This window comes from Miscanthus floridulus, chromosome 2, assembly GCF_019320115.1.
Source record: "Miscanthus floridulus cultivar M001 chromosome 2, ASM1932011v1, whole genome shotgun sequence".
In the NCBI taxonomy this organism is placed as follows: Eukaryota; Viridiplantae; Streptophyta; class Magnoliopsida; order Poales; family Poaceae; genus Miscanthus; species Miscanthus floridulus.
In genome coordinates, this window is record NC_089581.1 from 101,894,034 (window position 1) to 101,966,122 (window position 72,089).

At 46.0% G+C, this 72,089-nt stretch overlaps 2 protein-coding genes and 1 pseudogene across 5 annotated transcripts; 1 reads left to right on the forward strand and 2 right to left on the reverse strand.

The window, feature by feature from the left end:
* Positions 1-2,499: 2,499 nt before the first annotated feature.
* On the reverse strand, positions 2,500-5,316 carry LOC136539268 (protein FAR1-RELATED SEQUENCE 5-like). Its single transcript, XM_066531206.1, has 4 exons — positions 4,924-5,316; positions 4,540-4,803; positions 2,808-4,122; positions 2,500-2,720 (listed from the first exon to the last, which is right to left on the reverse strand). The coding sequence occupies exons 2-3, from the start codon at positions 4,748-4,750 to the stop codon at positions 3,392-3,394; spliced, it is 942 nt and encodes a 313-aa protein (XP_066387303.1). The 5' UTR covers positions 4,751-4,803; positions 4,924-5,316; the 3' UTR covers positions 2,500-2,720; positions 2,808-3,391.
* A 30,217-nt stretch (positions 5,317-35,533) lies between these two features.
* Positions 35,534-37,226, reverse strand: LOC136536829 (uncharacterized; annotated as a pseudogene).
* A 2,461-nt stretch (positions 37,227-39,687) lies between these two features.
* LOC136539269 (wall-associated receptor kinase 2-like) lies at positions 39,688-44,519 on the forward strand. Of its 4 annotated transcripts, none has more exons than XR_010779625.1 (5): positions 39,688-40,351; positions 41,128-42,090; positions 42,385-42,546; positions 42,808-44,006; positions 44,206-44,519. XR_010779625.1 is itself a non-coding variant. In XM_066531207.1 (5 exons), exons 3-5 carry the CDS (start codon positions 41,208-41,210, stop codon positions 43,782-43,784), a joined length of 2,022 nt encoding a protein of 673 aa, XP_066387304.1. In that variant the 5' UTR covers positions 39,688-40,129; positions 40,270-40,351; positions 41,128-41,207; the 3' UTR covers positions 43,785-44,519. The 4 variants fall into 4 exon arrangements, 3 of the variants coding, with proteins under 3 accessions (XP_066387304.1, XP_066387306.1, XP_066387307.1); XM_066531207.1 differs by having other exon boundaries at positions 39,688-40,129; positions 40,270-40,351; positions 42,808-44,519; XM_066531209.1 differs by having other exon boundaries at positions 39,688-40,089; positions 40,188-40,351; positions 42,808-44,519.
* Positions 44,520-72,089: the final 27,570 nt, after the last annotated feature.

Below are 72,089 nucleotides of genomic sequence, written 5' to 3' on the forward strand. Positions count from 1 at the left end.
CTAACTATTTTCTCACATCATAGGGGAGGTGGCCAGACGAAAGGCTGAGCAGTGGATGACAACACAATAACGTATCCCGAGTAAGCCTTATACCTTTCATCATCTCTCGATTTCCTCACACACGCCTCATGGCGCACAACCATCTACAAGAGGGCACCGCTAAGACGCGACGTGGCCAGGGGAGGTCGACAACCCCCCAGACTCACACGCTGAGTGGCCCTTTGCATCCACAACCCTGTGTCGTAGTTAGGAAACCCACTCTTTGGTCGGTCCTTAGAAGGGCTCGAGGCCACAAAAGGGATAAGGGCAGTGAGGAGATGGCCCCCTATGGCTCTAATCGGTGGTGCATAGCCACACGACCATCTCTCCCTGTGTCTGAGTTGTTCGCTTCGAAGTCTCCTAGGTTAACCCCCTCTGGGGGGAGGCATCTTGCCCTCTGGCTGTTGCGAAGGCAGTTGGGGACCAATGGGATTGATGGCCGATGATTTATGGGACATCTCATGTGAGGCACAGCCAAACTCCACATTGATTGGGGAGGATATTGAGTCCCACTCAGATTACCCATAGACCCCGACAAGGCGCACCGCTCTGATCACGTGATTACGGTGGACATGCCTCGCCCCGTGTGGGGCGAAACTAGGCCCACCTGTTATAAGGCAACATGACCTCTCAAGGTCGACAAGGATGTTAGGGAAAATGGAGTTGGCCCCCATGACCCCAAAAGAGGTTGGGGCCAAGCCCTGACCAACTCTGCCCTGCGTCCTGGGTCTCAGACCTAAGGCCTGCTCCAGAGACTTGCAAACCGTCAGCGGTCTATGACCTCTCCGAGAGAGATCGACGAAGCGAAGTGGCCGGGGTGACGCGCATTGTGAAGCCTGAAGCATGATCGTGGCTCAGTCACGAAGAAAAAATAAGAAAGGTTCGGAAGCCTATGACCCATGACTCCCCCGCCACATGGCAAACCATGGGGGGACATAGCCAACGCCAGATGACCTCACAAAGGCGAACTAGTGCAAATGTCAATAAGACTGCTCGATTTCGCTTGGGTCGTAAACCCCGATGCATGGTGCACTAGCAAGGCAAGGTTCAGCAGTCATGAACCACAACGCCAGGACATCCTGGCAAAGCGGAACATAATGGCTACCTGCCGCATTGAATGCGTCAGCCCGCAAAGGGTCGAGCAACGAAGCTCGAGTGGGCCATGACCATGAGCCCATGTTCCATACAAGCACGCACATCAACGCTTTCGTGATCACTTCGTGATTGCAAAAACGCTCGGGGGCTACTGTCGGGGTTATGACCCCAGGGTGTCTCAAGGTGCCGATTAGTGGGCAGGCCATGCGGCCCGCAACTCATCGGGTTAACAATGGCCCGAACAATCGAGGCCTAGCTAGGACGAGCAGGCCAAGCCAATGCCTAGGCCAGGGTCGGCCACAACCCTTTCTCCTGCCTCAACCACATGGAAGATGCTCGACCTCTCCCCGTCATGACCCCTGGGCAGGACAGGGAGAGATTGAGCATGGCTCAGTATGCTTGTTCTGACAAGAGCAGGCACGCCACACTAAGCTCACAAGGATCGAGGGGACAACGGTCACCATGGTCCGGTCAGGCAACATCCTTGTGCCACGTCGCGCCAATGAGACAGCACCGCACAGCGGTGGCAACGGGTACGAAACCCACTGTCCAAATACGGACCAACAGGATGCGCATACGATCTCACCCACTACGGGATGGGATCCATGACACAGGTCTTGACCTAGAGACCTTTCCGATTTGCGGAGAGCCCCGCCCCCAACGATAGGGGTCGTGGCCCTCAGCCTCATGACCAAGGGCAGCTACCTTCTACGGGTACAACACCCTGGGGAACTTGGAGACAACGGCAAAGATCATGATGGATGTCGTGTTGCACGGGACAGCTGATGAACTATCACCATGGCTATAGTGTTGTCATAGCCAACACAGTAGCACCACGTCAGACCCTACAGCGACGTGGCCACAAGACCATAACGATAGCCACACCAGGGCGAGCATCAGATGATGGCGTAGCTTGCAAGCCAAGTTAGCTATGACCTCCCTTAGGCTCTTGACCCTTCGGTCGGGGGAACCTCCTCTTTGTAACGAACCCTAGCCCCAAACTCTATATAAGGGCAACCAAGGCTCCCATCACAGACAGGGACATTCATTCTTCATCCTCTATCATTCCATTCATAACAATAGGGCTCCTGGAGCTTCTCTTCGGGCTGCTCTTCATCTAGCATAGGTTCTACCACCTCTTTCACTATTCTTGTAACTTCCTCCCCCTCTCCACTGTAAGAACTTCAGAGCATTCAAGCGAGGAACACGCACTCAATCTTTTTTGAGACTGGACATAGGGCTCTGGCCTAAACCAATATAAATCCTCGTGTCTATTGGAAGCTACTATCGTCTTCATAGAGCAGCGCGACAATCACATAAATTTACTAGTCCGGTTTACGAAACACCGACATATCTCCTATATTTAAACATTTTATATATTGTTTCCTAATCTTGCTTCTCTTTTAGTTCTGTTGTATACTTCTTTGCTGGTTTTGATAGACAATGCACAGTAGTATGTTCTGTGCTTTTACAATATCCACAAGGCTTCTTCTTCGTTGAATGTAGTCGCACACCCTTTTCTCTTTTTGATTTAGGCCTCCCTTGTTTCTTTGTGATTGGTGGGTCATTAGGAAGACCTGTATCACCTGAAACATAGCTCATACTTAAGTACACATGTATAAGTATAACATACAGAACTTGTTACTTATTAAAATAATTTACTTTTTTCATACCACTGGTTTCATTTATTACAGCAGGACCGTCTTGGGTTATGCTCGTCTTCTTTGCTTTTTTGCGACGTTTGACAGTAACACCGCCCTTTTCGTTGTTTGTAACTGCATCCACTTCAAGCTGCACTTCTGAATCACAATTCAAGCCTTTCCTTTTCTTCAGTTCATTAAGCTGATGCTGCATCTCACCCAAATGCTTGATGACAATACTGTGCCCCTCATCCGTATTCATGAATGGCCTTACAATCTTTGCAAAGTTAGTGCACACAGTAGTATAACGAATAATGTGCCTTCCTGAATCCGTGATTTTTGTTGGTTCTAGAGGCATTGCATCAACATGTTCAACCTGCCCACTATCCGCTTCAACCACCTTCTCAACAGACCACCTCGGTAGAATGTATCATTCAGGTATGGTACGCACTGCAAGGGCATCAAATACCTTCAGTATGTGGCAACAAAGCACACCATCTATCTGAAACTTGCTGCATACACAAGAATATAAACCATCAGCCTTGTTTGCCTTCACACCAAATGTTCTCGTCCCATACAGCTTTTCACGACAACAACCATATGGAACAACATCAATTTCAGCTTCTCCAATCCGAACAATATAATAGCTGGAGCTTTAGCTGCAACTCATCTTGGAACACATTGAAAAGCTTCCTTGTATATGCCTCCTTCATCTGTTTTTCCATTGGATGACCAGTCAAGTAGTATGGCACTTTGATTGATGTAGTTGCTTCATGTTCCAACTGTCTACTGAATATCCTCTTCTGGATCTTCTTGTATTGCTGAAGAAAGTTCAGTATTGAATTCTGTGGGTTCACATATCGCTTCAGAACTGCATTGAAGCCCTCACTTCTTGCCGTTGTCTGCAGGAAAGGGAAAAATTTGTCCATGAAAAAAGCTGGAATCCAGCGATCCCTCATCCCATATAGATGAATGAATCTCTCATCATCATTGATGCCATGTTTCTCTACCATAACTTGCCACTTGTACTCGAACTCCTCTATGGTGAAACTATTGTCCACACAGTCATTGAAGTCTACATCTAAGCCCTCTTTGCTATCCACAAACGCACCCAACCTCTTCCTTGCATTTTCCATTATGTGCCACCTACAGTTGCGGTGAGTTGCATTCGAAAAGACTTCTGCAATTGCCGCTGCCATTGCAGCATCCTGATCGGTTATGATGTTAACTGGTTGCCTTCCTGACATTGTTTTCAGGAACTCAGTAAACAACCATGTAAAGGCTTCTGTTTTCTCATTTCTTAAGAATCCACACCCTAGCTGTATAGTGAGTCCATTTCGATCAATTCCTGTCAATCAGACATAGTTCAATATTTATATTAGCTAATTGTTACCTCTAGCCAATTTATAATCTGCTAATTATGCAATATTACTAAATATTTGAACCACAATAAACACTGACAAGCACATGGGGTGGTATATGTCTGAACTGTGCATGTGGCAATAGAACTTTTATTCAAGGGGATTTTGATGTACAGTTCTCAAAAAACAAATGTTTTGCACAACACAAATCATGTACATTTAAACAAAGGTGATTATACATATTGCTGATTTTTGGTTGGTCAAAACACAAAAAACACAGGTTTCCTACAATATACAGTACAGCTGAAGTTTCTTTTAGTAGGTTTTCCATGGGACTAGTTCAAAGTACCATTCATAAGACTTTGCACAGCAAACAAACCTGCTTTTTAGTGCAAGCTACATACCTATGAATGGTGCGCAGGGCATATTGTAGGCATTTGTCAAGTAAGTTGTATCAAATGATATGCAATCGCTGTACAACTCAAAAGCCTTTCTTGCCTCGCCATCCACCCAGAATAGGTTTTCTACTCTGTCGAATTCATCTAGAGTATAACTGTAGTAGAACTCTGGATCTTCCTTTTTCAACTCTTCAAAGTACTCAAGTGTGGCCTTCATATCTTTGCCTCGGTACTCAGCTCTATACTCGACTCACAAGTTTTTTGTGTCACCTGTATAATTAAATTAATTACACATAAGTTTGCTATACATCAACCATAAAACATGCTTTTTTGCGCCTACAATTTAATTTTTGATGCAAATTCTAAATATTTTTTGGTGCTTCAGATTACCTTCTGTATATGGACAGTTTTCAATGCCACCATAAAGTTCAGCCATTATCTGGTACGCTCTTGTTGTTGTAATGTCGCAGCCATGGAGAAACTTTATAAATTCCTTTTCCTCACGTGGAATCTCTCTGTGTGATGATAGGTATCTTGTGAGTGAGAATTTCTTTACACACTCATGGTTGTGTTCCTTTTCAAAGTTAACAACTTCCCAAATTCCTGATGGCAACCTTCTAAGTGCCTGTTTAGTTCCCAAAATTTTGCAAAATTTTTCAAGATTCCCTGTCACATCGAATCTTTGGACGCATGCATGAAGCATTAAATATAAATAAAAAATAAAACTAATTACACAATTTAGACGAAATTTACGAGACGAATCTTTTAAGCCTAATTAGACTATGATTGGACACTAATTGCCAAATAACAACGAAAGTGCTACAGTACCCTTTCCCCAAAAAAATCGCCAACTAAACAAGGCCTAACAACCATTCGAGCCTGGCAATGCGTCCTATCAACATAATCGCGGTGCCTTTGTTTGACTATCTTCTTCTTAGTTATGGGCCCATCCTCGTCCTTTTTTAGCTTCTTGTTCACACCAGCCTTCTGACAAACAAATATGTACTTACTCTTCATACTGTCCACCTTCCTCAACATCAATTGCAGCAGCACTTGTTTGAGCTGTTGGAATAGTTTGCCCAGACTCTCCTTGAAAATTTGTGTTGCCGGCTGCAGTAGGCTCAAATTGTGCTGAATTTGCGCTTCCCTGAAGGTGCCTTCCACCATTTTCGGCTGCTGAACCACATGGACCAACTGCACCTTCATTTTCCTGGTTACTTTCTGCTATTAGAAGCCCACTGTCTGTCACATTGTGCTCGTTGCTTTGAACTGCATTATATTCAGGAGCTTCAATATCTATTGCTTCCAAATTTAGATCAAACATCTCTGTAATACGCATGGCTTCCTGTAACAAAATAAGCATTGCCACAAAATATAAGTTGTTGCACTTTTTTTACTAAACAGAAAACAAATTATACAAAGATGGTACATTGGTTGTATATACTATCAGCAATATGAAGTTATATTCATGTTATAAAACTATTTCAGGACATAAGTTTACAAAACTGAAACCAAAACAATCATAACTTGTGTACTGAGATAGTATATTCATTTCAACAAAAAAATTCAAGTAAATGGCAAGTTCAGTTAACTTGTGTACTGAGATAGTAAGAAATAAATCTGGTGAGCACCTACATCATAACTTGTTACTATCTGCAACAAATAATATTGCCATTTCAAGATTTACATAGATCTGTACACTTTTCTTTTCTTTTTTTTTGAACATCAGGACCCATGGATGTAACTAGAAATATGATGCAGCCATTGATTTTGCAAGTTTTTTCACTGTCAGCCCCCCCTATTTTCACTGTTTCTCTGTTATTGCATGAATTTTTTCAGATAAGAACTTGCTACAAACTATAGCAACCTTCAGTTAACTACAATGTCATTCCAAAGTTTTTGCACGAAGTACATCAGACAATGTTGCCACAATCTAGAGCAACTTCTTTAACAAAGTAGAGCAACTTCTTTTACATTGCCATTTCAACATGTACATCAGACAATGTTGCCACAATGTAGTAGAGCAACTTCTTTTACAATCTGCAACAAATAATTGCCATTTCAACATTTTCATAGATGCCTACATTTATATCTCTGAACATCCAGAGCCATGGCTGTAACTAAAATTAAGATGCAGCTATCGATAAAGTTTGGGATCAATCAATCAAAGCAACAGAGGAGATCCAATCGCCCCACCTAATATGGAATGATGTGGACGAAAACAAGCAACTGGACCTCAAAATCCACATCTAGTCTGTATTCCACCAATCGATCTAGATGCATAAGCAAATTGTTTGTAGAGGAATGGATGAAGATCGATTCCAGTGATAGGTAAGATTTTGGGGAGGAGGGGAGATTAACCTGCATTCATGTGTTCATTGCGGAGAGGAGGATCTAATCTGTGGGGAGGAGGACCAAATCGGCGGAGGGGAGGGGCAGATTCCGGATCGATGCAGTGGGGGTGGCGGCGGCCGGTAGATCCGAGCTCCGAGCGGAAAGGAGGTAGCGCGTATGTGGCGGCCGGCAGCGGATGGGGGATTTTTGCGCGCTGCCCAAAATGGAAAGGAGCGAGGGGTGGGATTTGGGTGTTGCTCTAAATGGAAACCAGCGTGGGGCTGGGTCGCGCCTTGCGCGCGCGGGGCTGGGGGGGTCGCGCGCTACGCAACCGCGCGACGGGTCGCGGCATATCTGCCTCCTTAAAAAAGCATAGCGATTAAGATGGGATGCATTCAAAATCATGTACTGGATAAAACCTTCTTGCAACATGAAGGTTCACAAAAAATTCTGAAAGTAGCATCCATAATCATGGGGGGCAGAACAACAGGCCTGTATTGTTAGCCTATATAAGCACTGAAATATTGTTTTAGTTGCCCCTGTCAGCAAGCAGGCGATGATGTCGGTATGTTTGTATGGCAACTGTGCATTTCGCTTGCCAAGTATTCAGCACACTCATTTGAACTGAATGGAGAAGCTCTTGCCTTTCCATTGGAAAATAAATAATTATTTTTCATTGCTGCAGAGATTCTTAATTTCTAAATTTTAATCTCAAAGGCTGTAGAAGAACAGTATTGATGGATGGCTAACATGCAATGTATCGTAACCTTGAGTTAATTGTTGGTTCCTAATTCTGGATTTCGCATGGAAACATCTGCTTTTCTCTGAAACGGGGCTATATGCCTCATGTATAAGAATTCAGAAACATCTGTCAAATTTGATTAAAGCAATTCCTCATTTGGTAAATTTATTTCGATGAACCCATAAATGTCTGATAGCGCGGCACACAGTTTTGGTCATATTTATCTACAATTATGTCGCATGTTAAAATATCCGTGGTCAATATCGACCAAAGTGAATAACAATATCTTTAAAAGGTTACAGAATTGCATATGTTGATGAGGACATCAACACCGATCATACATCCACGCCGTCCACATCGACACCTGCTGGTCCTATTACTCGTGCTCGTGCTCGAAAACTTAATCATCAAGTGAGTTTCTTCTTGAGCTCTTGTCTATCCTGTTTAGATCTTGTAGACACGTGCACTTTTGTTTTGATTAGGAATCAAGGAGAAGACCGAAAGGGAAAAGGACTCGCGTAGGCTGGATTCGGACTGCAGCACACCTCCAACTAGCGACGGTCGCCACGGTTACATACGGAGTTGGATTGGGGTGATTCTGGACTTGTTGGAAAGCTAATAAAGTCTACTTTCATACGGATCTGACCTCGTACTCATAACTGCTCAGAAGCGGCGTCAACAGTTCAAAAATCACCGAGAGGTCTATTCTGCCCAGGGTGCTGCGCCACCTTAAGTTAGCCCAATGGGCTTGTATCGTTTAGAATCCAGTAGGGATGCGTCCTAGGGTTGGAGCACGACCCAAACTCTCTTGTGGTCGTCCTCCACACGTCATATACCCCTTAGCCATCACTAGGAACACTTGGGTTTTGTTTAGATCAAGTTTAGCCATCGCTACTTGCTTGTAGGTGCGCGTGCTGATCCAGTCGCCCGTCTTCTTGTCTTCGGAACCCCACTCATAATAAGATTCAGTGTGAAACCTTCAATTTTATCTTGCAATTTCAGTGCTTGTTTCCTCGTTCTTGCTAGTTCTTCGATTGCTTGCAGGACAGGAGCCCTAGGGGCTGGTTGTCGTGCTCCACAAGATCGTGACGGCCTTGGGAAGTGGTGTATCGGTCACTAAGGCGCGGTCTTGGAAGGTTGTAGTCGGGCCGTGAACGTCATCTCCATCCACCAATTGAGTTATCTCACGCCTCTCATCGAAAGATCGACCACAAACCCTTGCGGGTTCATATCAATTGGTATCAGAGCAAGGTTTATCGGTGAGAGACTTTCAATCCTTCACTGTTTTATTTTTCCTATAGTCCAGAAAAGCCAAAAAATAGTAGATTAGTTTCCTGCAATCCTATAGACCTTTGAGCCGTGGCTAGTGCTACCTAGTTAGGGCTTATTGAATATTCGGTTGCATCGGGTGTGTCGGATTGCTGGTCTTAGTTTATTCCCTTAGAGTTTCGAGTTCTTATCACTTTCCTATCACAACACGCGCCATCATATAGTCTCTCTGTTGGTCGAATCCAAGTAGGATTTGAAGTTTGAATCGGACAAGGAATCGGTTATTCCTCGCTGTTGGCCAAGTCCGAGTAGAATTGGAAGTTCCAATCGGACGAGGAATCAGTTCACCCTATGCTACAAATATCAAACTAACCACGCAGCAAGTATTCATATCTAAACGAGTGGCTTACTCTAGAGAGAGAGAGAGTATCTTTTTTTTACCGGAATACCCCGGCCCTTTCAGAAAAAGTATGTGTGCTGAGTTACTCTTTGGGAGTGTTCTTGTTCATATAATCAGTTTTGAGTGCCCCCTAAAAAAATATATTCAAAAAAAAAGAAAGAAAAAAAAAGAAAGAAGCAAAAGAAAAGAAGAGAAAGGGGCTGATCTTAGAGATTTTTCGTTCACTTTGGGTGGTGTGTTGTGCTCTCCTTTGTGTCCAGGCTCGCGTCTCTAGCACGGTCTAGACTAGGACCAGCACAGTACCGCCGGTTGAACGATTATTCAGCTTGCTTTTTGTAACTAACGTGGTGCTAGTTCGTTCCTTGTTTTAGCCCACCTATAGCTCCACATATTCTACAGCTTGACAGGTCTCGTGTTGCGGCACCGATACACTTCATCCATTGCTGCAGACTTATTGGTAGACGACCCCTCCTATCGAGCAAGGTAAGAACTGGTAAGAACTTGTGTAACAGGTGGAGAGTGAGCGACTTGCTGTAGCTACATCCTAGTAGTTGTAGGGCTTTTATTTCTTCACTTGTCTTCTTGTTGTCTTTGTCTTTGAACCATGTCAGGGTCCGACGAAGATAACCAAATTCCACATTCGCCTCGCACAAAGGGCGTCATACAACATTTTGAAAGGAAAGTGAAGCTGCACACGGAGGGACTTGATAATGACTTGCAGGTGACAAATGACAAACTTGGGCAGTTGGAGGCTACGCAGATTGCCGCAAACAACAAGCTTGCAGGTTTGGAAAAGTCCATTGCTAGTGTGGACAAAAGCATTGTTGCTCTGCTGAGGCGTTTTGATGACCTCCACAATAATGATAAAGACAAGCATAAAGAAGAAAAGAAGGAGGAAGATCGAGAGGATGGTAGTTATGATGAAGAATACACAGGTGATACTGAACATGATGATCGAGACACTCGTGATCGATGTCGCCTATGTCACAACTGTAGAGGTATGGGTGGCCGCCGCCGACGCGAGGTACACAATAATGATGATGCTTTTAGTAAGATTAATTTAAAATACCTCCTTTTGATGGTAAATATGACCCTGATGAATACATTACTTGGGAGATTGCTGTTGATCAAAAGTTTGCATGCCATGAATTTCCTGAGAACACACGTGTTAGGGCTGCTACTAGTGAGTTCACAGATTTTGCTTCTGTTTGGTGGATCGAATATGGCAAGAAAAATCCTAATAACATACCTAAAACTTGGGATGCGCTGAAACGAGCCATGAGAGCTAGATTTGTTCCATCTTACTATGTCCGTGATATGATAAATAAGTTGCAGCAATTGAGACAAGGTTCTAAAAGTGTAGAAGAATACTATCAGGAATTACAAACGGTATGTTGCGTTGTAAATTAGAGGAGGATGAGGAACCTGCTATGGCTAGATTTTTAGGTGGGTTAAATCGGGAAATTCAGGATATCCTCGCTTACAAAGAATACAATAACATAACCAAACTGTTTCATCTTGCTTATAAAGCTGAACGGGAAGTGCAGGGACGACGTGCTAGCGCAAGGACTAATGTTTCTGCAGGGAAAGCTAGTTCATGGCAGCAGCGCACGTCTACAACTCCGTCTACACCTACTCCTACACCATCATCTAGTGACAAGACTCGAGCTGCCCCCACCAATTCAGTAGCGAAGACAACGCAAAAGCCGGCTGTGAGTACTTCATCCGTGGCATCGACAGGTAGAACAAGCAACATACAATGTCATCGGTGCAAGGGATATGGCCATATGATGCGTGACTGCCCAAACAAGCGTGTTATGATTGTCAAAGATGATGGTGAGTCCTCATCTGCTAGTGATTTTGATGAAGATACACTTGCATTGCTTGCGGCTGACTATGCAGGTAGTGAGGAACACATAGAAGAACACATTAATGCAGGTGACGCAGAACACTATGAGAGCTTGATTGTACAGTGAGTGCTTAGTGCACAAATGGAGAAGGCAGAGCAAAATCAGTGACACACTTTATTCCAAACAAAGTGTGTCATCAAGGAGCGTTCATGCCGCATGATCATTGATGGAGGTAGCTGCAACAACTTGGCAAGTAGCGACATGGTACAGAAGCTCGCCCTCACCACCAAACCACACCCCCATCCCTACTACATCCAATGGCTGAACAACAGTGGTAAGGCAAAGGTAACGAGACTTGTGCGAATCGATTTTGCCATTGGATCATACAAAGATATTGTTGAATGTGATGTTGTGCCTATGCAAGCTTGCAATATTCTGCTAGGTAGACCGTGGCAATTTGATAGAGATTCGATGCATCATGGTAGATCAAATCAATATTCGTTTCTATACCATGATCGAAAAATTGTGTTGCATCCTATGTCTCCTGAAGCTATTATGCAATCTGATGTTACTAAGGCTGCAAAAGCAAAGAGCGAGAGCAATAAAAATGACAAATCTATTATTGATGACAAAGATGAGATAAAATTGAAAGGACGTTGTATGCTTGCTACAAAATCTGATATTAATGAGTTCAATGCATCCACCTCTGTTGCTTATGCTTTGGTATGTAAGGATGCTTTGATTTCATTGGAGGATATGCAACATTCTTTGCCCCCTGCTGTTGCTAACATTTTGCAGGAGTATTCTAATGTGTTCCTCATTGAGATACCAACGGGGCTGCCACCAATACGCGGGATTGAGCACCAAATTGATTTTATCCCTGGAGCATCTTTGCCAAACCGTGCGCCATACAGGACCAATCCGAAAGAAACGAAGGAAATTCAGCGACAAGTGCAAGAACTACTAGACAAAGGTTATGTGCGTGAGTCTCTTAGTCCTTGTGCTGTTCCAGTGATTTTAGTGCCTAAGAAAGATGGAACATGGCGTATGTGTGTTGATTGTAGGGCTATTAATAATATCACCATTCGATATCGACACCCTATTCCATGATTAGATGATATGCTTAATGAATTGAGTGGTGCTGTTGTGTTTTCAAAGGTTGATTTACGTAGTGGGTACCACCAGATTCGTATGAAATTGGGAGATGAATGGAAAACTGCTTTCAAAACTAAGTTCGGTCTATATGAGTGGTTAGTCATGCCTTTTGGGTTAACTAATGCACCTAGTACTTTCATGAGATTAATGAACGAGGTTTTGCGTGCTTTCATTGGGAAATTTGTTGTCATCTACTTTGATGATATACTGATTTATAGCAAATCCATGGATAAACACCTTGATCACTTACGTGCTGTTTTCAATGCTCTACGTGATGCACGTTTGTTTGGTAACCTTGAGAAGTGCACTTTCTGCACCGATCGAGTATCGTTTCTTGGCTATGTTGTCACTCCACAGGGAATTGAGATTGATAAAGCTAAGGTGGAAGCTATACAAGGATGGCCTGTACCCACGACGGTCACACAAGTGCGGAGTTTCCTAAGACTTGCTGGTTTCTATCGCCATTTTGTGAAGGACTTCAGCACCATTACTGCACCATTGAATGAGCTTACAAAGAAGGGAGTGCCCTTTTCTTGGGGCAAAGCACAAGAGCACGCCTTCCATGTGCTGAAAGATAAGTTAACACATGCACCTCTACTCCAACTCCCTGATTTTAATAAGACTTTCGAGCTTGAATGTGATGCGAGTGGAATTGGATTGGGTGGTGTTTTGTTACAAGAAGACAAACCTGTTGCATACTTTAGTGAGAAATTGAGCGGGCATATTCTTAATTATTCTACATATGATAAGGAATTATATGCTCTAGTGCAGACATTAGAAACATAGCAACATTATTTGTGGCCCAAAGAATTTGTTATACATTCTGATCATGAATCTTTGAAGCATATTCGTAGTCAAGGAAAACTGAATCGTAGACATGCAAAATGGGTTGAATTTATTGAATCTTTTCCTTATGTTATCAAACACAAGAAAGGGAAGGATAATATCATTGCAGATGCATTGTCTAGGAGATATACTTTGCTGAATCAACTTGATTACAAGATCTTTGGGTTAGAAACAATTAAAGACCGATATGCTCATGATGCTGATTTTAAAGAAGTGCTGCTGCATTGTAAAGATGGGAAAATGTGGAACAAATTCATCGTCAATGATGGGTTTGTGTTTAGAGCTAACAAGCTATGCATTCCAGCTAGCTCCGTTCGCTTGTTGTTGCTGCAGGAAGCGCATGGGGGTGGCTTGATGGGGCATTTTGGAGCGAAGAAGACGGAGGACATTCTTGCTGGTCATTTCTTTTGGCCAAAGATGCGACGAGATGTGGAGAGATTTGTTGCTCGCTGCACAACATGTCAAAAGGCTAAGTCCCGGTTGAATCCACACAGTTTGTATATGCCTCTTCCTGTTCCTAGTGCTCCTTGGGAAGATATTTCTATGAATTTTGTGTTGGGATTGCCACGGACTAGGAAAGGGCGAGATAGTGTTTTTGTGGTTGTGGATCGATTCTCTAAAATGGCACATTTCATACCATGTCATAAAACTGATGATGCTACAAATATTGCTGATTTATTCTTTCGAGAAGTTGTTCGCTTACATGGTGTGCTAAATACAATTGTTTCTGATCGTGATGCTAAATTTCTTAGCCATTTTTGGAGAACTTTATGGGCCAAATTGGGGACTAAGCTTTTATTTTCCACCACTTGTTACCCCCAAACTGATGGTCAAACTAAAGTTGTGAATAGAACTTTGTCTACTATGTTAAGTACTGTTTTAAAGAAGAATATTAAGATGTGGGAAGATTGTTTGCCTCATATTGAGTTTTCTTATAATCGTTCGCTGCATTCTACTACGAAGATGTGTCCCTTTGAGATTGTTTATGGCTTGTTACCACGTGCTCCTATTGATTTAATGCCATTGCCAAGTTCTGAAAAGTTGAATTTTGATGCTAAGCAACGTGCTGAATTGATGCTAAAACTACATCAAACCACTAAAGAAAACATAGAGCGCATGAATGCTAAGTACAAATTTGCTGGAGATAAAGGTAGAAGGGAATTGATTCTTGAACCTGGAGATTTGGTTTGGTTGCATTTGCGAAAGGATAGGTTTCCTGAATTAAGAAAATCTAAATTAATGCCTAGAGCGGATGGTCCTTTTAAAGTGATGCAACGAATAAATGAGAATGCATATAAGCTTGATCTTCCTGCAGATTTTGGGGTTAGTCCCACATTTAACATTGCAGATTTGAAGCCTTATTTGGGTGAGGAAGATGAGCTTAGTCGAGGATGACTCAAATTCAAGAAAGGGAGGATGATGAGGACATCAACACCGATCATACATCCACGCCGTCCATGCCGACACCTGCTGGTCCTATTACTCGTGCTCGTACTCGAAAACTTAATCATCAAGTGAGTTCCTTCTTGAGCTCTTGTCCATCCTGTTTAGATCTTGGAGACACGTGCACTCTTGTTTTGATTAGGAATCAAGGAGAAGACCGAAAGGGAAAAGGACTCGCGTAGGCTGAATTCGGACTGCAGCACACCTCCAACTAGCGACGGTCGCCACGGTTACATACGGAGTCGGATTGGGGTGATTCTAGACTTGTTGGAAAGCTAATAAAGTCTACTTTCATACGGATCTGACCTCGTACTCATACCTGCTCAGAAGCGGCATCAACAGTCCAAAAATCACCGAGAGGTCTATTCTGTCCAGGGTGCTGCGCCACCTTAAGTTAGCCCAATAGGCTTGTATCATTTAGAGTCCAGTAGGGAGCGTCCTAGGGTTGGAGCACGACCCAAACTCTCTTGTGGTCATCCTCCACACGTCATATACCCCTTAGCCGCCACCAGGAACACTTGGGTTTTGTTTAGATCAAGTTTAGCCATCGCTACTTGCTTGTAGGCGCGCGTGCTGATCCAGTCGCCCGTCTCCTTGTCTTCGGAACCCCACTCATAATAAGATTCAGTGTGAAACCTTCAATTTTATCTTGCAATTTCAGTGCTTGTTTCCTCGTTCTTGCTAGTTCTTCGATTGCTTGCAGGACGGGAGCCCTAGGGGCTGGTTGTCGTGCTCCACAAGATCGTGACGGCCTTGGGAAGTGGTGTATCGGTCGCTAAGGCGCGGTCTTGGAAGGCTGTAGTCGGGCCGTAAACGTCATCTCCATCCACCAATCGAGTTATCTCACGCCTCTCATCGAAAGATCGACCACAAACCCTTGCGGGTTCATATCACATGTTTTGTAATGAAATTGTGAAAACTACTGCAGATCAAACACAATCTCATCAAACATTGGACAACTTATATTTGTTAGCTTACATATGGTAAAATTTGCTGCTGCACATTATTTCATGAGCTTTATCAACAGAAATGAGAAAGAAAGCAGTGGAGCAAGCAAGATAACTCACCACTGACCTATGACATGGGCAAAAAATGTTTATTGTTAGCTCCCAATGGCAGATCCATGCTGATTGGAACTTGATACATTTCTGATATATAGAATCCCCGCTACTGATATTCTGAAGAGAGTCGTCAAAACTGAAACCATAACGGCCAAACCTTATTTGTTTGTCACTAAGCAGCTGCAGTATGATTCATATGAGATAAGCTGTGAAATGTATCTGAAACAGAGCTATGAAAACCGAAGCAAAAGTAGCGGATGTGGTTGGCCTGGTCACTTCTAAGAGAAGATGTTGTTGCCAAATTGATCCATCTATTGTAAATGAATTAGTAAAATCCATATCTAACAAAATAAATGTGTGGTGCAAAAGAACAAAGAGCAGAAAGTCCACGACAGGGAGGTAAACGAACTCTGAAAGAGAAAATAGGGTCCTGTATATTTAGAAACACGGCACGTCAGTGCACGCACACACACATTGGTAGCAATATAATGGAATTGAGAGTATCAATCTCATTATGATTGCCATTGTTGTTAAAACATGGCTTTAGGAAGGATAGTGTTGGCACGGAATTATTGTTTGGTATATAATGAAAAAGGTTTAGAAGTTTGAAATGTCTATATAATTTGTCTACTTTGGAACAGCACCCTGGAGTAGAATATCAATTTCCACACTAACTTGAAACGGTTAGGAAAGATAAATTACTTGTAACGGTTAAAATGTCATTTTCCTTCCTGGTTTGAAATGTGCAATCACTTCAACAACATGGCATATTTAATCTCAGATTACTGAGGCAATGAGTCGTGAAATAATGAAGCAATCTGTCTTGAAATGCTAAAATGGAAGTGAAATAAATCTTTAAGTTCTAAGAAATGTTGAGTTCACAGGCAACTTCACCTAAATTAGCATAGCTAGAAGAACCAAGCTTCTGTGATCAGCTACATATATTATAGACAATCAGCGGCAATGGTTAAGCTATCTACAAATATGGAGTTTGAAACTGCATTAACCATGAAGGGGGAAAAAAAAAAGAAATCCATACAGAGCACACCAAAAAAAATAGAAGCAAATAACCTGAAAACATCACATTCATATTAGAGGCTTAGAAGTAAGCTGGGATAGAATCCAATCTGTATTGAACCGAAGATTCCTTGTTTTTTTGAGTTGACACACTGCATCAAATGCGAGCAAATAGAGTTCGACTCTGAATGGAAATCAGGGACACATTTATGGAGCCCATTTGTAACAAAACGGGAAGACAACTGACGAATCCTCCATAAAAAAATGTATCATATTTAGTTTACATTTTGGCAGTGTGTTTATTGGCAGTCATTTTGTCGGAGCCAAAATCTAACTTGGCGCCGTGCGACATGTTTGGATGATCACACTTTGCTATAATTGCAGATCGAACCTTGAATAAGTGTACCTCTTAAAATAAAGCAAAAGCGTAAGTAGTATGATAAATTTATTTTCCTTAAGAATGGATGAAACCGAACCTTTCCGATAACAAATCAAGACAACTAATTTGACTCTTTTAGTGCATCTTTTAACCTTAACAACAACAACAACAACAACAAAGTCTTTAAGTCCCAAACAAATTAGGGTAGGCTAGAGTTGAAACTCAGCAGAAGCCATCAAGGTTCAGGCACATGAATAGCTATTTTTCAAGCATTCTTATCTAAGGCTAAGTCTTTAGGTATATTTCATCCTTTCATGTCTCCTTTTATTGTCTCTACCCAAGTCAACTTTGGTCTTCCTCTGCCTCTCTTTACGTTACTATTCAGGCTTAGGATTCCACTACGCACCGGTGTCTCTGGAGGTCTCCGTTGGACATGTCCAAACCATCTCAACTGATGTTGAACAAGCTTTTCTTTAATTGGTGCTACACCTAATCTATCACTTATATCATCATTCCGAGCTCGATCCCTTCTTGTATGACCGCAAATCCAACGCAACATATGCATTTCCACGACACTTATCTGTCGAACATGTCGACTTTTCGTAGGTCAACATTCTGCACCATACAACATAGCAAGTCTAATCGCCGTCCTATAAAACTTGCCTTGTAGCTTATGTGGTACCCTTTTGTCACATATGACACCAGATGTTTGGAGTCACTTCATCCACCCTGCTTTAATTCTATGGCTAACATCTTCATTAATATCCCCGTCTCTATGTAGCATTGATTCTAAATATCGAAAGATATCCTTCCTAGGCACTACATGACCTTCCAAACTAATATCTTCCTCCTCCCGAGTAGTAGTGCCGAAGTCACATCTCATATACTTAGTTTTAGTTCTACTGAGTCTAAAACCTTTGGACTTCAAAGTCTCCCGCCATAACTCCAGTTTCTGATTCACTCCTGTCCGGCTTTCATCAACTAGCACTACATTATCCGTGAAAAGCATACACCAAGGGATGTCCCCTTGTATGTCCCTTGTGACCTCATCCATCACTAAGGCAAACAGATAAGGGCTCAAAGCTGACTCTTGATGTAGTCCTATCCTCATCGAGAAGTCATCTGTATCTCCATCACTTGTTCGAACACTAATCACAACATTGTTGTACATGTCCTTAATGAGCCTGACGTACTTCGTTGGGACTTTATGTTTGTCCAAAGCCCACCACATAACATTCCTTTGTATTTTATCATAAGCCTTCTCCAAGTCAATAAAAACTATGTGTAGGTCCTTCTTCTTCTCCCTATACCGCTCCATAACTTGTCTTATTAAGAAAATAGCTTCCATGGTTGATCTTTCGGACATAAAACCAAATTGGTTCATAGAGACCCGCGTTATTGCTCTCAAGCGATGCTCGACAACTCTCTCCCATAGCTTCATAGTATGGCTCATCAACTTAATTCTCTAGTAATTAGTACAACTTTGAATATCCTATTTATTCTTGTAGATCGGTACCAATATACTTCTCCTTCACTCGTCAGGCATCTTGTTCGATCGAAAAATATGGTTGAATAGCTTAGTTAGCCATACTATAGCTATGTCCCCGAGGCATCTCCACACCTTGATTGGAATATCATCCGGTCCCATCGATTTACCTCCTTTCATCCTTTTCAACGCCTCTCTGACCTCAGATTCTTGGATTCTCCGCACAAAACACCTATTGGTGTCATCAAAAAAGTCATCCAACCTTAAAAAGTAACATATTCATCGAGACATGTTTTGCCTGCATCAGAGTGGAAACAAATGTTATGGAGCAGACGAAGGAAACAAAAGTGAAAAGTCATATCTCACATAACTTCAATGAGCAAGTTTTCGCCTTAAGGTAGCACAAATGGATGAGTGCAGTTCATTTGGCAGATTAGGTACATAGGATGTCTCACTCTGTCATAAAATAGATATTTTTATGAATAGGGGGTAGAAAACACACTACTACAGCCGCCTTGGTCGAAAGGTCACAGTTAATTGTGCCTTAACCGAGGCAGTTGCCCTAACCGCCTCGATTAATTGATTAACCGTGGCGGTTGGCTTTACACAACCGCCTTGGCTAAAGACGCCCGTCTCGGTTAAAACATTAACCGAGGCGGCTGTTATTAAGTGCCCGCCTCGGTTAATGGTTTCTAGATTAAAAAAAATGTTTTTTTCAAATTAGAATCCAAATAGATCTAGATCTAGATCTTGAGAAAGAGCACCCAAATCATAGAAAAGAGAGGATTGAGGGTTTAAAAGCAAGAATCAACCTCTTGCGGTGCCCCCCTTCATCAAATCCAAGGGCAAAACCTCTCCCCTTAGAAAATGGCCATTTTTTAGGGTTTTAAGGTCAAAACCTGAAAAAATGGAGGAGAAGCCTTAGAGAAGAAGGGTGGGTGAGGCTGTATTTATAGCCCAGATTTAACCGAGGCGGGCATTATAATGAAACCGCCTCGGTTAATCGTCTGTTAACCGAGGCTGTTACTTTAGACCAAATGCCTCGGTTAATAGATTAACCGAAGCGGTTACCCTAAGCCTAACCAAGACGGTTGCTTTATAACAACCGCTAAGTATTAACCGAGGTGGTTGCGTTAGGGCAACAGCCTCGATTAATCTGTATTAACCGTGACGGTTCCTTTATAGCGTCCGCCTTGGTTAAGGATTAACCGAGACGGCTGCTGGCCTGGCTGCCCTGCCTCGAATAACTGAGGCGGGTAACCAGACCAACCGCCTCGGAGCCCCATTTCGAAACGTTGTGCATAAGATTTTGTGTAGTAGTGACATCAAGTAACAAACCGAAGCTGTGAATATCAGATGTTGTAAACCATATGTTGTACGTGGTTAATTATTTGCAGACCAAACCTTGAACGGTTAATTTGGTCTCAGTTGCTTGAATTGAACATCGATTTGGAGATAATATATTTTAGTTATCTCTCATTTCATGCCTGACCTGTAAAAAACAATGGTCATCAGGCGAACTTTTGCAGTTTGACCTGAATATTTTTTGCGTTACAATATAGTAACATGGACCTGCACTTTTTGTAAATGCTGAGACTATAAAATAACCTACCAGAGCAAACATGGAGAGCAGGCCTAACTATTTGTTGCTATCGCTCATTTCATGCCTGACCTGTAAAAAACATTGATCATCAGGCGAACCTTTGCAGGTGAACCGAATAGTTATTGCGTTACAATATAGTAACATTAATCTTCATTTTCGTAAACGCTAAAACTATGAAATAACCTACCAGAGCAAAACGTGGAGAGCAAGCCTAACTATTTATAAATTGAGATTCACCAATTCTCTTGTACAAAGCATAGAACAGGAAACGTGTATATCCAGTCTGTCTACTAAACAACCATATGCTTTATGCGCATGAATTTTTTAGCACCATAGGATTAAGATCCAACAGTCTTCACCCTTCTTCTACCTCCGCCTGGCGGCTGTAGCGGCGAGCGGACAGAGCGATCCATCTGGCGCATCCCCGCTCCCCCAGTGGGGAGAGAGGGCGCGTGTCGGAGTCGTGATATGAAGCTTTTCGCTTGTTGAACGGTGGCGGCTTTTACTAGAACCCGGAGGTTTTCGGTAGACTGTCCGATCCTAGGGGTCGACGGGCTCAGGAACACTGCGCGCAGAAGCGATGTTCTAGCCAGCCCGAGCGAACTGTGGGAGATCGTTCCCCTCGTTCATGATGCCGTGTTGGACCTGACGGGCGTGGCCCCATGCGCCGCCCGCCGGGTCATGCGCATGGGGCACAACGTGCTGCACCGAGCTCACTAGCGCAGGCGGCGGTAGGTTCTTCCACCATTGTCGTAGTTTCTCGGCGTGCCCTTGCGCAAATGTGAGGGCCCCACGCGTGGGTCAGACGGTGGCTAGGTGCCACGTCACCGATGCTGGAGCCGTCTCTCTCACCCTCGTCATCCGGGAGCTCGTGGAAAGTGGTAGGAGCATAGCTCGCCATTCCCATGAATTCGGATGTGAGGGGAAGGCGACAGCGTCCCTCGGAGCCCCTGAGCACATGCGTCCGCGGGGGACGTGAAGTCGTAGGGGAGCCGATCGTACGGTGTCCGCGATGCGGTCAATACGGTCCCTCTGGATAATTAGCGGGAGATATTAAATAGAGAGTAAATTATAGTATGCATATTACTCACAGCGGGGTTTGAGCAGAGAGTTTGCTCGGAATGAAGCGTAGATGTCGCGCCGTCGAAGTCGTGCATCCCGGAGTTGATGGAGGGCACCCCTCCGACGGGTGCCGTAACGAATGCCTCCACGTGGAGGTGTAGTACACCGAGCCGATCGGCGATGAAGTCCAGGCTTTCGAGGAGAAAGGCCTGGGATGGCTCAAAGACGGGTGGAACCCACATCCCAACAGGTGGGAGTGCGGGAAACTCCAGTGAGCCGAAGCGAATCGAATCGCTAGAGCCCGCCATGGCGAGGGTGGCAAAAAAGTGGGCCATCCGATGACCAAAGAGTGTTGAACGTACAACGTCTTCCCCACAGACGACGCCAACTGTCTGTGCAGAAAGTGACCAACAAGTAAATATTTGTAGTTTTGCCGTACGTTGTGATCGGAGGTAGCCTAGCACTCAATGACACATGGTTTATACTGGTTCAGGCAACGTGCCCTATGTCCAATTTGAGTCGGTCAGTGACTTTATTCCTGAGCCCAGGTGCTCAAAGTTTGTAGTGGGGTTACAAACGAGAAGGAAAAAGATAGGGAGTGCAAGAGGTCCAGTCAGACTCTGGTCGGAAGGGCCGAGAGTGACGGGGCTCCGCTATAAGCTAAGTGTTGAAGCGTGTACTTGAGGTTTGAACCTGGCGGTTCTGTGGTTGTGAACTAATGAACTTGATCGATCTAGTGAAAATGGAATGACTTGGATGTTGGGAGAGAGCACATTCCCTTTTATAGATGAAGGGGATGGCCTTACAAGTGAGAGGGAGAGGGCACGTATGCTTCTAAGTCTTGTTGCCCACGCCGGTGGGTACAGGATGATGGTAGGCGCCTACAACACTATTGGATGTCGATTGCATGTGGGAGGTTCCGCCGTTTTGTTCGGGTATGGCAGATGTTGGTACCTGCAATACTGTTGATGCCCAGAGACATGTGAGGAGTTTCATCATGTTCACTCGGTACGGTAAATACCGGCGCTCACAACACTGTCGATGCTTAGAGCCATGTGGGGGGAGCCTCACCATATGGGAGTTTAACGGCGCCCATAATACTGTAGGAAAAATGTCGGCGCCTACAACACTGTGTGTCAGGGAGGTTGTAGAGTACTGTTTCTGCAGGCGTACAGGGTACGGCCCCTAGTATCATGGTTTGACTTGTGCGCCCTGCCTTGCTTTCTCCGCTCGTTTCTTGGTCCTTTCCGAGCGGGCGTCCCCGGTCGGTTGGTCCCAGTCGGCTCTGATTGCGCCAGTCGAAGAAGAACAGTGAGCAGGGTTTTTGCGTACCCCGGTCAGAGACGTGGCGTCGGAGTCGGAAGTGGTGCTTTGGCCAGGCCTTCTGGTCGGAGAGGCCATCCGAAGGCGGCTGGAGACCGAAGTGAGTGCTCTAGTCAGAGAGGTGGGCCGGAGTCGGAAAACGGGTGCTGCTCCTCCTCGGTCAGACCTTCCACTCGGTGATTGGATCGTCTTTCTGGCCTGCTGTTTAGATACTTGGGTCGACCCATGAGTTGCGCGTTGTCTGCTTGGGCCGAGCCTTTGCAGGGAAGCTGGTCCGCGAGGGACCCCGGGTTTATGAACCCAACAGTAACATTGTAAAATTGCAACACCTAAATTAGGAGAGAAATATTTAACTACACAAGTTACCAATACTCCAGTATGTATCTACTACAATCAATATGTATTTAGTCGAAACCCTTAAGTTATCCTGGCTCATGTGGCAGCCATTTCTCGTGATTTCATGGATCTAGTTTTGGTTTTGATTTTTTATCTTATTATTAGTTGCTATGTTTTTAATTTGCATGGTAACATGAAATTATCTGTTCCGTATCACCGACAAGTAAATTCGATGGCACCTGTGAGTTCCTAAAAGCATTTGTAGTGGGAGGCTCTGGTCCTATCCCTTATGAAGTTAACACCTTACATTGTGCGCCTGCTTCTATAGAGGAACCGCTCATGTATACAACCTGCTTTCATCTTTTTTTCTCCTGCTTTTACCTACTCTCATGCATGAAGAGGAGGGAAGAAGTTGGGCCGCCAAATATTGCGGGCTCCATTTATAAACAGTAACAGATGATTATGTCATGTCTTCCAATGAAAATGGGAATAGTTCTATACATTGAAAATGTCCTAATAGCATACTCCCTCTGTTGGGAGGGAAGGAGTAACGGGACATAAAAATTTACTATATTGGTACAGGCTGAATGCCTTATGCCCAGTGCCAGTGGTCAGTGGGGATGTTCGGGTGGTCCGCTCGGCGGACCCACGGCGTGTCCAGTTGTCCACCATGTTGGGCCCAGGATCGGATCAAGAGCACGGAGCCACAAAGAGCGGAGCGGCCTGCCTACGTGCTGGGCTGCTGGCTGCTGCTCGTAGCAAGGCCAGATAGCACTAGCAGCATCAATCAATCTTATCGATTCTGTCGAGTTCATAAACCCGGGTTCCTCGATGACCGGTTTCTGCGCCCGGGTTCGGTCCAGAAAAACAACATATAGTTCCTGGGCCAGCCCAAAAATCTAAAACACAGCGGGCCAGAAGGGTAGTCTGGTCACCGACCGGAAGGTCTACCCTTAAGAACAAATGCCCGTTCGTCAACTTGTTCGATCCACCTCTCCGACCGGAGCACTCGCTTCAGGCACCAGTCGTCTCCAAAGCAGTCTCTCCAATCAGAAGGCCTGACCCAAAACGCTGCTTCCGACTCCGACCTCGTGACCGGGGCTCGTGGGAATCCTGCTCACCGCTCTTCTCCGACCGGTGCACTGAGAGCCGACTGGGGCCATCCGACCGGGGACACCCCACTCGGAAGGAACCAGAAGACGTGCGGAGAAAGGCAAGGCATGGCTCACAAGTCAAGGGGCCTGTTCGCTGGTTGGTTTCTGAGCTGATTTGGGCTGGCTGGTGCTGGTTTGTTGTGAGAGAAAAACACTATTGACTGGCTGATTTGGGCTGGCTGAAACCAACAAGCGAACAGGCTGAAGACCACTGTACCAGGGACCATACCCTGCACAAAATAGTGCTCTGCAGCCACCCTGACACAAAGTATTGTAGGGGGTCGCTAGAAACTCCCATATGGTAAGCCCCCGCGTGTCTCTGGACATCGATCGCAGTATGGGCTCTAGGACTTGCCATACCGGGTGAACATAGCGCGGCTCCTCATATGACACTAGGCATCAAGAAGTATTTTGCAGGTACCGACGTCATCCTTCTTGAAGAAGATAGCTCAACCTCCCATGCACATCTGACATCCTACAGTGACATCGACAGTATTGGAGGGCGTCAACCATTATCCAGTTTCCATCACCGTGGGCAGCCAGGCTTAGAAACATCCGTACTTTCTCCATCTCACCTGTAAAGCCATCCCCTTCATCTATAAAAGGGGATGCGCTCCCTCCAACAAAAAAAAGATCGACTTCTACAAGCTCAGACTCACTAGATCGACATCAACACTCCCAACCATAGAACCACCCAGTTCCGACCGCAACCCTTCCGGTCGGAGCCAACCGAACCTCTTATACACCCCCTCCTTTCTCCTTCTCGTTTGTAACCCCACTACAGACTTCGAGCACCTAGGCTCAGGAATAAAGTCACCGACCGACCCGAACTAGTATAAATCCTGTGTCATTGAGTGCTAGGCCACCTCCGATCACAACGTGCAGCAAAACTATAAATATTTACTAGTTGGTCACTTTCTGCACCGACAGTTGGCGCCGTCCGTGGGGAAGACGTTGTACGTTCAACACTCTTTTGGTCATCGGATGGCCCAATTTTCCACCACCCCCACCGTGGCGGGCTCGGGCGATACGATTCATTTCGGCTCGCTGGTGTTCCCCGCACTCTCGCCCGCTGGGATGCGGGTTCCACCTATCTTCAAGCCATTCCAGGCCTTCTGCTTCGGGAGCATGGACTTCGTCGCCGACCGGCTCGGCGTACTCCACCTCCGCGAGGAGGCTCGCGACCCGGCACCCATCGGAGGGACGTCCTCCATCGACTCTAGGACGCACGACTTTGACGGCGCGACATCTGCGCTTCGTTCCGAGCAAACTCTCTGCTCAAACCCCGCTCCGCCATATGGCCGGTTCCCCTATGGCCTCGCATCTTCCGCGGACGCATACGCCTAGGGACTCCAAAAGGTGCTGGCGCCGCACCCTCTCATGTCTGAGTTCGTGGGGATGGCGAACTATGCTCCCACCTATTTCCTCGACATCATGGATGATGACGTCGGGAGTGACGGCTCCAGCATCGGCGATGTGGCGCCTAACCACCGTCGGTCCCGGGAGTACGCAGTGACGGACGCCCTGGAACAGCCGCTAGGGGTAATGGAGTCCTTCCGGACCCACACCACACTAGGCCCTCACACGGAGACCCCCGAGCTCATATGTGAGCACATGGAGGATCTACGACGACAGTGGCCGCATCAGCCACCAACTGCACCAACGCGTTCGGCGCACCACACTACGCCCTGTGCGCATAGACCGGCGAGTGGCGCTCGGGGTCATGCCCGTTAGCCCCAGCGCAATGCCCCGGTTCGAGGGACCAACTCCCCGCAGTTCGTTCGGGCCAGTTAGAACGTTGCCACCACGGCGATGCTCCTGTGTGACCTGCCCAAGCCGAACGACCCTCGTGGACGGGCAATCCACCAGAACCTCCGGGCACTGTTGGAGACCACCGCCATTCAATAGGCGGAGTACTCTGTATCGCGACGCCAACTCACGACCTCGCTCCCCGTTCGGGGAACAGGGACACAGCAGATAGGGCACTACACCCTACCGCCTCAACCACCGATTGCGGCACAAGAAGCCGCAACCAGCCCTCGTCTTAACTTGACGATTGCCCTGTGCCGACCGCCTATCTACGCGTGGCTCAGGCCGAACCAAGATGCATGAAGCGTCGACCGGAGTTCCAGCCCTGACAGCCTAGAACCACGGACCTTTGTCCAACACCCCCAGCAAGCGCCTTTTCTACCGCGCTTCAACGGGGGCCGCGACAAAGGTAAGGCCAAGCGCCAGGATCAAGACGAGGGCCCCTCCACACAGAGGGGAAAGAAGAACAAAAAGGATCGCTACCGACCGGCCAACTCCGTGTTGGCCGCCGTAGCAGATTACGCGGGCACTCAGCCCCAGCAAGGCCCTCCGGGCCACTTTTATGAGCTCATGGAGAGCCCGTGCACCAACCACAACTATCCCATCAACCATCTCTATAAGGACTGCCAGCTCCTCAAGCGCCTGCTGAGGTAGGCCGGCAGGCCAAAGGAAGAAAAAGGCGAGGAGGCAGCGACCGAAGAAGAGGGCACAACGGACAAGGATCCAGATGACTGGAGCATGAAGTGATCTGATCGGACGCCTACCGACGAAGGATAACGATGGTGACGATCTCACCAAGCACCTTGGAACAGCTATGTTGTTTTCCTTTCCCCTAAGTTTCAGTCTTACCGTTATTTACTTAACGTATGCTCCTGTAAGAGCACCCCGACCCGAACATTTTTTGGCTCGGGGCGCTCGGGGGCTCCACTAGGGGGCACTACTACCTCTTTGTTTTGTTTACTGTTGTGTGGAGAAATTCCTTCCTACCCTAACGAAGGGGTAGTTCATTCCTTTAATTTACCTTATGCAGCTTTGCTTTAAAAATTCCGACTGATCGCACCCCGCTCTTTCCTACGGTTACGAACAGCTGAGCCTCGCGGGCCATGCCCTGGGCTCACAAGGTCGCAATCTATGGAACAAATGGGCAGGTACGAGAAAGAAAGAACTAAAAAACGAAATTATGCTAAGGGAAAAACTAAGGAACAAAGGGGAACAAGCTTCCTCGAACGGAGTGACTCCATCGTAGAAAATAAAATACCATTATAACTGTTAAGCACACGAATGTTTTATACGGGGGCTTCCCCCATAAACTTAAAACTATCTACTTCCACTAAGCTACTATTATTTTTACATTCTACTGGGCTGGCCCGACGACATCCGACGACGGTGCAACCGACAAAGACGTGAGCTGCTCACTTCCCGACGGCATGACATCCAGCTTGGCCAAGACCGGGGCGACATTCACCTCCGACCCAGGCTCCTCGCCATCCGAGAGCTCTACAACATCCTCTCCATGCGCGCTTTTGGCCAGGTCTTCACGACGGATGTCCATCACCCACTCGGCGGAGACTTGGTCTACCACCAACCGCACGTATGGCAGCAAGTTCTCCCCGATGGACTAGATGTCCGCCATGCTCATGCCTTCGGCATATCCGCTATAGATGGTGGCGAAGTCCAGGTGTGGATGGTGCGTCCCCACCGCGGTCAGCACCCCTGACGCTCTGTAGAATAGCCCAGATCTGATAAGATCCCGGACCTCCCCCGGGACCTCCGCCAGCTGGACAGCGGGTGCGCTGGTGCTCGGCGCCGACCCAAAGATCTCCAAAACAACATGTTGAGCAACATTGCGGATCTGGTCAAGATCCCCCTCAAGAGCACGTTGCTCCTCACGGGACTTGGTCAGCTCCTCCGTACACCGACCAAGCGTCGCCTTGGTAGTCTCTAGGTCCCGGTCCAGCACCTCCACTTTTTCGCCCAGCTCTGCGAGAAGAGCAACGAGCTCAGAAGCACGCTGAGGGAAAAGCCAACACAATAAAAAACAAAAAGGGTACATACCGACATGAGAAGCCTCAAGGGTGGAGAGATCCTCCACCTGCCGAGCCACCTGCTCATGCAGCCAGGTACTCGCGTCCTCCATCTCCATCACCCGGCCCCAGAGCGCGAGCACCTCTTGATCTACCTCTGATCGGGCCCTCCGCTCCACCTCCAGGGCCTTCTCCACTGACTCTAGGGCAGCGCGCTCTGGATCAAGGGCCACCAAAGCCTCCTGAAGTGCCGCCTCGGTGTTCACTAGGGATGCCCACAACTCCGCCTCAGTCTTCGCCTGGCGGGCACTTGCCGCCTTGAGCCCTTGCTCTATCGCAGTCGCCTGCTCCTCCGCACATGCCACGGCCACCTCGGCTGTCCGGTCCTGGGACTCGCAGCAGGCGAACTCCGCCCGACGCTCGAGCTCGGCCACCCGGGCGTATTCCAACTGGAGGAAGTGGGACTTGTGGGATGACGTCTTCCTTATCTCCTACGAAAGGTAAGCATGCTAAAAACAACCGACAAGGGATTCAAAGGGTAAAGGACAAGCACTAGAAACTCACCTCCGCCATGAGTTGCATGTCGCCCTCAACCAACTGCCGAGCAAACAGAGCCTGCTTCCGGGCGCTTTCAAGCTGCGCGGTTAGCTTGGTGAGTTTTGATACCACGATGTGCCTTTGCCCCCAAAGATGTCCAAGAGCTAATGCTCTCGGGAGTCCCAATGGACGAACTGTACGCTCGCTGGGTGCTCAGGGCAGGACCACTCTAGGTCACCCTCCGGCACCTCGCCGGAGGGCCCAACCTCCAACCGTGCCACCGTCAAGTCCCATGGCGACACCACTGGCCCGCTAGAGGTCCCAGCCACCGACTACACCACCGCCAGGCCCCACGACGGCACCAACGGCTCCGCCATGACATCACCGGCGGGTTGCCGCAATGGCACCGACGACTCCACCGGGACATCCGCCTCGTCATCAGACGGGATCTCCACCACCTCGTTGACCTGGGCCACCGTCGGGCGTCCAGACCCTGGCCCGGCCATGTCTTCCCCTAGCGCCTTCAGCTCTAACGGCAAGGGCGAGCCGCGCGACCCTCTACCCGACAAGGCAGGAAGCTCGATATCCCTTGCCTCCGCCATGAGAGTCACCTCCGACGCCACCGTCGCCATCGGCACTAGAATCGCCGCTAACACCGATGCCACGGCCACCACCTCATCAACAGCCAAACCAGAGGGCACCATCCCTAGAACGGAAGGTCTTGCCGCCGCGACACACTGCAGGACGGGCTTCCAAGTCTCCTGCACGGCAGTCAGGGCAATACTCATCCCCGGCATCCCCAAGCCACTGATGGAAGCTATGGGTCAGTCACACTCCAACAAAAAGCTCAACCAGCAAAAAACCAAAAGAAAATGGAGAAATCCATACCGGGTGGCAAGCGGCACAACTCTGAAGGCCGATCCCGACCTCGATGCGCCGGCGCGTCGAGGACCACTTTCGGGTCGCGACCTATGCTCCTTTACTTTGATAGGGGGTAAAGACGTCCCTACCGGCTCTTGCTCGGCCTGCGGGTTGTCCCAACCCTCGGCTCGAGAATCCTCGACCGGAGCGACAGACGTAGTGTCCCCCGACTGTGACTCACGTGGCACATGTGCTCCAGTCCGCCCCTTAGACTACCCGGCATGCTCAACCACGCCCGCAGCAGGCGGGTCCTCCCCCCGTTGCGAGCCATACATCGGCACCGGTCTGAGCGACGCGTGGGTGTCAGTCCGCTCCTTAGCAGACCGCTCACCTTGCTCCACCATGTCCACAACAGGTGGAGACGGGGCCAGCGACGCTGTCAAGGGGCACGGTGACCGCGTCCGCTTCGATGCCCGCTCACCGATGACGTCCGTGCCCGCTACACGCTTCCTCGATGAGGGATCCATCGCACGATGCGTGGCCACCAGCTCGTCACCAGCGGACGACGTCGCGGTATCAAGACGCTCCACCGAGGTCGCAATGACCCCCCCCCCCGCTCTCCTCCTCGTCGGAGAAGACCATATCATCCGGATCTGTAGGATTGTCCGACGCGAGTTCCGACTCGACGTCGCTCCTACGTTCCTCGGCCCTCGTGCGCCGAGCGATCTCCTGCTCCTTCTCCTGCTTCCACAGGATCTCCTTGTTCTTTTTCTTCTTTCGAGCCTCGGCCACCTTCTTCTGAGCGGTCTGCCGAGCCACGCCCTTCAGTCCCTTGGGTAGGTGCGGTCGGGACTTATACCTCCCAAGCCCCTATGCAATGAATGAACCAGATCAAAGAAATAGAAAAGAGCAGAGAAGGAGCACGAAGAAAACAAGGGAACACACCAATGTGGACACGATCGAGACATTGAGCGGTATGGGTTTTCCCGCAACCGTCTCCCTGAGCCTTAGCTGCAGCACCCGGCCGACGCGACTCTAGACCTCGTCGTCCGGCAGCTCCTCCGGCGACGTCTGGTTCGGGTCCGACTGGCCGCCATACTCCCACATCGGCTGCGTCCTCTCTGCCAACGGCACGATCCGACGGTGGTAGAGGGTGTAGAACACCCGCACTCCGTCAAGGCCGCGCCTCATGAGCTTTCGGAGCTCCTCTTCGATGGCCTCCACCTTATGCCTCTCCTTGCGGCCGCAACCCCATGACCAGCTTTCCTGCTCCTCCGGCCAAAAAAATATTAAAAAGGAGTTACTACAATGTAATACTAAAGTTGCTACTCCAAAAATATACTAAAGTTATTACATAGTATGCACAAGCTGGAGGGACAAAAATATCAAAGGAGTTACTACCGCGTAATACTATAGTCGTACAATTGTGAGGGCAAATTATTAAAGTAAGCATTGCATAAGCTGTCAACTAGGAGACAAGTTACAACTAGTTCAAATTGGCTCCACCTTTTTGCTCGAATCTGCCGGCAGCCACCCCCACTCCATCGATCCAAATCTGCTCCTCTCCGCCGATTTGCTACTCCTCGCCGTAGAATAGCCGCTCTTCTCCGCACTAAAACACATGAATGCAAAAACTAAAAAAACTTAACTAAAATAACTGAAATTACCATTACAACCGGAAATTGCAAAACTGAAAAACTGAACTAAAATAACCGAAATTGCAAAAATGAAATTAAAAACTGAAATTACTAAATGAAATTGCTAAACTGAAATTACTAAATGAAAATGCAAACTGCAATTACAAACTCTAAAATTACAAACCGAAATTATTAAAAAAATGAAAGATAAACTGAATCTGAAAGTTCATTAAGAAAATTGAAACTGAATGAACAAAACTGAAAGCAAAATGAAAGAAAACTTAAACTGAAAGAAGACTGAATCTGCATATAACAGGGCATAGTTTAGAAGATAAAAACAAAAATGAAAGGAAACCAAATAACAAAAACTGAAAAAAAGAGAGAAAATCTTAGCTACTAATTACGGACTGGTGGCCAAATTATTAAAACAAGCAAAAACACTGAAATAACTACCAATTACGGAAGACATTTGAAAATAAAAATGAAACTGAAGCACTGAAAAAGTAACAAAAAAAAACTCAAACACTAAGTCTTAATCTATGAAATAGAAACTGAAACAATGAAATACCAACCAAAAAACCAAAGAAATCAACAAAACAATGGAACAGCTACCAACTACAGAAGTCGTTTGAACATGAAAACGAAACTTTAAAAAAATGAAAAAGCAAACAAAATAATTAAAAAAAGATAGGACTCAATCTCTGAAAAAGAAAATGAAACAATGAAATAGCTACTTGAAAGGACGGGAAAGAGTCATTTCTCAATGCCACGCTTCTCCTCGACTTCGGCTTTGGCTCCTCCGGAGAAGCCGTGCCAAACGTTTTGTTGGAGGGGCTATTTTTCAGTGAAAAACAGAGGAGCCAGAGCCGTTTTGGTGGAGCCACAATTTGTGTCTCCTTCAAAACGGCTCTAGCTCCTCCGGAGGAGCCCCTAAGGAGGAGTCCTCGCAAACACCCCTAACACTGTACCAAACACAGCATACAGTCTTCTTATGCTATCAAATGAATTAGTTTTGTTCTTTTGAATTTTGGATAAGATGCTTGAAGCTTGACAAAGCATTGGCAGCAAATTGAAAATCCATTCATAAATTGTATCGTAGTTCAAAATGTTTAACCTTATGCAACAGGAAAAAAAAGCCCTATAGGCTGAAACTTTTTATTTGAATCAAATCAAAATTATCTTCCATATTCTACTGGTCTTCGTTTACCCTCATTGTGCAGTTTGAACTACCAGGGTGCATTAGATTTTCTGTAAGGATTTACTTGTAACCCCGGAAATATTCCAATTAGCTCCATGCTTTCATCCATTTTCGCAGTTAATTTCACAAACATCTTCCTCCCTTGATTACTGGAAATAATGGATTGGAAATACTAAATTGTTTTATCTCTGAACTGAGCGCTGATCTATCTATACATCACAAGCAAGAATTATGAATGCTGAAGTCAACCGTATGAGAAGAAATTAATCTTGGGCCTGGGTAGAATATATATACTACTGTAGCCACTATCATACTGAAATTAAAAACTGAAATCATTCAGAGACTGATTGAGCACCAATGAAATGCAAATTCTGAGATTTATTTCCTGTATGTACTACTTCCTGTACAAAGCAACTGTAGCCACTATCATTTTTCTGATATACACTTATACCATGGATACTGAAATAGCAAATTGAAAACAAATGAATAATCACATGCTAACGGTTCTATATCAAGGTGTTTCAAATAGGTAACATTGAAGCAATATGTTAGAGAAGGAAGGACTTCCTTTTCATCTCTATTTAAACATGGACCCATCAAACGGTACATCTTTCCCCTTTGAAATCTTCTTCTTGTATTTGCTAAAAACTTCATCATCTTCGGAGCTTGCCGAGCAATCAACGTATGCTCCCATTCTGGTAGATGACCTTGACATCCTTTGAATAGAGGGAATAGAATCAGTGTGTTCTTGAGGATAGGGGAAAAAATACCTGTTCCCAACTTAGAACAAGACCTTGTCACCCTCCTCGGTGAAGGAGTGGCGTAACTTCTTCGGATTTACGCTATCTTCCCACACTGAAACAATGAAAACAACTTAAACTCTAAAAATTGATTTGTATTCAACATAACAACAAAAAAGGCATAAAGATAGCTGCTGCAAAATCAATCTAAAATTGAGCACTGAAACCATAACGCAAGGTAATACCAATAGCAATTGAATAACTTGCACAACAACATAACTGAAATGAAATTTCATGAACCCTGTTCGCTTGTTGGTTTCAGCCAGGCTTATTCAATCAGCCAACAGTGTTTTTCTCTCACAATAAACCAGCACCAGGTAGCTCAAATCAGTCCAGAAACCAACCAGCGAACACGCCATTACGTAACTTGCTGCATACTAAGAAATTTCATTTTACAAATGAAATCATGCGGGCCTACAGCACTATATCAGCACTGATCAAGGCAGAGACTGATCAAGGCCTCTCTTGCTCCTAGAAAGTACTAGAAAGCACACAAATTATAACTAGGGTCCTATATACAGCAGTCTATATTCCTCCTCGCAGCCCATGGTTCAGCTAGCTACTCGAGCAGATTACACGCCTTAAAACGACCGCAGGAAGCAGCAAGAAGAGAGCTTCTGCAGCTGTTTCTATGTACGTAGATCGACTAATGCTCACTACTAATTCGAACGGTCGCCATGGATGGCTGCTATCTACTGGCAGCTTTAATTTGTGCCCGCTCTGCCTCTGTCGTATGTACTAAGAGTAGTAGCTCGGGTATTCGGAGCAAGTTGCTTCAGCCACATACGCAGGCCCGGATGGCTATCTACTGGCAGCTTTAAATTATGCTAACAATAGAACCCTAGAAAGTTGCTTCAGCCACATACGCAGGCCCGGATGCGCTGCCTGGACGAAGAAGCGGCGGCGTTGGGTGTGCGGCTCGGGTGTTCGGAGCTGGGCATATTCAGTTAGGCCTGGTTTAGAATGAGGTTAGATATCAGTATTTGGTATTGTAGCACTTTCGTTTGTATTTGACAATTATTGTCCAATCATGGTCTAGCTAGGCTCAAAAGATTCGTCTCGTAATTTACAATCAAACTGTGTAATTAGTTATTTTTTATCTACATTTAATACTCCATGCATATGTCCAAAGATTTGATGTGATGGAGAGAGAGTGAAAAAACTTGCAATCTAAACAAGACCTTAATAGAAAGAGAAAGAGCATACTCCCTCCGTCCCAATATAAAGGGCGTTTGAGGGTTGAATATTTTTTTTCAAAATAAGAGACGTTTTAGCCCTGGCAGCCTATATACGTAGTAGGAGAGTTAGCACCTGTCAATCATGCCGTCCACTACATGGAATAAAAAAAAGAGAAACCAAGCGATGGGAACATGAAAAAATCTCGGAACCTTATCTCCTCTCACGGCGGGCACGCACAGCATCCGCCTCCGCGAGCTGCGCGAGGCCGCGCTCACGCCGGACTCCCTCCTCCGCGAATCCTCCTCCCTCCTTCTCCGGTGTGGAAGGCAGCAGCGGCCTCCGCCGATCTGTGCGGTGCCGTCGTCCGTTGGCGCCACGATGCCCTGGCGTACGGTTGGCGAGCCGGTGACTGCGCCCTGACGCCCCTCCCTCCCCGTCTCCTCTCCTCGTCCCCATCTCCTCCGCCTCCCCATCTCCTTCCATCTCCACCGCCACCAGATCTCCCAGTCTTCGATCTCCCCCCGTCAACTACAGCGCATCGGGCATGGCTGGCGCTGCGCGGCGCCGTCGCCGTTTCCCTAACCGCCTAGCCTGGATCCGCCGCCGTACCGGGTCGAAGCAGCGCGGCGCAAAGCTGAGAAGCAGCAACAGCGAAAGCGACGGCGATGCGGCCTCCAAGGTCGCCCTGAAGGTTGGGGGCGGTGGTGATACGGCTTCCAAGGTCGGCCTGAAGGTTGGCCGCGACGGTGATGCGGCCTCCAAGCTCGCCCTAAAGGTGCGGGGCAGCTACGGTCCCAGCACGGGCACCTGTGGCTGGGATGGGAGCCCGAAGCACATCGTTGAGGTGGGGGGCGGCGGCGATGACGATGTCAGCTACTCTCCCATTTTGGGGTGCTGCAGCTGCAATCTGATCCGAAAGCACCTTGTGGCAGAGGAGGGCGGCTGTGAAGGCACCTGCCCTCGCCACTTGGGGAGCTGCGACTGTTGTGGGAGCCCGAAGCACGTCGGACGTGGTCGTCTGCGTTTGGACGCAGAGGGACAGTTGTACGTTCTCGACTCAGAAGCTGAAGATAGTGAGCTGGAGGAGAGCTATCGTCCAGTGCTCCGCCGAGGTCAAGGGGCCTTTGGCCGTCGACTTGCTGCAACTGGTGAGGTGGCCTTGGAGGCAGGCACAACCAAAGCTACCGCTGATGCCAGCGGCGAAATGACCGAAGAGATGGTGCAGTACATGGAACAATGCCTTATCGGCATCGAAGAGGCCAACAGGGAAGTCTTTATCCCCTGGATCAAGGTTCTCCTCACTATTAAGAACTATATTTCCGCTATCTGAACATTAAAAACTATATTTTGTTAGCTTTTGGGATAGTTATGATTTCCGCTATCTGAACATTAAGAATTATATTTCGTTAGCTCAATGTCACCAGAACAACGCCTCCACTAGGATTACTAAACATATTTACAAGTACACACATCAAAAGCTTAACAAACAATTCGTTTAGTTGTTCAACGACTCAATTGCCTTCTGAACTATCTCCCTATCGCAACTAAGAGATTTGGGAAGCATGCCTGCTGCCTCCAGCCTCGGCTTATTCATGTGGGGGATCTTGTACCTATTCCCTCCATTATCTTTCATAACTTCAATCATGCATCCTTGTAGCGTCAAGAATACCCTATTTAGAATAACAGGGTTGTAGTGTTCATATTCATTGATCACATTTGTGATGATGTCATCCATGTTTCTCGATGCCGTTCTATCCGTCATCGACTGAAGAGATGCAAAGAAACCAAGATCTAGGCAATTCATATCAGGAGAATTAGTAGGTTGATTCATTATGCGTATATCCAGGCCGGTATGGGCAACTGCTGTTTTAAAATTAGGATCATCGGCGTGGATATGTGAGGGAGCATTGTCCTGCTGTATCCAAATTATCTCATTGGCATCTTCTCGAGGCCAACGAATGCATATAGCTTCAAGAAGTTTTGTGATCATATAAGATCTCATTATTTGTCTATCAACCTTCATTGTCTTCATGATAGGTGTGCCCCTGGGCCTATTGTCACTTCTTCTTTGTGCCGGTTCCTGAAAGTAGAATGATTCTTATGAGAATATAGTTGTACTAATTCTTATGTATCGAAACAAGAATAAAACATGGCCGAGAATGCTACCTCACGGACAAAAGGCCAACAGCCTAACTTGCCATCAAAATAACATCTACCTTCAGCATCAAACCTAGGCTGTGTAATTCCAGAATAAAACATGACTTTATCAATGTTATTCTTGTTTTGCACTGTCCTGTGGGGGTCTTCTTCGTTTGGAGCCATGTACATCTTCTTATTCTTTCTTGTCACATTGAACCACTTCTCATCTGTGTGGATTATATTTTTCATGTGTCTGAACATGGGATTAGTTGGCAGCGTACTTGGTTCTAGCGTAGAGAGACACCACTGCAGCCTAGCCTTTTTATTTGCTTCCTTCAAATATGGCTTCAGTGAGTTGGAGTGTCGTCGTAGCAATCCTTGCCTGAATGCCCTATGCAGACTGCTTTTATGGACACCTAGAGCATTTGCAAGTGATCTTATAGTACCCCTTCTGCTTAGGGGAATATCTGGAACTCTAGAGACATCCACTTAAACTTTTTACGGCCGCAGTTCTTAGGTTTCAAACCCTTGACATCAACTGGTATGCCCTGTGCCCAACATTTTTTTGCTCTCTTCCATACACGTTGTATGGTACGTACACGGACATTGTACTTTTCAGCAATAATAGTTGTAGTGTTTCTTTTTAATTTTTCATTGTTACTGCTCCGAAGCAAATCTTCAAATATGTCTTGTCTTTGTCTTTCTGTCAAATTCTTCAATCTATGTGGGGCCTGATCATGATTTGCTTGGTCATCATCTACACCATCATGTGCTTGCTCATCCTCTTCAGCATCATGTGCTTGGGCATTGTCTTCGTCATCATGTGTTTGCTGATTCTCTTCACCATCTGAGTCCGACAACTCCTCTTCATCAAAGACGATGTCTACAGTTTCAGCGTACACGCCAAACACCTCTATGAGATCATCCAAGGCATCTTGTTGACCTGGATAAAAATAGAACTGATCAATACAAATTGTTTTGGACTTGGATCTAATAAATGTGTTATAGGACCTTTTTATTTGGATCACATGCTGCACAGTTGCAGATATACACACAATTAATAATTTTGCCTAGGATGTGCACAAATACATTAAATATGATTCTTTTTAGTAAACATATGTGTATGCTCAAGTCACTAATTGGAAATAATCACCTGTCAGCAGGTTGTCTTGTTCACTGCCCTGTTGAGGAAGATTCAAGTCAAAGGGATGGCAAACATTATGAACCGGTGCATCATCAAAGAGGCCAGGTAAGGCATCTACTCCACCACTAAAGGCATTCTCACATGCTACAAAAAATAATTTCAGGTGACAAACATAAACACACCACTTTATTTGTGCTACTGAAATGAGCATTCTAAGATAGCCCTTTAATTGTAGAGAATTGATGTTCATTAAATATCAAGAACTGCTGGAAATATTCACCTGCATGTACGCTTCCTTCTTGTTCATTTAAAGAAAATTGGCGGGCAGCTGTCAATTGCACTTGTGAGTTATCCACCCCTATGAAATGTACTCCCTGTCAGCACTGTTTATTTTGGACAAGATGCTAAAAAAGCATTTGGTATACCAAATTTTTTTGTAGAAGCAACAAAACATATGGTGAGGTTAGATGCAACTCTTAGTAGATTAAAATTTTTTGCACTTCTATTGAATCCAGGAAATAACCTTAGGCTACACCAAATTGAAATCCAATAGGAGTAAGGCATCAAATTACCTTAACAAAATCAGTTTAGGAGATAGAGAAAAGAGAAACAGAATCCAAGCAAACTCATTTTAGGAGACAGGGAAGAGAGAGAAAAAGAACAAAAGTCATCATACTAAAGTGCATGTTGAAGGAGGAGGGTAAGTAAAGAATCACCTCTTTTTATTTTGCTTGCACCAACTGCTTCCAAGGGATCATGGATACTCCTGTCTTGTTCATTTGCAGGTGGCTCGTTGAGATCAGGCCCCTCATCTCCTTCCTCATCTGGAGTTGCATTCAAGTCAAGGGCCATAGCGAGTGAATGGTTTGGAGGAGTTGTGGGCAGTGAGGCAGTGGCTTTAGTAGCCTAGAAGTTAAATATGGCGCCTGAATGGCTATTTGAATTTGTTTGTGTTGCTTCTCTTAATTTTTGGCGCTAAGTTTGGTTCACGCCGGCTGTAAAATTATGTTTTGCTGAAATGTTCATTTGTTTAATGAAAATTATACAAGCAAGTCGATGCCTTGCAAGTGGCTGCACTGTGTTGTCTGCACATGTAATGATTGCAATTATAGGGGCATGCAGGTCATTTGATGGTGGTCTTGGTACTCTCCCAGAGTCTAAAACATCCTTTATATTGGGACAGAGGGAGTAGGTCGCAACGTTGGATGGGGAAAGGGTCGTCTGCTGGGCCGGCCCGTCTGGCCTGGTGTCGCGCGGTGGAGTCGGAGCGCCAGTCGCTTCTTTAGACTTTACCGAAAAAGGAATGCAAATGTTCAGCTACGACATATCTAGGGCATACGGCGCTCCGCTGGGTGAGAACAATGGCCCGCCTGAGGCCTGCTTAGGAAAACCGATCGCTCGCAGGCCCCCGTAGAAGCATTCGGCCTTTTCATTTTTCCCTTGTTATGACCGATGGTTCGTGAGCCATTTAAGCCAACACGAGAATGTCTTGTGGTCAAAACTGACAGCACCTGTCCCTACTGTAGCACTAGCACAATGACGCCGCGTCCTCTGAAGCTGCAGACTGCTGTATGCCCACGCCTGACGTGATTGCTAGGTGTGGCCTGCGCCACTCTGCTGTTTGGACTCTGGATCGTTCCTTTTCTTCATTATTATCGCACGCAGTCGGCATGTTTGGCAGTCGGAAGGTCGGGCAGGTGACTGAAACCGTGAAAACCCGGCCACCATCGTGGCATCGTGTCACGTGTGAACGGTAGCACACCTCACAGCGTACTCGTACACCGCTCCAGCACCCGACGAGTCCTTTGAGTCTTTGACCATGCATGCATGACTCGTTCATCGGCGACGTGTTCATCTTCCCCCAAATCACAAGTAAGTCTCACGTGTCGTTATAGACGTGTGATGTTGACGTGTCTGCTCTGTATCTGTATATACATACATTATACTCCGTATCTTACTATACGTACGGCATACGTAGGTTGACGTAAGGTATTCCCTCCGTTCTAAAAAAACGCAATCGTAGAGTTTAAATTTTATCCCAAATAAAATGCAATTGTATACTATGTCATCACCAGCTCGTGGGCCATGCGGTGGGCCCGCTAAAAATCAGCCACACACCTCCTCAAGTGTGGACGTCTAGACCACTCTTGTCACGTGCAGGGGCATTTTCGTAATTTTCCACCCCTCATTGTTCCTATGCATGGTTCTTCCATTGCATTTTTTTTTTTTTTGAACGGGAGTAGAGTAGTGTTTTTTTATCTAGTCAAAAGGTAGTGTTGATACTAACAGACGAGCATTTATAGATGTCTTAAAAAACAGAGCATGTTGGTCAATGATTTAACAGGACCGTTACCGCCTGGCGCTCATGTTGATGTGACGACAAGCTGGTTGATATGACTTCCTCATCAACATCAACGGGCACGTTGAGGGGACGCGCGGCGGAGAGAGCGGAAACCTTCAACGACAATCGAAGCAGCTCCTCCATCATAACCAGCTTCGGCTTCGCCGCCCTCCTCCTGCCTCGGGCCGTCCGCCTCCGCGCGGGCACATCGCCGCCCGCCTCCAGCAGCTTGCTACCCCGCCCGATCCCCACGGACCAGCATCCCCTGCTCTCCCAATCCACTCATCTCCTCACTAGAAGCTCAGCCGGCGTTTCCCCACCTGCGTTGCCCTCAACTCTTCTCCTTCCGGCGCTTCTCCTGCGTGCTGCTCTCCGCCTTGCCGCAGCCGTCAACCAGCCCGAACAGCATCCTGCCTTGAGCCCTGCAGTAGGCCTTCCTTTCCCACTTCTTTCCCCAATTCGCCAAGGTGAATTGGAAATGTCCACAATCTTGCCAAGCGGATTGATTTATTCCTAGAATTTCAGCAGTCGATGTCCTGTTAATTCTTGGTGAATTTCTTGCACTTTTGGCCGGTGGGACGCATGCATAATGGAATGTACTCTTCAGGCGTTCCTTTGTGAGAGCGTGGTGGGATCGGAGGCAGCAGGGTCATCAGATCAGTTGTTTATGAAGACTCTTCTTTCCGAAGGTACCTATCTTCCACCTACTACCACCTACTATGACTTCAGCTGGGAGATTTGAAACGTTGTTACAACAACAACAACAACAACAACAACGTAGACTCTCCCAAGCAAGTTGGGGACATCTCATTGTGTTTTCATGGCCATAGACTTTTTTGCAAAGTACTCCTACATAATCTTTTTTACTCATATCGTACTTGTTATTTGTCCCCCACTTTGAGAGCACCAATACATATGCGGCTTGAAATTGTCAAATTCAGTTAGTACCTTGTTACCTTTTATTGTTTCTATTTATTACTCTTGCAAAATATTGTACTAGAGATAATTTTTTACCTGTTCACAGAAAAAAGAGATAATTTTTTACCTTATCATCCTTCAAGTGAATATAACTATTGCAAAATTACCAATTTTTTAAGTCTTGTACAGCTATCTCGTCGGTGCTAATAGACTTTCACAGACAGTTCTAGCTTCAAACTCCATCACTTACAATTTTTTATACATGGTTCAAAAACCGTTTGTGGTAACACTGATCCCTAAATATTGATCTGTCACGATGCTCCAAATCCATTTTTATGACAGTTCTGAACCATCACTGATGATTGCTTCTGACGAATTGGAGACTGCTTTGTACTTCTTTTTGACAAAATAGAACTATTCATGATCTAAACTGCCATATATTGAGTTCTTTAACAAAAAATAATGGTTCAGTCATTGTAAAAAAAAAGATAGTATGACTTTCTCTTCTACACTACACGTTGATGTGACCTAATTATCCCTTTATCAGGAATAATGAGGTGATGATTCCTTGAAGAATTCAGTAAGCCACTGAATCGCAATTTGTTCGTCAGAAAAAGCAACAAAGTAATGCCGACAATGTTAATCTTGCATCCATATTTACTGCTAGTGGCATTAACAGCTTTCAGTTCTACTCCTGAGGCTGAGAGCACCTCTGGATGCCCAGATAGCTGTGGAGGCATAGCCATCCAATATCCATTTGGCATTGGTGCGGGCTGCTTCCGTAAGGGCTTCGAGCTCATCTGTGACCGCAGTCTGGACAGGCCGGTGCTTGCTGGCACCACGAAACCCGTTCCACTCAACCACCTCTCTATCAGGACGGCAGAGGCCCGTGTGATGCTGCCTGTTGCGTGGCAGTGCTTTAACTCTTCGGACTCGGTGTATGCCTGGAGCGACGGCGATGTGCAGTTCAACCGTGAAGAGGTGTACCGTATCTCCAACGCCAACAACCAGCTTGTTGTCATAGGCTGCAACACCCTGGGTTACACTCAGAGCCAGCGGAGTGAGGGCAATGACTACGACTATGGATACTACACTGGCTGCATGTCTTACTGCAACAACTCAAAAAGTGCGATGGATGGTGCCTGTGCTGGCATCGGCTGTTGTCGTCTCGACATCCCACCGGGCCTCACCGACAACAGAATGAACTTCGATGTGTACACCCACAAAAAAAGGCTGGGCTTCAGCCCCTGCGACTATGCCTTCCTGGTAGACAGGGACAACTACACGTTCCACACAGCTGACCTGAAGATGGAAACCAACACTATGATGCCTGTGTGGCTGGATTGGGCCATCCATGACAACATGACGTGTGACGACGCAAAGAGGGCAGAGAGCTATGCTTGTGTGAGCGCCAACAGTGAGTGTCATGACTCCTCCAATGGGTTTGGGTATGTCTGCAACTGCAGCATGGGCTACGAAGGCAACCCCTATATTGCAAACGGTTGTACCGGTAAGTGTGTTCACGCACGCTTCTTGTCTTTTACTTTATCAGTCAGAAGGTTGCAGTGTTTAATTTTGGAGGACGAATTCTTGTATTATTTTCGAATTCCAATATCAAGTTGCAACTTTAATTTGTCCTGAATAAATTGTTTCTTATTTTGTTCACATTTTCCATATCATTTTATTGGTAATAATAGTCTGGTATATAGCACATATACATGAAAACATATGTTACAATTCAAGTTGGCCTTCCATATGGATAGTTTTCCATTGTTCTAATAAACGAAGTTGGTAAACAATGCAGATATCAATGAGTGTGAAAGTCATCAAGAGTATCCATGCAGAGGTGTTTGCCGGAATACACTGGGTTCCTACGAATGCAAATGCCCCAGTGGTTCCCACAGTGCTGATCCGTTTAATGATCCTTGCAACCCCAATTTTCCGCTTGCAGCAAAAATCACCATCGGTACATATGATCCATATTTCATCTCCTGGTCCACTCTTTATGTGTATATAAATTCTTGATATATATGAATATTGAATACTTTTACATCATTGTTCCAACAGATAGCATGGTATTTTAGGATAATTACATCATCGAAAGACCTACCCACGTAATGCTTTATTTAGAAATTTGGATAATAACAGTACATCCACTGCACAAATTACGATTGTTTAGAAGGTTTTATTGGTTTTTACAGGCCTGGTTTCTTTGTTGTTTATGTAGGTGCAATAGGTGGACTTTTTATCATAGCAGTTGCAGTATTTGCCAGTCTTCTTGCCAAAGAGAAAAGAAAGATGAAAGATTATTTTAGAAAGAATGGGGGTCCTATAATAGAAGAAGTTAACAAGATTAAGCTCTTCAAGAAGAAGGAGCTGGAGCAAACACTTAAAAGTAGTAATCGTATTGGACAAGGTGGCTTCGGTGAGGTTTACAAGGGATATCTTAGAGATGAAACTCAGCCAGTAGCTGTCAAGAAGCCCAAGATTGATGTTAAATTAGCAGGCCAATTTGCAAACGAAGTTATTATTCAATCTCGAGTCTTGCACAAGAACATTGTTAAGCTCATAGGGTGTTGCCTAGAAGTTGATGTTCCAATTTTGGTTTATGAGTATGTGCCCAATGGTAGTCTCGACAGAATTCTGCATGACAGCAACAGGGTGCCTCTCAACTTGGATCTACGTCTACAAATTGCTGCACAATCGGCAAAGGGTCTAGCTTACATGCATTCAGAAATCACTACACCAATTCTTCATGGCGATGTTAAACCAGCTAATATACTTTTAGATGAGGACTTTGTACCAAAGATCTCCGACTTCGGTACATCTAGGATGATTACCGTCGATGAAAATTACGCCAGCACTATCGTTGGTAACTGGGGCTACATGGATCCAGAATATGTGCTGACAGGCCTATACACGGGTAAAAGTGACGTCTACAGTTTTGGAGTTGTGCTCTTAGAGCTCTTTACTAGGAAGAAGGCCTTAGATCCTGATAACAACAGCATACTGGGGAATTCCCTGGATACTTACACAAAGAAGAAGAGAGTGATTGAGCTTGTTGACCCAGAAATAGCAGCGATTGGAAACACGGGGTTTTTTCATAGTTTGGCAGAAATTATTGTTCAATGTCTTAGTACTGACATTGATCAAAGGCCTGAGATGGCAGATGTAGCAGAGCGTCTTCAGTACCTGCTGAAGTGATCTCAGGGCAGATAAATTGGAACGCGATTTGCTGGTTACTTGATGCAATTTGTAGTTTAAAATCTTTCGGATAGAACAAGAAATTGATGCTTGGCTAAAATAGGGCCAAATAGGTTTCTATTGATCTGAAGAAAATGTGAGCATTTGTGCATCTTATAACTTGTCAGGTGCCGTGTGTTCAAGAAAAAAGCATGTCAAGTGCCATGTTTAGTGCTGTAGCTTGTAAGTGCCATGTATATAAAAGTTCATTTCTTTGTTTGCAACAATTGTTATATTCTTCGGTACTTTTATCATCATACACAGTAGACCCCTCTGCTATTTTTTTCTTCAAATTGCATTATCCTATCCAAGGCTCCATGCCCATTAGGCCATATATTTAATCTTATTTGCCTGATGAAGTTTCTTGTGCAAAATTAACCAGGTATTATTGGTGGGGACCCGGAATCATCATGCTTTTTCCCAGCATTTTTGGCTGTACCAGCATTGTGTCTACTGCTCTGCCGGAGGGCCTCTCCCTCCATCCCACGCCTACTGAAGAGCCCGTGGCTGCTTTTCTCTGTGGGACAATCGTTTCAAATTTGTTTATGCCGAGGAACGTGTCCAAGTATATTAATTTTGTTAATCTAACAAATGTTTCCATTTTTTTTACATAAAAAAATGTTTCCATTTTTCGTATTTAAATACATTATTATGGCTTCATTCACCATCTATATATTGACAACATTAACTCGACTGTCATATTCTCCCTTATTTTCATATCGTAGAACATTATCTTCGACTCCTGATTGCAATTGCACTTCTTCAAGGTCTGGCCTGCTGAGACACCAAGGCTGCAGCGCCACGCGCACTGTGCACGGTGGCTGCTACAAGTTTGCAAGAGAAGCGGGATTTTTGCGAAAGAAAAAAATATATTCATGGCCAAATGGAACGTAGAAGCTACCTAGGAGACTTGGGAATCTCTTTCACTTGAGTCACTATAATCACTTCTCACAAGATAAGAATTCAAAATTTCATCCAATGCTTCAGTCAACATGTCCGTCCATCTCATCATCTCTCTCAAAAATATCTCCCCACTTCGTTCGCCCATCTCGTGCTTTACTGCACCGTGCGGCCATCCGCTCGCCTGAATCCACATCTCCTCGCGCATACCCCCATCCTATGCTGCGTCGTACCACTCTTCCTCGTGCCGGGGCCATCTCCCTGCACGTGCACCCATCATGTGCCGCGCCGCCCCACTCCGCCTCGCCGCCCTGGCCGTCCACCGTCACGCCCCACTCCGCGTTCGCCTGTCGCGGCCACGGCATACACCGCGCCACGACCACCCCAACGCCACCAGGTGAAGGTTGTCACCGGTGGGACATTGTCTCCTGTGGTTGGCCGAAGACACCACAACAGGAAGAAATGCATGTTGTAAGAGTATGTTTTAAGTGTTTCAAATGTTTCAGAGGTATGTTGCAAGTGTTGCATATGGATGTTGCAAAAGTAGATCGGGATGCTAGACATGTTCTAATAGTTATACACACGTATGTTGCAAGCATTTGTTCGAAATGTTTCATCAGTTTTTCAGACGTACGTTGCAAGTATTTTTTCTAGATGTTGCATATGTTTTCACACAGATGTTGCCAGCGTTTGTTCGAAATGTTTCTTCCATTTTAGATGTATGTTGTGAGTGTTTTATCTAGATGTTGCATATATTTCACATAGATGTTGCACGCGTTTGTTCCAAATGTTTCATCTGTTTCATACGTATGTTACAACATTTTTTTTGGTGTTGCAAGTGTTTCATGTTTCAAACGTTGAATGGGATGGCCAGAGTCACACAGAGCACATCCGCAGGTGGGGGTGCGAGCACGATACATAGCAAGGCGCATGCGGTCCTGCCTGCACGTGGGAAGCGGAATGGAAGCGTGCAGTCCATGTGTGTAAGCGGGTGGTGCAGATAGGGCGAGGCATTCGAGCGATATGGGCGTGGGAAACGAAGATGCACGCGACACAAGGTGCAGGCCCGGGTGTCTGGACGGATGTCTAGGCGATAGCATCTCGGTTCAACTAGTGATGAATCTGAAAGGCTGGCAAAGCTCTTGGCGGGCCGGGGATAGCTTTAGCATCCGTTGTTGGGCTCCATGCAAAACTGATATGGTATGATGGACCAGGGGAGGTCAAAAATCCAGATCCGATCGGCGTTTCAAGGGGCTGAGCTGGGCGGTGAAAAGAGAAACAAGAGTGGTGGAAGAAATGGGCTGGATGGTCAAGGGAGAAGAAGAAGGTCGATGCGGATTCAGCCCAAGGATGAATTTGTGGGCTGAAACTTTCTGGGCTTTTGGATCCATTCAATCAAATTTCCATCTGCTAAAAAAATTCAATCAAATTTCCAAAAACCTCAGATTTGAATGTAATTTTAAAGGTTCTAGGTCTAGGAGACAAACAAATGCACACACATGTGTAACATTTATGCAAGTTCAAACTCAAAATGAAATTCATTATTACTATAATCACATTTCTATTCAAGTTTTATATAAAGGTTCAAATCTTAAGTGAATTAAATCGAAATTGATAGAAGAAAAAAAGGGTGTTGCATTTAATGGCCAGCGAGACGAGCCCGAAACTATGGGTTCCAGCAGCCTCCGGAAGGCAGGCATGATCATCTCAAGGGGTGGTGGGGTGGCAAAAGTTGTGGAGATGACACACATGAAAAGTGCTAGCTATATAGGTACTGTATATGATAACACCATTATACACTCCCTCCGTTTTAAATTACAAGTCGTTTATATATTGTGTTTATTGGGCGATTTACATTAAGCCTTGTTAGCGGACATATCGGTTATATAGTGTACACGTGGCTTGTATCCGAAGCAATCCTAGAGGGAGAGAATCATAATTCCTACGGGAGAGATTACAGTCATCAGTTGATCCTTATTAATCCTAGGATCTTGCATGAGTATACTCTAATGACTAATGTGTGTGTGAGAGAGAGAGATAGTGATGTCATAAAGCAACAAGGGGTGGGTATGTATGTATGTAGGCACCTAGCTCCTTCATCCACCCATTTTCCTTTCCGTGGATTGCGGGGGTTTGATCCCATCCGGCTGTGACCACAAAACTCTCAGCATCATGTATCTATGTCGTTATGTGCATCAGACATAGATAGATTGATGGTATGCACACAGCACAGATACGGACGCTGCTTAACTCTCAGCTGAAGAGGATCACAGAGGTATGGACCAAAGAAAGAGAGGGACTCAATAAACAGCAGCTAGCTAGCCTAGAACCAGCTTGCAAGATCTGATGATGCGTCTCTTATCCGGCATACACATTCACTTGTGTGACGCCTGTGGTTCCTACTAGCTGGAGCTTGCTCGCTCGATTCTCCCATGCCGCCCAAATATTGTTTTTTTTGTGTTGCTTGGAGCATTGATATGGTGCAGTATGATATGTATATACTGGCTAGCAAAATTCCGCGTGCGTTGCAACAGGGTTAAAGAAAAATATATACTAATTTTATTCGATCGAAGATTTAGATATAAAAAATGATTGTTTATGTCAAAAGATTGAAATTTGTTTAGTGTGCAAAAACCCTTGGCAGTTGTACGTGGTTCGTCTACTCCATCTCGTCGACCTCCTGAAACACCGCTACTATCTCCTCTAGCTCGGCCATGCAGAGCACGATGTCCTTTCTCCATACCTTCTGAAGTGTGCACTCCAACTGTGCCACAGCATTGCCGCTTTTAGCGTAATGCGTGATGCAGGACATGGTTCGACGTGGTCGGAATGCCAGCACCGTGTCTAGTGCACCGCTGACAAGAAGCATCCCAGATAGAGCCTCATCGTGATCGCTGGCCCTAACGAGATGCTTCACATGTAGCAAGACCACTGAGTTTGCAGAGATTGGAGCCCCAGTTGCCAAGCTTAGCTCCGCACCACCGCTCCATGGCATCGCACTCCGTGAACACCACGTGGTCGCCTCACTGCTGTGTACTTCGAGCCATGGAATCCTAGTTTCCTATCAATGCCTGTTTCTAACGCCGATGCAATGAGGCGTCTCTGTGCGGTGGCGGCAAGACTAAGCGTAGGGCCGAGCCATGCAGATACACAAGTTTTTGTAAGAGGCTGATGCCGCATCGTGCGGCCTGCATGTAGGAGTATTAAGCCCGCTTGCATGATGCATTTGTAGAGAGATAGACCTGTCACCTGTGGTGGTGTGGCCTCGAGTGCTCTATGCTGCTTTGTTGTATTTGATTTGGATGTTTTTTCTTTTAAACTTAACTTAGTCAATATGTGTCTATTGTATATGATTTTTTTATCATAGATTCTACATGTCAATAGAAGATTACCATACAAATTTCACTGTACGGAAACATCCTCTATCAGTTTGAAAGAAAACAAAGATTGTATGTGCAGGCTGCAGCCTGCAGGCCGGTGTGTGTTTGCATTGGAAACTCGTCTGAACATATTGTCCAAAGGGTTAGCACTGAAACAAACGAACCCAATTTCTGTGGCTCAGTGGCTATGCACCTGTGCAGACGAGCAGAGCATCGTGCCAAGTGAGTAAGCTAAGATTATATTCCGGCGCCATGATGAAGGGACTGCATGCGCAGCACTGCACTGTGCTATCTGCTATGCTATCAATTTGGTCGGCAAACTTAACGAACGTCGTGATCGGTCCAAGGCTCAGCCAAAAACAGAGAGACAGAGACATGAGACATGCCTGCCGGCGAGGCAAGGGCATGTGTGCCAAAGCCCAGCTCTCTCGTCCGTCTGGCCTGTCTCTGCCGCAGCGCGCCAGCGCGTAGCAGCAATCAAATGGCATCCCTAGCTAACCAATCGACAGCAGAAATGTGTGGACAACCGATCAGTTCCCTTTGCCGTCCATGACCCTTTTTTTCTCTCTTGCTGTTTTCTTCATCAGCAACAATCGATTAGTTAACTAATACTATCGCTGCGGTGCTTACTTGTGGCCTTCTGGAAAACCCAAACATGAGCCAACTCAACTGGCGGCTGCACTTCCATGTGATCTTCTTGAATGAATATCTGTCGCTAGCAGGGATGGTGAGACATCGTCGTCATCAAGAACGGACTAGTTCGCGGTGACAAAGAAAGAAAGTTACTTATCACCACACCCAGCACAAGCTGGTAGTAGTAGCACACACAAGCAGAGTCGGTCAGTCGTCCAAGAGAAAAAAAAATTATACAGCTCAACAACTACTAGTAAAGGAAAAATCATAATGCTGACGATAGGCGTGTAAGATTCAAATACTACTCGAGAACGTTGTTGAATTGTATAGATGCTGAGGTTATGGCTAGGACATTAATGAGTTATGTGATAGATTGTATGATTTTTTTTTAAACGGACCGGTGAAAGAGCTGCCCGCTATATTAAAAGGAAGAGTAGCCCATACGGTCACTACAACCACACCAAAAACACAAACAAAGAACACTATGATGCAAAATCAAGAAAAAAAAAACACCTCTAAGAGGAGAATGGTCGATCAAAAATAAAGGTGGTGGAACACACGGCTAGAAAGATGCTTTGCTCCCTCCATATCCAAAATCTCACCTCGTCTTTATTTTTTAGCACCGTGAAATTTGTAGACTCCATGCGATAAAAAACTCCAGCAATTCTTTCCTTCCAAATCTCCTAACATACTAGGATGATGAGCGAGCGAAGGCCTTTGGACATTTGACATGGCCGTACACCAGCTCTCTGGTGTCTCCCTAGGCGGCCAGGCAGTCAAGTGCAGGTTAGAGTTTGCAATTTAGGTAGCGATTTCTCTCCACAGTCGCTTGGTGAACATGCATGCAGCCTTATGTCATATGAGGGAGAAAGAAGCCAAAAACTATTAAGCTAACAGGAAGAGGAGAGCTAAGCTCTTTGCACGTCACAATGTATAAGAGATATAACTCCTCTATTTATAAGGCACAACACTAACAAAACTTGTTAGACAATAAAATGACCTTAATAAGCACTACTCAAGCTTGGTCTAACAAGAGTAGCCTTATACAATTCTAGTGTTAAGGGTAAACAATAGGCTGAACACTAGAACAAGCAATTACTCGATTACACTAGCAAGAAGGATGTAACAACCCAAGTTTTCCTAGAATAAAAAATCAGAACTTATAAATTTTTCTAACAAAACCCATGCATGGTGAGTGTGCATAATAGGAAACCATCCTTGTAGCTGCACAAGTAGATCCCAAGTTAGCATGGTTGAGCATATGCATTTTAAACAACTTGTGATTTACATCTTCTTGATCTTATGTATTACTAATAAAATCAATTAACCTTTAATAAATAAGCTTGAGTGTGAGTTGCCAACCATTGGCTTGGATCCTAAAACCCTAGAAGACCCCTAGTGGACCCCACAAGGATGTATATGTGCTTGGCAACACATGTATACATGCATAGGTGCACAAGGTGTAAATAGAATAGGAAATAGAAAATAGAAAAGGAATTAGAAAAAGGAAAAGGGGGAAAGCAGCCCAGCAGCAGCAGCCGGCCTAGCTGCTGCCGCGGCCCAGCGCCATCCACCCGTGCCCATGCGGCCCAGCAATGCGGCCCACGTCACACCCGCGCCACGCTAAATGCTGCCGTCGTTTTCTCCCGCTGCCACTGACCTGCGGGACCCCCATGTCATCCCCCACCTTTTCCCCCTCCTCTGCTTTTTCCCCGCCGAGGCAGAGCACCTCGCCGGCGAGGGCATCCAAGGCCGCGCCTCGCATCCCCACCGCCCACTCCCAAGCCGTTGGGCGTGAACGCACGGATGGGCGCCACGTCCACGATCCGTGGCCCACCAGCCCGCCCTAGCCAGCGCCGCGCCGTGCTAACATCGCCACCGTGGCCCCGTCGCCATGACGCCACCCCCTCCACCTTTTTGACCGTCGGGATTTGAATTAGGAGCACCAGCGGGCGTGCAAAAACCCCGTGTGCCCCAAAACCCTAGCCTAGAGGCCCCGATCATCGTACACGTACCCCCTCCATCCCTTCCTATCGTTCACCGCCATCGCCATAGCTGCGGGTGGCTATAGAAGCTGACCCGGTGCCCTAGCGCCTCTCCCATCGCCTGCCACCACTCTGTGGCTACCCACCTACCACGCCAAGCCAGAGAAGAGGAGAGAAAGGAGAAGGAGGAGGGAGAGGAGCCGCCGGAGCGCTGCCCGTGGTCGCCGGAGCCGAGGACGACGCCGTCGTCTTCGCCGCCGTCGTGGGTTAGCACTGCACTGCTACATCTCAACATGACAATGACTCGCCCTGCACCACTATCCTATCTTCCCCGCCACCGCGGTGAGCCCCGCCATCACCTCTCTACTTGCCGTCATCCACGCGCACCGTGAACGCCACCGCGTTCTTCCCCTTGGGAAGGACAAAGGCGACGCCTTTCACTACCATGCACTCACGCACATGAGCATAAGGATGAAAACGGAACGGAAATATCCCGAACCGAACCGCATCGTTTTTTTATATTTAATCCGATCGAATCCGCATTTTCTTGTCCGACTTTATCGTTTTCGCTTTCGCATTTCAGATGTTTCGTATTTCAAATGTAAAAGTAGAAAACGGTTTAGACATTTTTCCGACCGTTTTCTACTTTTCTACTTTTAATTTGAAATATTCCGAATTGAAAATTCGGTTTAAACCGAATTTGGCCAACTGCACAGGTCATACAGCCCAATTACAGGTTGTTCATCACACAGCTGTGTTCTTTCTACTGGTGGCCAGCTGCCCTCTCTTATAGACGGCGCTCAGCCTCGTCTCTCTTCACCTCATGAGATGGTGCTAAATGTCAGGAAACCGGCAGCATCTACACGAAAGCCCACCTGGGCCATAGCCCATCAAGCTCATCGGTTTAACCCCCACCTGCAAAGTCAATCATCTGATAGTTTTTGCATCAGCCGAATAAATCTTTGTTACTGAAAAGAAAAATCTGAATAAATTTTTAAAATAAAATACTACATCTATTCTAAAAAGATTAATAAAATTATTCTGACTCAGTTCGAGTTCATGTTTCTATAATATGCACTTGTTAATTATTATATGCACTTGAACTTGATCATGTATGCACTTAGTCATGCACTTGGTCTACGGGTCGGTATTCCGTATTGAGTTTTCGTATACCGACCGTGTTCGATATAATTCCGCTCGAATTATTTCGTTTTCAAAATTCTCGATATTCCGTAAGTTCGTGTTCGTTTTCGTGTTCGGTTTGTCCGCTTTCGTTTTCGTTTTCGTATTCAAATGTAAAAGTAGAAAACGGTTGAGGAGTTCTCCGTTCGATTCCGTCCGTTTTCATCCTTACATGAGCAACGTCCACTGCGCAGCAAAGACGAGACACCTTGGCTCGGGAACGCCTGCGTCGGCACACCTGCACCCACGTGCTCGCGGCGGCCACACCCCGCCGTGGTGAGGCTCTGTTCCAGCGGATCTGGGATGGTAGAGGTAGAAAAGCCACCTCAGCGAGCTTTGCCTCGCCGAGGGATACACCCTGTGCTAGCTGGTTGAGGAAGAGAAGCCTCGGGAGCTGCCGGTCACATCCGCTTCGCTAGAGTCACCACGTTCCCATGTCGCTGCCGTGTCGAGGACGACCTCATCGATTTTGGCTACCTCGAAGACCGAGGAGAGGCTGATGCTATTCGCCATGTCCTCGTGAGCCTAACCGCCTAGGTGGCTGACCTGTTAGAGCACCGGGAGCTGCTGGTCGCCTCTACCTCGTCGGAGTCACCGTGCCCCATGCTGTTAGTGTTCCCGATGATCCTGGCCACCTCACGACATGAGGAGGGGCCGATGAGGTCCACCATGACCCATAAGCCTTGCCGTGTGTTTGGTTGAGCCTATAGCCTACCCGAGCCTCGTCGCCGCTATCATGGTGATCTCGCCGGAGCTCCGCCGTGTATTCTACCATGGAGTGGACTCTGCAGTGTAAATTGGTCATCGATGCCACCTTTTAGGACCTGCCCGTGACCCCAACCACACAAAAGAAGGGCCCTTTTTGGCTCTGGCGTGCCTAGCCGCAGCGCCACCGCTTCTGCCGTACCGTCGTCGTCGAAGTTAGCACCGGTGAGCCACAAGGCCTCGCTTTGGGTTCTTGCCTAGCCCATCTAATTGCTAGGGAACCTTAGGAGCCTAACCAAGCCTTTGCTAGAGCAGGAGAAGCCCTGCCGCGCATAGCCGAGAGCCCACCATCGCCGCCGTGTGCACGCCATCGCTTGAAGCCCCAAGCCATCGCCTTTAGCCCTCCGCTGGGTTCCCTGTGACTCCATGATGTCATAGACCCCCTTGACTGCCTCACCAAGCAATGTAGCATGCTGGCGTACGAGCTCACCGCTAGCAAGAGCACCGCCACGAGAGGAGGTGCAGCCGCGCTCCCCGCTTGGACCCGCTTAGTGCACCTGGTGCATCGTGAGCCAAGGAGGAAGAGGAGTGGACGTGGTCCACCATGGACCCTCTCTGTGGTCCATAGACCCACGCCACTTGAACCACCATGAGCTGTGCCCGTGGACGTGAGCCTAGTAGCAGCCCACCAAGCCACGTGGAAATCCTAGGCGTGCGACACGTGTCCGGGCTGGCCTTGCCCAACCTGGCCCAAAATCCGGCCCACCAAAGCCTAGTCCAAGCCCGGTCAGCGTTGACTGTTGACCGACCCCACGTGTCAGTGACCGCAGCCGCCTCGCCCAATCACAGCGTGCCATGTTCAGCCTCTAATTTATCCTATCATTTTTCTTTTTCAAAATATGATTTAAACTTAGAAAATTCATACTACTTCAGAAAAATATGAGACCAGCGCCCAAAATTTCCTAAGAATGAGCTCTACGTCATAGGCTTATGTTTGAGTGCATTTGGATCTTTTGATTTTCCATTGCTTCTTTGTGATCATCTATAGGAGTCACTTATCATGGCTATATGTCTCGTTTGGCAGATCCGAAGGAGCGACAAACTAAGGAGTACGACCCTGACTACACCGAGGAGCTTGGAGATGACCTACCCACAGGTGCACGTCCTACCCAACCTTGTAGAATCCTATTAGACATGCTATAATGTAAATGCTAGTGCTTTACTTTTATGCAAATGATCTGTGATAGGTTGCATGGTAGAATTGCTTGTGAGCCATTACCTTGTCACAACCTATACCCTTACACACCCACTGTTAGACTAGATGCTCGCTTACTTACTTGCTACTGCTTCTACTATGCATTATATCTGTGATGTGATGCTTGGTGGAGGATTGTTTGTGAGTGGTTAAGGCACATGGTGCTGATAATGTGGTAACAACCAGGGAGATCTTGGCGTGCATCTTGGGTGTGTGGTGAGGATTGAGTCAATCGGGCAGGATCTTATGACGAGTCATTAGATGAGTCTTACTAAGGGGGTACGACCTAGGCATCTCCTACGAGAGGTACCTATGGCGGGTGCATGTGAGATGAGTAGATCCTAGGGTGGAGTGTCTTTGTGGGATGAAGCCCCGGGGTAGAGGTGCCATTGAGGAATGGGGTGTTGGTTATCCCCATGTGAAGATATCCTGTCTGGTCCCCCTAAGGACTGGTATGTCGAGAGAACCAGATCATAGGACCCTACGTATAAACCACTCGCTCCTAAATGGACAGGGGACGGTTACCCGACCAACTAGGATGGTGCCACTACTGCTAGGTTGGGAGTGGATAGTGTAGGGAGGTACGAGCGTATGTCCCACACCCTCCTAAGATAGCGTAGTGACCTCTAGGGCCCGGTACTATGTCTCACAGTCTCAGCGTTTTGGTGGACTCTGGGGTGGCCCAGTGCTAAGTGGTAGGGTGACACCATACCGGTTGGGAGGTAGTCGGTATCAGCCTAGGCGGGGCAGCACCAATGATGGTGATCTTGTGGTTCTAGGTGTACATGCTCTGTAGAGTTGATCGATCTATACGTATAGCCGAGTCCTTAGATATGGACATTCCTATGACCTATGCTTCCCTTGATTAGTGAGTGGAGTCCTTTCTTCTCTCTCTATCAACAAAAGATGCTCGATAGTTCTCCGAGGGGTATCCCACGAAGGTAGATTAATCAGTGTAGGTGCGCGTAATCAGGAACCGGATGGTGACACAAGGCATAGAGACAGCGATTTAGACAGGTTTGGGCCGTCTGATCGATGTAACACCCTATGTCCTGTGTCTTTGGTGGATTGTATTAGCTATCGTATGATATTGTGTGTTTGGAGAGAGTCCCTGCCTGCCTTATATAGTCTAGGGGCAGGGTTAAAAGTCGGTTAGATCTAGGAGATAATCAGAAAGTAATAACAGATTACAGGAATCGTGGGATCATACGTATCCTAATAGATCTCGTAGTACTTTTAGGATATCTTCCTAGTGTCTTGTGGGACGCGCCGAGCAGCGCCACGCCCCACAAGGCTTCATCTTATGGGCTAGGCTGTCCCTAGGGGCGCAGCCTATGTGGTCTGCCATGGGTATCCGGGGTTGTACCCCCCACAACTACTCCCTGAGCGCCTTGTATCCTTTGAGCAACACTGTCTTGAACAAGTCCAAGCACTTTGATGTGAAGCCAATTAGTTTAACTAGTGTTCCGAGTAGTGGAAGTCAAAACCGACCAGTTTAACTGGTGACCTGGGCAGTGAAGGTCGAAGCCGACCAGTTTAACTGGTGACCTAGGCGATGAAAGTCAATGCTGACCAGTTTAACTAGTTAGGAGACCTCGAACTTAGCCAAGAAGGCTTGCTAGAAGGATGTAAGGGGCTCAAGATAAAATTTGAAAATTCTTCCACTTAGGAGAAGTGTAGCCACTTAGACTTTGTCAATAAGGAAGGTAAGTCAAGAAATAAGCACTACATTCACCGCTAGGTGAAGTGTAGCCACTTAGTCCCTGAGCCTACTAGAAGATGAAGAATGAATCTTGTAGCAGGGTCAAAGAAAAGAAGTCTGAAAGCTTGTTGACGTCATCTAACATGCATGTATCAAGACCCTAGGCATGCTGCCCATGATCAGCACCCTGATCCAAATAGCATGGAGCAGCTTGATACCACACTGATGAGATGTAGCAAGATCCGACCACCAAGGGAGTCCTCAGCTTAGCTGGTGATGCTTGCACAAAGAATCCAAACACCAAGGAGTCCCCGATGTAGCTAGCGATGTCTGAGCACTGAGGAGTCCCCTGGCGTAGCTGGCGATGTGCGAGCACTGAGGAGTCCTCGACGTAGCTAGCGATGTCCGAGCACCGAGGAGTCCCTAGTGTAGCTAGCAATGCTCGAGCACCGAGGAGTCCCTAACATAGCTGGCGATGTCCAATGAGCGACGAACAGTCTGGTCAACTGGTCGGCGATGAAGTGAGCATTGAGTAGAAGCGATCGGTGAACAGTCTGATCAACTGGTCAGCGACGAAGTCCATGAACCTAACGATTTGACCAGTTGATCGGTGGAGAAGTTCGAGCACCTGGTGGTTCGATCACCTAGATGATGATCTTGCAATACAAATATGTAGAACGGGTAGTACATGATGTAAAAATATATGAACTCTAGAGAAGAATCAGCAATGGTGATGAAATAGCATATGCAGCTCAGCGATTAGTTAGTGTGAACACTTAGTGTTATTCTGAAGATGTATTTATATTTAATATAAACCGCCCGACCAGTTAGTGTGTAGCTAAGTCTCCAGCCCTAGCTAGCCTATTAACCATAACACGGAGCATGGAGCCCGTGTGCCTGTAGGAAGAACAAAGCATCGCTAAGGAGCCACTGTCGACCACCCATAATGCAGAGGGCAAACACTCATGCACATGTAGGGAGGAGCTAGAGACAGGGCCATCTCTAGGGACATCCGAGTGTCAACATGACTGTTTAGAGGTTTGCCTTAGACTTAGCAGTATGTCATCTTTAAGATGGTATACATGAAAGAAATTTGTTTGGAAAGCAAACATGGAGAAAACAGCTCAGAGAAACATTATGGCGATATACGAAGATTGGAGAATATTTGGAAAAATATTAAAGCATGACTTAGCTTTAGACAGAATGTCTGGTCGGTAGCATACGGCGTTATCTAGTCGGTGTTGATGAAATTGCCCGGCCCTCGAGCTTTTTGAACTATCGTATGGCGACGATCGCGGTTGTCACGGAGCCGTTCTTCATGGCAATCATCATTGCGACGCGGCAGGTGGTCAGAGTAAGTAATTCGGGCGACGTTGTCCTTATATTAGTGGCTTGTTTGGTGGCGCAGGCGGCTTGCTTGTTCGACTCCAAGACTATAGGTCTTGGCTTGGTTGTGGCAACATGATGCACACGTATGTGTACATGTGCACATGCGTGTGCCCTTGTAGATCTATATTTGCATATTTGCATGCATGTAGATCGTATACGCACACGCAAGCTGCATATCTTGATTACTTCAATTAGCTTTGCATGGCATCTATAGATCGTAGGTGTATGAAGTGGTTGACTAGAGCCATGATGTAAATCTACTGTCGTTGACCTTCAGGCGGGCGCCGTGTTTTGTGGCTGCCATGGAGACCGATAAACCATCCCTTGAGCCGAATGAAGTAGGACCAACTACGCAACCGAGCCTGATTGACTGGATCGATTCTTGCGGAACGCAGTACTAGATGTCTCGATGCACATCATGTCGTGTTGCGCTGATATGAAAAAATCGGCATCATGCTGCTGTCGTATTGTGGTGGTGACGATCACCACAATATGACGATGAGTCGACGACGCTGTTGATCTTAAGGAAAGCCATCTGGTTTGCCAGGGATCAGCACACACAGCCCCATGGTGGGCACCAACTATCGACAAAAGATGCTCAGCAGTCCTCCAAGGGGTATCCCACGAAGGTAGATTGATTGGTGGAGGTGTGCATGATTAGGAACTGGATGATGACACAAGGCATAGAGACAGCGATTTAGACTGGTTTGGGCCATCTGATCTACGTAACACCCTACATCATGTGTCTTTGGTGGATTGTATTGGCTATCGTATGATATTGTGTGTGTTTGGAGGGGGTCCCTGCCTGCCTTATATAGTCCAGGGGGTAGGGTTACAAGTTGGTTAGATCTAGGAGATAACCAGAAAGTAATAACAGATTACATGAATCGTGGTATCATACGTATCCTAACAGATTTCGTAGTATCTTCAGGATATCTTCCCGGTGTCTTGTGGGACGTGCTGAGCAGCACCGTGCCCCGTAAGGCTTCATCTTGTAGGCTAGGCCACACCTAGGGGCGTAGCCCATGTGGTCTGCCATGGGTATCCGGGGTCGCTCCCCCCACACTTTGCCCCTAAATTCTTGTGTTGGATTCCGACTTGGGTCGATGAGGTAGGGCATGAGAGGGAGTCATCCTTGTCGCCTAGAGAGTGCGAGTGTGGTGAGATGTGTGTGATGGGATGGGTGAATGTGTGGATGAGATGGGTTAAAACTTGATGAATTATTATTAAAACTTGACATACTCTCATAGGAAACTACAACCATAAATAGGACTTTTGCTCTACCCTTGCATTCCACTACCACAAAAACATAAAGCATAGGGTGGGAGCCAGTGGCCAATACAAATCATACTGATAATTGTTTGGTAGGTTTTGAGTCTGATTATGACTTCTAGGGAGATGGTTGGGAGGATTAGAAGTTTTGTTCTATGCTCGAGTTTGGTTCATGAAGATGGAGTCGACGCCCACTACCGTTCTACCTGATGCTATTCTAGTTGCTACATGCTTTGAGTGATTTCGCTAAATGATGATGTAATAATGAGTAAACCTTGCTATTTGTACTCTCTTTAAGATAGGTATTCAATGTATGACTGTAATATCGACTGTTATTTGATAATGTGATGAGATGATCACCTAGGACTATCACGTTATACTTTGAATTTGTGGATTTCCCTTCAAGGAAATTAGGATCATTTTAGTTGTTATTAGAGCCATACTTGACCCTAGGACGAGACCCTTAGGATTGGATGATAGAATTAGGAGTGAAAATTTGTCTTTTTTGATTATATGTACCGACCTTGCATGTTTTTATGCATGGCTTACCTTTTTTCTAATCTATTGATCCCATTTTATGGACCAATTTGCAGATGGCCCCTGCAGTTGAGTTTCTCATCAATGGTCTGAGCTATAGGGGTTTCACTTAGATACTCTATGACATCCTTGAGGAGCTTGGTGTCCCTACCAAGCGGATTGAGTACGTCTATCATGGCTAGCCAGGACCTGACGGACTATAGGGCCACATCATCATCCACCTTCGAGTTCCCACGAGTGAGACTCTATCAGAGCTGCATGCCTTCTAGGAGCTCGAGGGGGAGACCTCCATTGAGGCTTGTGTCTAGTCCGTTTCACGTTTGACCCTTCGCCATGCGATGTGTGACGCCCATGAGCACCTCAAGAGAGGACTATACCGCTTGCTTCCCTGAGCCTTGTATGTCACATAGAGTACCAGGATGCAGGTGATGGCCACTGAGCAGACTATCTATGCCAAGGAGGGGCCTTGCCTTTAGGTGTCTAGATAGTACATCCTCTACTAGGACATGTACATCATGGAGGTTGAGTCACAGAACCATCATTATCAGGCATGCTGTTTTAGGCTGACGAGGCCTTCTTGGAGGAAGAGAAGAAGAAGGAGGTGCTTAAGTAGACCATCCACATGGAGCATCAGGGATATGACCACATGGAGGCCTACTATAAGGCGTGTGAGAGCAAGCTCAAGGTGGAGATTGCAGATCTGAGAGACAAGGCTAGAGACATTGGGCTCCATAATGACTATCTAGACTGCAATGTGTACGAGCTTAAGGATGCCCTTGAGCGCAAGAAGGTGTCCCTAAGGAGTCACATCAAGAAGGAGAAGAGGTATAGCTTTAGGAAGATGATGCTAGAGAGTAGTTGCAACATGTTGGAGAAGGACCTGGTACAGATGAGTGTCAATGCTGTCCACAACTAGCGTCACCTCATTGAGTACATGAAGTACACAGAGTATCAAAAGGACAAGGAAGATAGGATAAGCCAGGCATGGATTGACTCTAACATGAGGTGTGTCAAGGAGATCATGGAGGTGTAGAAGCCCCTACCATCTGAGTCACGCAAAAGGCAGCACAAGGAGACCTTCTGTGTTGAGCCTACCAAGCTTAACCTAAAGGCTTGTTTGTTAGAGACCTACCCTAAGGCCCTGAAGACCGCAGAGTTGGAGGAGGCCCCAAGGATGCATCGCACTGATGCAGAGCTTTGGGAGATGGATGGTAGCACTACCCCACCACCTAGTCAGAGTTAGCTTTCTAGAGATGCTATAATAATGTAGTAGATGTAGTGTTGATGATGAGTCATGCGTGGCTATGAGACATGACTCACTTTTAGGAGTAGAGTAGAATGTCCCTCTTTTGGAGCCTATGTGCATGTAGTGTGATTCTCGTGAATCTTGTAGTGTAGCTGCTAGAGACATCACCGTGTAATAAACTAATGTAATGAATGCTTGGATCTTAATGCTTCTTATGGTTGTTCTTGCTTCTTTGTTTGAGTGAATGATTAGATTTGAAATTGCTAATAAATCTCCTAACCACTTAACAACTCATGACCTAAAGTTTGTAGAAAGATGTTGTGCTACCCCTCTAAACGTCTAAACCGTCATTCCCCTTCCCCCATGCCCGCTGGCCGTGGTCGTGGTCGTGGCCATGACCATGGAGGAGGACACACCACCGCCCATGCCACACACAACCTTTAGGAGGGGGTACCACCTGCTGGGGAGTAGCACGTGGAAGAACCCATCCTAGAGGAGCCAGGCGCAATCGAGCCCAGGGATGAGAACGCTCCACTAGGGGGCAAGAACATTCCACCACCACCACCACTTCTGTCTAAGGTGATGAACCACCAGACGCGTCTCATGGAGACACTAGCTAAGGGGCTACTGCACTGCAATGAAGGCCTAGTCAACAACTTCTAGAGGAAGCTAGAGGGTTTCCTCAAGCTGAGGCCCCCTACCTTCGACAGCTCTGATGATGACCCCATCGCCGCCGTGGACTGGCTACGTGTGATTGAGAAGAAGCTAGACCTAACCACTTGCTCCAATGAGGAGTGTGTTGAAGTCATAGCACACCAGCTCACTAGCGCCGCACGTGCGTGGTGGGATAGCTATTATGATACCCACGCTGACCCCACACACATCTCATGGGAGGAGTTCACCGAAGCCTTCCATGAGCATCATGTGCCCAAGGGCATGATGGATGCCAAGGTAGAGGAGTTCCGCAATATTTCCTAGGGGTCCCAGAAGATTTAGGAGTACGCTAACTGCTTCACTCGCATGATGAGGTATGCTCCCGGTGAGACAGACTCTAAGAAGAAGAAAATGTACTTCTTTAAGAAGGGTCTAAACACCCACATCAAGGTGGCCCTCTTGGGCCATACTTGCTACACCATGAGGGAGATGATCAAGAAGACTATGGAGATGGAGCTAGATAATCTAGAGGCCGATGCCCTCTACAAGGAGAAGAAGCGCCGGTCCAAGAGCACGTCTTGCGCCCTAGCACCTCAGAGGCCACGTGCTCATGTGCCCTCATTATCTCACCCTCGAGTCATCCAAGGAGCCATACCTGCTTTGATCCATGGAGGTGGTACCTACACCGCCAACTATGACTGCCCTGCTTAGAGCCATCTTGCTCAGAGCCCTAGCACATGGAAGATAGCTGCACCCACCACTATAGGCAATGTGCCTTTCATTTGCTTTGGCTATGGCAAGCCAGGCCACAAGGTCACCAACTGCCTTGTGAAGAACGCTGCACCACATGCTCTGACCTTAGCGAGATAGGCTCCTGTTTAGGGTATGCTGCACAAGAACATTGTTGGAGCTACCCATGGTCGTTTCACCCACCTGACCACAGAGGACGCCCAGGACGCCCCCGACATGGTGTACGGTATGTTGATTGTGCATGGAGCTATAATTTTGGTATTGTTTGACTCTAGTGCTACCTATTCTTACATATCCACCAAGTTTGAATGAGAGCTTAGCATACCAGTGACTCCACATAAGGAACCTATAGACACTAGTTGTCATGTTCATAGACCTAGGGTCCCTCAGGGACTGGCTTCCCAGACAAAGGCTCGGCCCAAATTGATAATGCACAACTCATGGGCTGGCCCATCGGAGCAACAAGACGGGGGAGTGGTCCAATCTCTGATCAGAAGGTCAGACCGAGGAGGAATAGTGCCCATTTTCTGACTCCGACCCACCTCTCTGATCGGAGTGCTTGATTTGGTCACCAGTCTGCCTTTGGACGGCCTCTTTGATCAGAAGGACTGGCCAAAAGCACCGCTTCCAACTCTGACTCCGCTCTCTCTGACCGAGGATACGCCCAGCCCCTGCTCACTGTCCTTCTCTGACTGGCACGAACAGAGCCAACTGAGATCAATCGACCGAGGATGCCCACTCAGAAGGAAAAAATAATAGCTACGCTAGGATAAAAACAAGGAACAAATAGTGATTCTATCACAAAGAACAGGACTGATGTGTTCATTGATACAAAAACTATTCACATAGGGGCTCACCCACTAACTCAACTATTATATTTTTTTTGCTAAAAAACTACTTCCATTCCAAATACTACTATGACCACTCGATGACACCGCATGACGCCAAAGTAAAATGGCACTCGCCACCGGACATCAAGGTAAAAAAACTCCGACTAGAGCTCTCCAAACCCCGTCACTTGAGTCATCAAGGTAAAAGCTACCAACCCCCTCTATTTCTTTATAAATCATTTCATGCATCCATATGCGCATTCATTCCATATGCCCGTGCCTCCCAAACAATTCAGGCCCTGAACCACCGAGGGGCTTAGGAACTAAGCTTTGCACGTGCAGCGAAATGCATCACAACGCTCCGTGTTGCATCATGAAGTGGCAGTTGCCTCATTCGACATGAGCAACCAACAGAGCCAGGGGAGAAAAACGCAGATGAGCCCCATGCGGCCCTCACCCAGTCTAGCAGACAGGGTCATCTCAACCTTCTCGTTCGATCTTGAACCTCTTGCCAAGCCCATAGAATCTCCATCTAGGGGAGGCCGTTAGGCCACCCGGGTGGTCTTCGGAACGACCTAGGCATCTGCCAGGTTGTAGGTAAAGGAGTAGTGAAATGTCACAAGAGGGCTATGCCAACCCCATCATGAACAACGGACCCAGATTTTGCTTGATCATACCCATTAGCGAAGTCACCGAGTGCATCACTCAAGCCCGAGCGATCAGGACAAGCGACAAAACTCAGCCCCTCTGGTTGTGAGGAACCGAGGATGGGGTAACACACAACTCACACTGACCCCTACTAAGGCCCAACAAGGCTTGGGGGCTCAAGACACAAAAAGCCTAGGTCTACGACCCTGAACTCACCACTTCTGACTGCGCTCTAAACAACCCAGGTCTGCGACCCCAATCTCGCCCCATCTGGCTATGCTTCGACTACGCTCCAAAAACAACCTGGGTCTATGACCCCGATCTCACCCCATCTATCTACACTTCCGACTATGCTCCAAACAACCTAGGTCTGCGACCCTGATCTTGCCCCATTTGGCTACACTTCTGACTATGCTCCAAACACCTAGGTCTGCGACCCCGATCTTGCCCCATCCGACTACACTTTAGACTACGCTCCAAAAACAAACCTGGGTCTGCGACCCCGATCTCACCCCATCAGGATCTATGAGCTCTGGCTCACCTGATCCCAAGCTAACTAAACTAACTGCCTCACCCAATCCCGTGGCGTGCATCGACGCTAGGATCCACAAACTCCATCTCACCCAAATATCTAAAACGACTAAACACCACGGTTGCGCAACGACACCCTGGTTGACAACTCCGTCTCAACTGAAAACACACACACACGCCCACTAACAAACACCCCCAGATGGTTCTGCCTGAACTACCCTAGGGCTCGGGGGCTACACCCATGGGTGCACTCGCGTGCACCCGCCGTCAAGCCAAAAATCCCCCAGACGATTCTGCTCGAATCGCCCGGGGGCTCGGGGGCTCCTATCGGGTTCATAGACCCGGGGTCCCTAGGGAACTAGCTTCCCAGACAAAGCCTTGGCCCAAACTAACAACGCACAACTCATGGGCTAGCCCAAGTATCAGAGCAATAGGCCAGGGGAGTGGTCCAATCTCCAACTGAAAGGTTAGGCTGAGGAGGAACAGCACCCATTTTTTGACTTTGGCCCACCTCTTCGACTGGAGTGCTTGATTCGATCACCAACCTGCCTCTGGATGGCCTCTTCGACCGGAAGGACTGGCCAAAAGCACCGCTTCCAACTCCAACCCCGCTCTCTCCGACCGGGGATACACCGAGCCCCTGCTCACCATCCTTCTCCGACTGGCACGAATAGAGCTGACTGAGATCAACTAACCAGGGACACCCACTCGGAAGGGGCTAGGAGACATGCAGAGAAAAGCAAGGCAAGGCTCACAAGTCAAAACCACTATACCAGGGACCATACCCTACATGGAACAATACTCCATAACCACCCTAACACAAATAGTATTGTAGGCACTGACATTTCCCTCTATAGTGTTGTGGGTGCCATTGACTCCCATATGGTAAGGCCCCCCACATGCCCTTGGGCATCAATAGTGTTGTGGGCGCCGGAATTACCGTACCGAGTAAACATGGTGAAAACCCCTCACATGCCTCTGGGCATCAACAGTATAGAAGATACCAATATCTGCCATACCCAAACAAGACGACGTAACCTTCCACATGCATCTGACATTCTATAGTGACATCAATAGTGTTGTGGGCGCCTACCATTATCCTACACCCATCGGCGTGGGCAACAAGGCTTAGAAGCATTCGTACTCTCTCCCTCTCACTTGTAAGGCCATCCCCTTCATCTATAAAAGGTGATGCGCTCTCTCCCAATAGACCAAGTGAACCCAAGTTGATTCAAGCTTAGTCCCTTCAAATTCATTAGATTGATCAAGTCCACTAGCTCACAACCACAGAACCGCCAGGTTTGGACCTCAAGCACATGCTTGAACACTTAGCTCATAGAGGAGCTCCTGTCGCTCTTGGCCCTTTCAACCGGACCTCTCGTACACCCCATCTTTCTCCTTCTCGTTTGTAACCCCACTGCAGACTTCAAGCACCTAGGCTCAGGAATAAAGTCACCGGCCGACTCAAACTAGACATAGGGCACGTTGCCTGAACTAGTATAAACCCTATGTCATTGAGTGCTAGGCCACCTCCGATCACAACGTACGGCAAAACTACAAATATTCACTAGTTGGTCACTTTCTGTACCGACACTAGTTCACCCTTGGGTCGCATCTTATGCACAAAGAGATGTCAGGGAGTGAGCATCACAATTGAGGGTCACCCTTTCTAGCCGATCTTACTTGGCTTCCCTCTGATGGACTGGATGGCATATTGGGGATGGATTGGTTGACTCAACACAAGGGATTAATGTGGCAGAACTTCCTAAATTATAGGACCCACATGCACTTGTCACTGTCCAACGACCTTTGATGACTATGCATATGTTCCTGCTAACTTAAGAAGTCTATCGGGTGTCCTCGGGGAACCTCAAATCATCCAAGATTTCCGAGCAGGATCCAATTATAGAGTCATTGCAGTATTACAACATTTATTCAAATATCTACATCAGAGTAACATAGCAGAAGTCTTACGATAACTTAATTTACAAACTAGTTATTTCAAACCTTACAAACTAAGTTTGATAATTATTACAAACCTTAGTAGTAGTGGAGTGACATTAGTATCATAATACAAACACACAAAATAAGCATCCTGCCTAAGGATCACACATTCACTTATCGTCATTGACATGAACAATAGTCATGCAGCAAGGTCCAAAATAGATCTGCTCATGAGGCTCACCTGCAACAAGGGTCAACAAACCCTGAGTACAAAAGTTCTCATCAAGACTTAACCAGAATAAAAACTAAGACGACTGAAGAATGCAGGCTTAGGGATTCAAGGTATGGCTTTAGCAATAATCAAAGTTCTTTTGCGTAAAAGCTCTTTAACAAAATTCTTTACTTCAACATATAAAACTTTATAAGAACCACATATGAATCTGCCATGATCCATAATGAGATCATGAACTTCATATCAAACTCTTTCTCAAACCTTACTCAAGTTTTAGTTATTAACTACGATGATGAACAGTGAGTTGAGTCTCCATAACCGAGGAGCAACAACGATTCGAACCGATTAAAAACCCAGCTAGGGATTCCAGACCACACAACATATGCAGGTCTCTAACCTACATATACCAACCTACCCATAGTTCCTCGAAAACAAGAATGGGTCCGCGCCACTCGAGAATACATTACTCCACCATTCCAGCCCATGGCCACGTGGGTACACACTACTCTCGCCATCTCTCCACTCCTAGTGCGCGAGTAGCCATTCTTGTAATAGAATAGCCGAGTTAAGGCCTACCGGAGTATGTGGTTAATACTACAAAGTCTCACCTAATGCAATTCAACAACGGATGGACCTTAATCGACACAGGCGGAAAGAAGCTGCTCACAAGACCTCCATGTCTTGTGGCTCTCACACACCGAGTCCGTCCGATCTAGATTTATTACTTCCCATGCTCATATCTCATGATAACTTAAGTAACCAAAGATCCATTTAAAATTCTCAGGTGACAGGTAATCACTCGGCTAAGCAGGACTAAGCATAACTAGGCATTTACGAATTAAAGCTGGTAACAAGGTAGATATGGAAAAACAAGGTTGGTAATGCACCAATTAGGTTTCCACTTGACTCCTAATCAATTAATGCAATATATAAAAGCAAAAAGTGATAAAATTTGTAAAACACAAGGTAGGGTTAAATGCATCCGGGGCTTGCCTTGGTTCACGGAAAAGTCAGGTTCCTGCGACGTTCCACAATTATCAGATCCGACCTCAACAGACGGATTAACCTCCTCCGCAACTTGATTAACTACCATGTGTTCACCTTCGTTCACTACACGTAGTAATAATGCCTTGTTTAACATGATACGGGATACGAAACATGATGCTTGATGATGGATGCAAAATTAACAACTCGAATACAACTTTCCTTCGCGGTACAGTTGCAAGTCAAACTAACTAAACCTTTTTCATAACACTTACTTCCATTGCCAAGGATCATTACCAACTAATGACCCAAGGTCATCACTCAATCAAAAATTCAAGAAAAACCTAAATCATTAAAGGTTACTATTTGCTTTTATGAATTAATTATTTAATTCAAAATTATGTAATAAATCAACTTATTCCAATTTAGCTCAAAATTTTTGTAAAGGTTCATCACATGATAAGTAAGTGGCAAATTTTTTTTCATAATTTTTGGATAATTAATTAAGTCTAGAAAAATCGTGGAAACCCATTTATTAATTAATTTAGCAATTTTCATCACATTCAAAAAGTACTGAAAAACAACATTTCATATTTTTCTTACATAATATACATCACAGAGAGGTCACACAAAAATGTTCATAATTTTTTGAACTCTAAATAATTCTACACAAAAATAACAAAAACTATCACTATTCATTCAAATCTGCAAAATAGAAAAATCCATTTGAATACTGAGTCACTGACAATCGACCCCACTTGTCATCCCCTACCTCCCATGTTTGACTATGGTGACTACGCGCTGACCGGCGAAATCTCGCCGACGGCGAGGTCACTAGCGACAGCGAAGTCACCAACACGATCACAACAACCTGGCGTATCGATTTGTGGCACTAGCGAGATCAATTACGAACTGGACCAAGCACTACGCCGGCCATGGCGGCCACGACTGCATGGCAGCGCTATGCCGACGATAGGAGACCGGTAACAGTGAAACAAATGACTTGGGAAGAACCAGGAGCTCACCCTAATCACGTTGAAGGCGATGGACGAGCCAAAGGAACAACAGAGAGGTGGTTCGACGATCACAGCGATCACAGCGGCGTGAACCACGTCGGTGACGGCGTTTAGGCGACTGCGATGGTCAAAAGGATCAAATAATCGGTCATAGAGCAACATGGGATCAACGCGAAGCTAGAACTACCACAATCAAAGAAAGAGGCGCACCATGGAGCGCTGGCCACGACGGCGCAAGCACGACGGTGAGGCTACTGGCCGTGGGGAAGAAAGATGTGCTCCATGGGTTCCCGACGGCGTCAAGCTTCAACGGTTGGTCTACTAGGTGTGCAAGGAGCAAGTGGAGCTTAGACACTACTTTACTGAGGCTGGTTTGCGCTGAGGAGGCGAGGCGAGCTCGATGGAGCTAAGGCGGCGGCGTCGGGAAACAGAGGAGATAAAGAAGAATGGTGACGTCGTTCCAGACTTATCCAGCGGGCGAAAAGCGGCGAGGAACGGTGCGCTTGACATGCCATGACCACGCGGACATGTCAAGGCCAGAGGTGGCGCCTGAGGGCCCGCGTAGAAGCCGATGGAAGCTCACCGACGGTGAGAGTGTGCCTGCTTCCACTGTTCCAACTAATTACCGAATTGCCACTCACTTTAAATCCCAAATTACTCCCAAATTTGTATAACAACTCAAAAATCTCCAAAAATAAAAGTTGATCAAAATTCAAAGTTCTACAACTTTTCTTTTATAACCACCCCCTAATTCGGTCTACATTTTGAAATGAAATTTTGAATTCAAATAGGGGACATTTAACGAATTTTGCCTTTTCAAATTACTTCAAATTTTTCATAACAACTTTGAAAACTCCAAAAACAAACTTTGTATAACTTGACAAGCTCTACACTTTTGCTTTTAGGCTCAATCCCAAAATGTGCTTAGATTTTGAAATGAGTTTTTAGGGTAGGCTTTAAATATAGAAAAATCAGGGTTTTCTTGAAAATTCAAATCTAAACAAAATTTTGAACTTGATTCAAACAATACAATTCAACACATACCACATAAAGATAAACTTGTTTTAGTGTATGCATATCAAAATTTTCACTACCACATGAATGATGTGCTATGCATATGATGACATGGCATATTTTAATATTTAAACACCCGAGGTGTTACAATCCTTCCCCCTAAAAGAAATCTCATCCCGAGATTCAAAGCCATAGGGTAAGTAATGGAAAAGGAAACATGTTAGTCCAAAACATCCAAAACCTATCCATAAAATAGCTGAGGTCCCTTTACAAAACACAATTTGTAACAACCGAGCTTCAACTAACATTACTCTATATTGACGCAAGAAACTCTGGAAATTTTTCTAGCAAGTAATCTTCGAATTTCCAAGTAGCTTCTTCTTTGGAATGTTGATTCCATTGTATCTTGTAGTACTTGATTGTCCTCCTTCGAGTAACATGGTCTTTCTAATCCAGAACTCGGATAGGATATTCAGAATAGGTTAAATTAGGTTCAAGTTCCATTCCTACAACCTCAACATTCTGCTCAGGCACTCGGAGACACTTCTTCAATTGAGAAACATGGAACACATCATGTATGACTGAGAGATGTTCTGGTAATTTCAAGCGATATGCCACTTTTCCATACCTCTCTAAAATTTGAAATGGTCCAATATAACAAGGTGCCAACTTGCCCTTAACACCAAAACGGGTAACTCCCTTCATTGGTGATACCTTTAGATATATAAAATCTCCCTTGTTAATCACCAATGGTCTATGTTGTTTATCTGCATAACTCTTTTGTCAGGACTGAGCTATCTTCAAATTACTTTGTATTTGCCTAACCTTGTCTTCTGTTTATTTCACAAGGTCAACTCCAAAGAACCTTCTTTCTCCGGGCTCAGACCAACTCAGTGATGTTCTGCATCTATGACCATAGAGTGCTTCAAATGGAGCCATTCTAATGCTCTCCTGATAACTATTATTGTATGAGAACTCAGCCAAAGGCAGACATTTCATCCCACTTATTGGAATAGTTAAGAACACAACATCTTAACATATCTTCAAGTACTTGATTGACCCTTTCAGTCTGACCATCGGTTTGTGGATGATAAGCTGTACTATACAGTAGTTTGGTACCTAATGAAGAATGCAGTTGTTTCCAAAAGCTAGAGACAAACTGTGTACCCCTATCTGACACAATGGTCTTTGGTACTCCATGTAGACTCATGATTCTTGCTAGATACATCTTGGCATACTGGATAGTAGGATATATACTCTTGACTAGAAGAAAATGTGCTGACTTAGTTAGTCGATCTACAGTGACCCATATTGAGTCAAAACCTTTTGATGCCTTGGGTAGACCAACAATAAAGTCCATACTAATATCCTCCCACTTCCAAGCTGGAATAGGTAGTGGCTGTAACTCTCCAGCAGACCTCAAATGTATAGCTTTCACCTTTTGACAAGTATTACACTTGGCTATATACCGAGTAATTTCTATCTTCATTTTGGTCCACCAAAACCTTTGTTTCAAGTCATGGTACATCTTATTACTTCTCAAATGAATAGATAACCTAGTAGCATGTGCCTCTTCAAGAATTGACTGTCGCAACTCAGGAACCTTTGGTACCACTAAGCGATTCTTGAACCATAACACACCTTCATCATCTACTTTGAAGCATTCCGCTTTCCCATTCTTGATTCTTTCTTTGATATGGGCTATACCCTTGTTTTCTTTCTAAGCAGCAATAATCTAATCTTGAATAATGGCTTTAACAGTTATATTGGTCAAACTACCTTGTTGAATTACCTCTATACTCAACTTTTCCATCTCTTGGCATAAAGTCAAACCCATTGTTCTTACTGTCAGACAATTGCAATGGCTCTTTCGACTGCGGGCATCTGCAACTACATTTGCCTTACTAGGGTGATAATGTACTTCCAAGTCATAATCTTTAATCAATTCTAACCATCTTCTCTATCGCATGTTCAAATCCGATTGAGTAAAGATATACTTTAAACTCTTGTGATCTATATAAATATGGCATGTATTACCAAGCAGGTAATGTCGCCAAATTTTTAGAGCATGGACAACTTCTGCTAACTCTAGATCATGAGTGGGATAGTGCTCTTCATGTTGCTTAAGTTGTCTGGAAGCATAGGCAATGACTTGGCCTTCTTGCATCAATACACATCCAATACCAATACCCAAAGCATCACAATAAACATCAAATGACTTCTCGATATCAGGTTGGGCTAATACTGGTGCAGTGGTTAATAGTCTCTTCAAAGTCTGGAAAGCTTCTTCACACTTAGATGACCAGACAAACTTGGCCTGGTTCTTCAACAACCCAGTGATGGACTTGGATACTCTAGAGAAATCTAGAATAAAACGACAGTAATACCCCACCATTCCTAGAAAACTTCGAACCTGATGAACAGTGGTTGGCGGTTTCCAATTAAGCACATCCTTAACTTTGCTTGGATCAACAGCAACTCCTTCAGCTAACAAGACATGTCCAAGAAACTATACTTCCTTAAGCCAGAAGTCACACTTACTGAATTTGGCATATAGTTGATGTTCTCTTAAGCGGGTCAGGACAATTCTGAGATGTTCCGTGTGTTCCTTCTTGTTCTTGGAATAAACTAGGATATCATCAATCCCGAGATTCAAAGCCATAGGGTAAGTAATGGAAAAGGAAACATGTTAGTCCAAAACATCCAAAACCTATCCATAAAATAGCTGAGGTCCCTTTACAAAACACAATTTGTAACAACCGAGCTTCAACTAACATTACTCTATATTGACGCAAGAAACTCTGGAAATTTTTCTAGCAAGTAATCTTCGGATTTCCAAGTAGCTTCTTCTTTGGAATGTTGATTCCATTGTATCTTGTAGTACTTGATTGTCCTCCTTCGAGTAACATGGTCTTTCTGATCCAGAACTCGGATAGGATATTCGGAATAGGTTAAATCAGGTTCAAGTTCCATTCCTTCAACCTCAACATTCTGCTCAGGCACTTAGAGACACTTCTTCAATTGAGAAACATGGAACACATCATGTATGGCTGAGAGATGTTCTGGTAATTTCAAGCGATATGCCACTTTTCCATACCTCTCTAAAATTTGAAATGGTCCAATATAACAAGGTGCCAACTTGCCTTTAACACCAAAATGGGTAACTCCCTTCATTGGTGATACCTTTAGATATATAAAATCTCCCTTGTTAATCACCAATGGTCTATGTCGTTTATCTGCATAACTCTTTTGTCGGGACTGAGCTATCTTCAAATTACTTTGTATTTGCCTAACCTTGTCTTCTGTTTATTTCACAAGGTTACCTCCAAAGAACCTTCTTTCTCCGGGCTCAGACCAACTTAGTGATGTTCTGCATCTATGACCATAGAGTGCTTCAAATGGAGCCATTCTAATGCTCTCCTGATAACTATTATTGTATGAGAACTCAGCCAAAGGCAGACATTTCATCCCACTTAT

What these genes read in the sequence shown, in the direction of transcription:
- LOC136539269 (XM_066531207.1), top strand. Translation starts at nt 41,208, where the DNA reads ATGCCGACAATGTTAATCTTGCATCCATATTTACTGCTAGTGGCATTA. An exon ending in TATTGCAAACGGTTGTACCG is followed by an intron (nt 42,091 to 42,384) that starts GTAAGTGTGTTC and finishes TAAACAATGCAG; the next exon opens with ATATCAATGAGTGTGAAAGT. An exon ending in TGCAGCAAAAATCACCATCG is followed by an intron (nt 42,547 to 42,807) that starts GTACATATGATC and finishes TTGTTTATGTAG; the next exon opens with GTGCAATAGGTGGACTTTTT.
- LOC136539268 (XM_066531206.1), bottom strand. Translation starts at nt 4,750, where the DNA reads ATGAAGGCCACACTTGAGTACTTTGAAGAGTTGAAAAAGGAAGATCCA. An exon ending in GCCCTGCGCACCATTCATAG is followed by an intron (nt 4,123 to 4,539) that starts GTATGTAGCTTG and finishes TCTGATTGACAG; the next exon opens with GAATTGATCGAAATGGACTC.